At 45.2% G+C, this 72,089-nt stretch overlaps 2 protein-coding genes across 2 annotated transcripts; both read left to right on the top strand.

Moving 5' to 3' along the window:
• Positions 1 to 23,886: 23,886 nt before the first annotated feature.
• Positions 23,887 to 24,825, top strand: LOC147735104 (olfactory receptor 1G1-like). The gene has a single exon (XM_086952627.1). The coding sequence runs from the start codon at positions 23,887 to 23,889 to the stop codon at positions 24,823 to 24,825; it is 939 nt and encodes a 312-aa protein (XP_086808753.1).
• A 12,652-nt stretch (positions 24,826 to 37,477) lies between these two features.
• Positions 37,478 to 38,416, top strand: LOC147735103 (olfactory receptor 1G1-like). The gene has a single exon (XM_086952626.1). The coding sequence runs from the start codon at positions 37,478 to 37,480 to the stop codon at positions 38,414 to 38,416; it is 939 nt and encodes a 312-aa protein (XP_086808752.1).
• Positions 38,417 to 72,089: the final 33,673 nt, after the last annotated feature.

Here is a 72,089-nt window from a genome sequence, read left to right as displayed (position 1 = left end):
GTTAGGCGGCGGGATCCAGCAAGGACGCCGACCTTGACGCCAGGTAAGACAGATGTTGGCGCGGGGGTGGCAAGCGGCGTTGTGTGCAGGTTTCAGTGGAGACGGGGGGCGACAGGGAGGATGGGTGGCGGCTGGTGCGGGGACAGTACGTGCAGGACACGGGCGTGGCACGGACGGAGCGGCGCAGGGCGGAGAGGGGCCGAGCGCGGGCAGCCGTTCGCCGGCGGCAGGGGAGAAGGAGACGGCGGGGGGGGAAGGGAGAGTTGTATGGTTCCAGTGCGAAAATTACCATAGATGGGGCTTACCAAGCCGCTGGGGCCCACCTTTCGGCGGCGACGAAAGAAAAGATCTGGAAAGGGGAATACGTGGACATCCTGAAGCTCCTGCACAGGGAGTTGACGTCCAAGGAAGGGTCAAAGGAGGAAGAGCAGGAGTTATCTAGGCGCCCAAAGGTTCACCTGATGCTAGACAACTGGTCGGCGGCTTTCCTCATTTATATGAGCATGTATTGCGAGAAGTTCCCAGACCGGTGCATCGCGCTGTTCAAATACATGGATGTAGTACGGAGGGCAGAGGTGACCTACGGCGGGTACGCGTGGTCCCACTACGACGAAGAATTCCGGGCACGCATGGCGGCGGACCCGGAAGCGCAATGGGGGGGAGTCGGATTCGGATTTGTACCAGCAAATGATGGGAGGGGCCAAGTTTGGCCACACCATTTACACAGCGAACGGTTTGCCGCTGGTGTCGCCCCCCTTTGCAGCCCGCCCCACCCATGGTGGGGTGGGTCAGGGAGACTCTGGCAGTCAGGCCGCAGTCGGGGCCTGCTGGGACTTCAATAGAGGAGCCTGCGGGAGGGCAGCGTGCTGTTTCCGGCACGAGTGCTCGTCGTGCGGACGGAGGCATCCAGTACTGCGTTGCTGGGGGTCCGGGGGCTGGAGGGGCAGCAGTCCCGGCAGGGAGGGACCCCAGCCAGAGGGGGACCGGGCGGGGGACGGGGAGGGGGCAGAGGGGGGGAGCCGGGGCCCTGGGCAAAGGCTCGTACGTCGGTTAGGATCGAGCGGATGGAGCCCTAGTTGGCGGCATATCAGCGGGCGGAGGATGCTGCAGTGTTGCGTCGGGGTTTCCGGGAGGGATTCAGGCTGGGGTACGAGAGCCCCCGGATTGCTCGCTGGGCGGACAATCTGAAGTCGGCGAACGCGCACAAGGGCATCGTGCGCGAGAAGCTTTTCAAAGAGCAAAAAGTTTTTTAGTCTCTGTGCACACTCTTGTTACAAAAGTTTTCCTTGAATTGTGCGTGCTTTTTTGTTTAGCGCTACACTTTGTTACACGATGCCTATTCGTGTCTTTAATGAAGACGAATTATGTGAAAGTTAACCAACTTCCACTAACTGTGCGCTGAAGTTTCACTTGAAACTTTAAATGTTTCTTCTCCTGTTTTAACAATTTATTGACAAAAGTTCATGACTCCATTTTTTCAATCAGTTTCAGTTTTTATTGATTATGCAGTTTTCTTGTTCCATTATAAGGAGCTTATCAATCAATTTCTTTGAGTAATCAATATGTATCCATTATAGCTCTGGGTGCTGAAATTGATGAGGGTGTTTGTGTTGCGCTGCTTGGAGAATGACATACTGTTTGTCTCGTTTGGCTCGTTTGTCGTGGGCCACGACAGCGGAGGAAGTCAGGACGCCGGTGCCGGTGGTTTTGCTGCCGGCCTGGGACTGTATGGTAGCGGGGTGAGGTCATGGAGGTCATTGGGGCATTCAGTAGGGGGTAGGTTGCTGAGCGGATGTGTTGTATCATAGTTGCAATGTTTGGGGTAACATGTTAGCAGTGGGGGGGGTTGTCAGGCAGTTGTTATTTAGTGAGCAGTAGTTTTGTTCGGCACAGGCCAGGTGGGACATGGTTGTAGGTGCACCTGATTCCAATAAAGCAGCCTTTTTCACACAATTTGGTTGTCTGTGGCCGACCAGCGGGAGGCTCGCCCCCCGGGGAAGTTTGGGGCACCAGGGGAGGGGGGAGGAAGAGTGTCACCAGGGGCTCGCAGTAGCTGGCGTATTTGGGCTGATTGGGCTGGTTGGGCGGTTTGGGCTCCTTTTTTGTCCTGGTGGTATATTTAACCGGCCATTTTGTGTCACCGCACACTGTTTGTGGTGCGGTGACACAGCAGCCAGGGCTTAGACATTTTCGTGGACCTCCCACCCTCCCTACATGAAAAATTTTGGTCCTTGGGGTCTTGTCCGGGGTGCTGGGGGTTTTTTTGGTACTGGTTTTGAGGGGTTTTGTTGGTTGATGGTGCACTGGTTAGGGTTCAGTTGTGTTGTCGCTGGAACAGGTGCAGTTTCTGGGGCGCTATCCTAAGGAGATAGGGTGGTTTTGCTGCAGGCCTGGGACTGTATGGTAGCAGTGGGTGAGGTCATGGAGCTCATTGGGGCATTCAGTAGGGGGTAGGTTGCTGAGCGGACGTGTTGTATTACAGTTGCAATGTTTGGGGTAACATTTTAGGGGTGGGGGTGGGGGTGGGGTTGTCAGGCAGTTGGTATTTAGTGAGCAGTAGTTTTGTTCGGCACAGGCCAGGTGGGACATGGTTGTAGGTGCACCTGATTCCAATAAAGCAGCCTTTTTCACACAATTTGGTTGTCTGTGTCAGTGCTCCCCCCCCCTCACCTACTGGTGTGCCTCAAACGGGTCACAACACACTCCTGCTACAAATAATAGTGCCAGACTGCCGTTGCCGGCACACTTCCTGATGATAAGGCGGGCTGGCGGTGTGGCAGTGGAATTTAAAAAAGGTTACGCACACACGCTGCTGCCCCGCCTGTTGCAGCCACACATGACCAAATTAAGCCCAATTAGAGGCCCCCCACCTACTGCGACACAAAATGAAGGCATGGATTTATAAGTGGCTCAGCTCTTCACAGGGAACCAGAGTGAGAGTGCACTGTGGATCACATGAACACTCAATTGTATTCATTTTTTGGCGCATGCTGTTGATGTAAGTTGGTCCAGTGGCAATCTGGTATAGACCCGGCCTCATAAATAAGTGCTGGTGCTAAGCACCGGAAAGCACCGGCACAAATGAAGCCCTGCATAAGTCGTGGTATTGTTTAAAAGGATTAATATAATATTTGAATTCTGCTCCATTTTAAGATGGCTGCCGTGTTTACAGCAGCAGAAATGCCAGACAGCTCCAAGCAATTAACTGCTCTAATGCTATTGGTGGCTACATATATAAAAGGCTTGGCCACAACAAGCTCTGTGTATGCTAGTTAGAGACTGCAGGCATTTGCTAAGAGACAGTAGAGGAGATTCCTCTGCGTTTTACAGAGATGTTCTTCGGTGTTAGAGTGGTGCTGTAATGTTACATCCATGTTGGCTTTGTTTTACTGACAATTGGAATTAGGTTGTTCTAGCCGGCTTCCCGGGTGCTTTCAGTCCAAGTTTTCAGGGGCCTAGCGGGTAATGTTGAGTCCCTTTGGCTTTTTCACGCTGATCTTGTGAGTCGGTCTGTTTACGGCCAGCTTCTTTGGGTGGTTCTTGTCCGGAGTATTTAGGGGACCCAACTCTCTTTGAGTAGCATAGTTGCATGCACACTTTGATTCACTTGTGAGTTATTCTTTATTTTTCTAAGTCAGACTGATTTCACGTTTTTCTTTGTGGCTTTGGAGAATTTCGAAATATCTTTAATATATTGTTGGACTCAGTAAAATAAGCTTTATTCGATTGGAATAAATCATAAAAGCACACAATACAATTTTTTTTAATAAAAACAAGAATAAGAAACAACAGAAAACGTCACAATAATGATTAAAAAACATATAGCAGCATCCTGGTTTAGCCAGTAAAGTTTTGGACCAACCCATACACTAACCCTCCATTAGCCATATTTATTTATTATTGCAATTGTTCTTATAAAATTTACAACTGCACAGAAAATGGCCATTGAGTAAAAAAAAAGTAACAGTCTTAAGCCTTCTATGTATGAACATGGTCTGAAAGACTTCAAAGTTGGAAGTACATTTTTGACTCTTAGGGCCATATGTATGAAACTAAATTTTACTCACAAAAGCTGCGAATCGCAAAAAACAGCGTTTGCAATTTATATTTCGCAAATTGTTATGTATGAGACATTTTCATAGCGCAAAAATAAGGAATCACAAAAATATCGATTCCTAATACTGCGAACCAATAATTCTGCGATTATTCATGCAAATTCCAAAACTGCGATTTTCAATTTGAGAAAATCGCAGTTTGAAAAATCGCATTCTAAGAAATCGCAATGAAATGTATGAAAAATTCCCAATTAGCGATTTCATGAAATTCGCAAATTTTAGAATCGCAATTACCACCAAGTCTAAGCAGGTGGTAACCAGGTGCAAACTATTTAAGGAGGCCCACAATGCAACAGATTTTTCCACAATGGCTGGGCTGTATGTGATAGCCAGGAGGCTGCGACTCAGAGCTGCTGCACAGAGGAGGAGGCGCCAGGAAAGGATCTTTTGTGCGCAAATAACCCTGTTCCAGCGGACTGAGGAGGAGATACATACAAACTACAGGCTGGATGAAGAGAGCCTATACTTGAACACCCCCCCACATCCAGGTCCTGTGCTCACTGCACCTCTTGGCATCAGGTAGTTTCCAGGGGGTGAAGCGCGGAAAACTGCTGGAACCTGCTTTGGCCTCTTACGCACTGCACGCAAAATCCTCCCCCTCTTACCCCTTCACTCCAAGAAACTCCTCATTCAGGGCCTTATTATGTACAGACTAGATTACGGAAATGCTCTATACCTTGGCACTCCGAAATCGGTCGTCAACAAACTTCAACATGTCCAGAACGCAGCAGCCAGGCTGCTCCCAATCCCTGAAAAAATCACGTTTAAAACCCTATGCATCACACACAAAATCCTTCAAGACAAGGGACCCCCAATCTTGAGATCCCTGGTCAAACCATACAAAGCTAACAGGAAGCTAAGATCCGACCTCCTCTTCCTGGCAAGCGTTCCCAAAATCAAGAGAGCACGATCAGGGGGACGCCTATTTTCATACAACGCCTCCAAGCTTTGGAACTTCCTACCCCTCATCCGTGGTGAGACCAACCTACTAAAATTCTGCAGGCTACTAAAAACCTGGCTGTTCCCCTCGGTCACTCTGTTCCAGATATAATCTCACGATTCCAGTGCTGGGAGTCCCACGGGTAGCTACGTGCTCTACAAATCCACTTCCAATTCCAATTCCAATTCAGCAGGAGGAGCCTCACAGAGTGCATTGTCGCGCTTTTTCCACGCGTTCCTTGATGCCATGGTACAGAGGCTGCATCACCACATCACTTTCCCAGCATTCCCCAGGCACTAGACCAGACCAAGCAGGATTTCTATCAATAGCACAATTTCCCCATATCATTGTATGCTTAGATGGGACACATGACATTGTCGCTAAATACCCAGGGAGCACGCACAGCGCTATCATCTTCCGCCACAGTGTGATACACCGTCGACTCACAAGTGGGGATTTTGGTGAGGGATACCTACTAGGTAATTGCATTTGTACAAATGACACACTAGTGAAGGATTGCATGTGCAAGACAGTGTTTAACCATATTCCTCCCACCCCACTGGTGACAGTGCGTATGCGGTCCGTGATTTTATACTGACTCCCTACCTGAATCCTGCCAACGCTGGGTAGCAGAGGTACAACAGTGCCCACATAGCAACCAGATGCACCATTGAGCAAACCTTAGGGATACTCAAGAGCAGATTCAGATGCCTACATAAAAGTGGAGGGGCACTACAATACAGCCCCCAGACCTGTTGGAAGATAGTGGTAGTATGTGCCATGCTGCACAACATTGCCACCAGGAAAGGGACACAAGTGGAGCTCAGTGAATCGGATTCATCAGATGAGGAGGTGTCAGCGCCAGGACGCATGCCAGCCGGTGTAATTGGTGTAGCTGCTGGGCGCCAGAGGCGAGATGAGATTACACACAACTATTTCTAGGTAAGAAAATATGACACAATGCTAGATATCAGTTGTGAGACTGTGTTTTATTTCCTTAACTTCAGGATGAAGGACAGCACAAAGCCTGTGTACCACACAATGTATCTCCCAATGCCCAGCACATGTTAGTGTCACAGTGGGATTGTACAATCAGGAGCAAGTGTCCATGTAAAGTGGGTTGATGCACCCATCTCCTGGTCCAAGTTAGTGCACCTCAAATTCGGCGCTGTCGGGTCGGGCCCCTGGCCGGGGGTGCACAGTGCCCTCCTCACCTGTCCCAGTAGGTGTACTGTGACAACCACTATGGCGCCTATCCATGGGGGCCGAGGGTGATGCTGCTCCTGCCTGATTGTGCATCCTCATCTGTTGGAGTTAGGACCCCTGGCCCAGTATTGCGAGCCGCCCACAGCTCATCACCAGCAAATGTGACCTGTACCAGGGCCCTTGCCACGTCCTGGCTGTTGTGTGCCACCTCACGCTGCATACAGATGCTGCACCTTGACAGCACATTTGTTGCTGAGGACAGGCAGTTCACCGCCTGGGTATAGAGATCTAGCAGCACGATCTGCCTTTAATTCCACACAGAGTGCATCCAGGGCACCCGTCATGCCAATGAAGCCAACCTTGATTTGCCTCTGTAATGATTTTATGTGCTTCGCCTGCAGGCGCTGTACTTCCAACATGTGCACCTCCAGACTGTGTCCTCTCCTGGGTCTGCTGCACTGGTGGATGCACATGCCCTACGCCTGGATGGAACTGGCAGGATCGGATCATCACATGCTCGAGCACAGTGTTGTGGCAGTGGATGTACTAGGACTGGTTGGATATCGCCATCGGTGTCCTGGCCGTCATACTCCAATGGAGGCAGTAGTGGCAATACAATCCGCCAGCGGCGTTTTGGAGGGATTACTAGGCTGTCCTCCTCCTCTGTTTCCTCCTCTTGCCCTGTTGCCTCTGGGTTAGGGGATTCGACCTCTCCTCCACAGCACACATTAATGTTCTGTCCTGACTTGCACTTGTCATGCATTAAATTTCACTGTAATGTGCATATGAATACATCTCCCATAATGCATTGATGTGTGTGCTTGTGTATCTGCACTGGTCTTTTAGTTTTGTTCTGGCTCTGGGTCGCTCCTGGGTATGTGGGGGTTGTTGGGGGGTATCAGGGGTGTGATGGCATGCTTCTTACCTTGCTTTGGTACCGAGGTGTCGGAGCTGTCCAGGTCAGCCACACCCATTACACTCTCTGGAAGCAGGGTCCTCTCAACCACTCAATCAGTCAATCAATCAATCACTGCATTTATAAAGCGCGCTACACACCCGTGAGGGTCTCAAGGCACTGGGGGAGGGGAGCCGCTACTGATCGAAGAGCCAGGTTTTGAGGAGTCTTCTGAAGGCCAGCAGGTCCTCAGTCTGTTGTAAGCTGGTGGGGAGAGTGTTCCAGGTCTTGGTGGGGAGTGTATTCTAGGTCTTGGCGGCGAGGTAGGAGAAGGATCTGTCGCCGGCACTGGTTTTCCGGATACGAGGGACTGTGGCGAGGGCGAAGTTGGCACTTCCTCTAGTGGTAGGGAGTCAGTGGCAGTGGTGGTCCCTCCACCAGTCTTCTTGGCCTGCTCCAACCTGGCAGACACCTTCTCCTTGGAGCGCTGGCGCATATCATACTAGCTCTTCCTTAAATCTTTAGAGATTGTGTTTTTATCCTCCAAAACAGATTTCCTTTTTGCTGCGTCATTGACCTCTCTACTAATACTTGCTTTTTCGCCCTGTTTTCCCATACTGTTTCTAAGACTAGGTCGGCCAAACAGGTTTTCAAATACCTTCCCCAGGAACTCGATGTTTCTTGGTCCACCTGATACATGATTTCTTCCCAGCATAGGCTGTCCATTGTGCCTGGGTCTGCGGAACATCATTTTTGGCAAACCTTCACGAAGCCGCTCATGCTCCGAAATTTCTGATGTTGGAGGCCAAATTCGAGCCGCACTTGCGATTGAGAGGCAGATTTTGGCAGGTTGAAAACAGCCTTGCAGATCTTTGTCTGGAGGTCATTTAGTATGTCCACCTCCTTGCCATACCAATTGACTAAACCGTAAGAAAGGGTGGGCCAGATTTGAGCAGCCATCACCTTTAAGAGGTCGTTGTGATTCAGGCAATCCTATGTTGTTTTTAGTAATCGATATGCAAAAATTAGCTATTGGGCTTTGGCTTTTATTGCCAATCTATGCTCCTTGTCCTATTATTATACCAGGCTATTTACAGGACCTTTGCTCTTCCACCGTTGCCCCATTCGCCGTCCATTTGAACTTGATTTTTTTGGGATCCACTAAGCAAACAACTTTTGTTTTTGCCTTGTCAAGTTTCAAATTTTCCCGGTTCAAATAGAATGCTAGATTATTTATTGCTCTTTGTAGGCCTATTGGAGTTTGGCTTAGCACTAAAATGTAGTCCGCATATTGTAATATAGTGATCGGCTTGCTTGCCATAATCGGCGTATGACATTCAGCTGCTTCCATGACTTTGCTGATGTCTGCAAGGAACAAGTTGAATAGGCTTGGTGCTAACACGCATCCTTGTTTTAAGCCTTGCTTCGTGTCAATGCTCAAAGCTTTGATGCATCCATCACCTAATTTCACTCTCGCCCAAGTGTCGCTGTGTAGGGGGATTATTGCATTTATTAGTTGGCTTGGCAGTCCCCATGTGTTTAGCTCTGCCCAGAGGTGCTTTCTACTCACTTGGTCAAAAGCTGATGTTATGTCAATGAAACATGCGTACAGCCGTGTTCTCTTTTCTACTGCTCTTTCCCTTAAATGCGCCAAAATAGCCACATTTCTTATTGTTCCCATCCCTTGCCTAAAGCCTGTTTGGAACTTGGGAATTATGCTTGTATCGTCCATCCAATCTCATAGCTGTACTAGAAGGCAAGAAGCGTAAAGTTTGGCCTCAACATCAATTAAAGATATCAACCTGTAATTCACTAGCTTGCGATGGTCTCCCTGTTAAAATATCGGGTGTATTATGTTCCCTTTCCAAGAGACGGGGACGTCAGTATGTGCATAAATGTGGTTGAAGAGAGGCATTAGGATCTCTGTCCAGAAGTCTGGGTCATTCTTAAAAAGCGTGTTGGGGAGCCTATTTGGACCTGCTGCTCCTTCTGTCTTTTGTTTTAATATTATGCCTCGCAATTGTTTGCTGGTGATTAGTGGATTTTGTTCATTACCCACAATATTTTGTTCACTATCTTCATTTTCTCCGTCATTCTTTTTCCCACTTCAAACACAGTCCCGCAGGAACCTTCAATGGTGCTTAAGTCAGTATTGCAGTACAAGTTTCGCACGTGTTGAACCCACATTTCCTCTCCAATTCCTGCCTCTTGTTGGAGTCTTGCTCCTTTATTCAGATCGTTTATAATGCCCCAGAAGTCCCTGCTATTTGGCAAATTGCCTGCGCATAATAATTTGTTCCAGATAGTTTCCTTATGTGCAGTTATGGCGTTCCTCAACATCTTCCTGTATATGTTCCTTACTTCCATTAATTTACTATTATTTGGGCTTTTTCCCATTCATTTTGCCAGTGTTTGTAATCTGACCTCTCTTGCGACCCTTCTCTTTTGATCTCGTAGGTCCGTGTTGAACCAGAGCTCCTTCATCGTGTTTAGTCTTCTTTGACAACCTGGCAATTCTGGAAATTTTCGGGTGAGAACCTGGGCCAACTGTTCCCAGTTGGTACCTTTGACTGAGGCCCCAATTTACTCACATAATCCCTTGCTGTCTGCTGGATACTTTTCAAGCCCCCTCCTCGCCATTTTAGTTTTTTTAAGTTGAACTTATCGGCGTGCTGTACAAGGGAATTCATTTTTTGGGCCGAAGTGAGAGAGATGTTCATTCTCGTTATTTGGGGGAAGTGATCGCTTTCTATGCATTGGTCGATTTGAAATGTTTCGATACTGGGGAGTAACTTTTTACTAGTAATTGTAAAATCTATTGTTGAGTGAGCCTTGCCACTCAAATATGTAACAGCTGCTGGTATGTCACCCTTTGCGTTGCCATTCAAAATTGTCAATCCCAGATCTTCTAGTATGTTCGTTATTTTTCGTCCACCACAGATCACTTGCGTCTTCCCTTCAACCTAATTTTTAGTTGTGAGTTTGCAATTGAAGTCTCCTGAGATGAACATTGGGCATTGCGCGTAAGATCTTTGCATTGCTTTTATCAGGGACATTAAAGTAGAATATTTTTCTTTCTGGGTCTTCCTCTCCAGGTGAATTTAGACATTAATTAGTAGAAGTTGCCACTTTTGTTTCTTTGGTGGGGACTGATCACTAATTTTAATCACTTGAGCCCAATTAACCCCCACGTCCTGTTCTTCTGTTAACCAAACATACTTTTGGGCTACGTATATTGATAATCCGCCTCGTGGATGCCCAAAAGGTGAAAATCTTTCTGCGAAAATGTGGTGTTCTTTAAATCCTGGAATTGGCGTCAATTTCAATGCCTTCCTTTTTTGGGATATTCTGGCACGAATGTCAGTTTTGATTCGAACGCCTCTGTATGGTTAGAAAGGCCTTGGGGCAATTGTGAGGTATCATCTTTAAAGGCTGCAGAATTGGTAATTGTGAATAAGTCACACCTGACCTGAGCTTCTTGTTCATTTCGTTCTTCGTTCACCTCCTCATTTTTTCCTCTGTTTTTCCCGGAATACTTGTTTTCCTTATCCTTGTTGGTTCGGGGTCTGGTTCCCTGGTGGGTAGCATGCCTCTTCGGTCCTTACCAATTATTGTAACTTTCAAGGAGTTCTGCTTGGTTGAGTGTTTTGTTGTTATTTTTTGCAGGTGCATTTTATTTGTTAAATCTTCCTGTCTTCTTGGTGCATTCTGTGTTTTACTTCCCTTATTCCAATGTGGAAATTCCTCTCCTGTTGCTCCTTTTAGATGTGTGTTTTCCCCAGGGGCAAATATATCTATAATTTGAGATGTTCCCGTTTGCCCTACACCTTTTACTGGTTCAGGTTTTTCAGGTTTTTCAGGTATCCGCGTTTCCTGTCTACTTTTAGATTCTATTTCTTTTGTTAGTCGATGACCTTGATCTACAGGGAGAAGTTGATTTGTCTTGCTTTTTTGAAGGGTGGGAATAATGTTAACTACGTAGACAGGGCTTCCTTCCGTTGGAATAAAATCTGACGTATATTTCCTTTGATATACGTCAGTTACTGCCACTCCACGCAGGGACATATTCAATGACTTGCTTTTGCCTCCATGGGGTGTTGTCATTTGGAATATTGAAAAAAAAATTCGTGAGTCTATGCTTTGTTGCTTTTTGTATTTAAGCCTTTCCTTCCTTTCAATTTTCTTTGCCTTTTTGTTGGTTTTACGGCCCCTAAGATGTCCTTTAAAATGTCCGGTAGACTTGCCAATTTTTCGATTATGCTCCAGCAGCCACAGTTAGGCTGTTGTTTGTCTTTGTAAGTTTGAAGCTCCGGTTTCCCCCTGTTAGTAAGTAAGTCCATCTTAGAGTTTATGCCTGAGATATGGCCAGCGATTAGGTTTATGAGGTCTATTTGGTCCTCCATTTTGTCAGATTGATAATTCAGCACTCCTATTGCTTGATCTAAGGTGCCTATCAAGGACTGGCTCCATTCAGTGCTTGGGACTTCCGCAAAACATCTAATTCATGATCAAGCGTACTAATGGAGGAAACTGTTGTAGGTGCTGAGAGAATGGAATGTTTTAATCTAATTAGAGGACCTCTGCTATTGTCTAGTACAAACCATTGTTGATCTTTATTAGCCAGGGGACTTCATGGGGTAGAAACCACCATTCGCAGACTGCTCTGTTGAGCTTTAGTGCAAGTTGCTGCTAGTAAGGCGTTCCCTTGGGGTCCTTTGTTCTGGGTTATTGTTTCCAAAATTTCAAAAAAATTGGGGTCATTAGATAAGGAAAGTGAGTTTAACCAGGGTTCTACCTCTTGTGCTAGCTGCTTGGATGCTTCACTGAGCTTTAATATTTCCTCCATAGCTTCCTTTGTGGGTTCCTTTACGTTTGTAATTTCCTCACATGCTATGTCTCTGAGTTGTATACTTCTGCATAAGTTCTTTAGTTTAGATTTTGGCGCGGTGTCCTCTATACTTCCCTTATTTACTGCACTTCTGGTTGTTTCCCTTGTATCTATTGAGGTTTTAAGTCGTGCACTTGTGCTGTTACTATTACCGACTTATTCAATCGTTGATATGTTGTTTGATTCTGTGGGGTTGGTTCCCTGTTAGGGCGTCATTGATTTTAGTCAGAACTTGTGCCAAGGGGGCAACTGTACTATCTGGAACAATGGGGCTTAGCAATTTGGAGGCCTTGGCTGTTGGTGCATAGATCGCCGCCATAGGATCCTTTAAGTAAAAGAATTTGTAAATCCCGGTTTTCCTTCTTGGACTCAGAGTTGTTGTTTTGGGAGTCGGTGCTGAGACCAGCCTCTCTCTCAATCTTGTAGACTTTCCTTTTTGGCTGGTAGGTGAGCCTTCCTCGAGTGCTTTCTTGTTTTTTTAAAATTTTTTTGCCAGTCACCACTTGTCGAACTTTCCCTGATCTAATTTCCTGCTTTATTCCTTAGCACTCCCTCTGTTTCACTTGCACTTCTAGCAGTAAACTTGTGGGGGTCTTCTTGGCCACCGCGTCTTGTTGGAAAACTAAAACTGAGTGACCATGCACTCATCCAATGATGAGAGGGGGTGGCTGCAGTGGCTGTGGGTGGCTGCCAGTGACTGCACGGGAGGAAAGCTAATCCCAGCAGACTCCAGTCTCACTGACGCAGCCTCTGGCTTATTCCCCGCTGTTTGCTCTAATCCCGCTGTGATCTGTGGTCAGAGGACTGTCGTTACTGCTATCTCCACGGGCCTTGGGACAGGGTTTTTCTGGCTGCAAACCTCTGTTACCTCTACTACTTGCTGTCCCGAGCTACCTACAGCACGGAGGCTCTTCTCGCAGAGAGGCAGAGAAAAAGGCAGGCCAAGAGGAGAGGTGGAGGTGGAGGTAGGAAGAGGACAGTGTTGGCAGGTAGGCAAAGTAGCTGTTGACTCTCACTATGGGTGGGCAAAAGCAGGCAAGGCAGGCTAGCAAGGCAAGGCAGGCAGGGCAAGCTGGGAGCAACCAGAAGGGACTGGACTCCACACCTTCGCCTTTCCTGTCCTGTCCAGCTCTTGTGAATCAACAGCGATCCAAATGCTCCACTCTGCTCATGGCTCCCGCCGCACTAAAAAGGAAAGAAATGCTGCAGAGGGGAAAAGAGGCCACTTTTCACTTACAGCTCCCGCGGCTCCTCTACGCCGCTCACCGCCACTTACAACTGCTCAGGGCGCCAGTGGCTCCTCTTGTGGCTCCTCACTGCCGCTCACCACCAGTGGCGGCTCTGGGTTGTGGCTCCGCAGCTCCACGCTGCTGCTCACCACTGCTCGCGGCTCTCCGCAAGCCGGCTCCCGCTGCTCTTCACTGTATGCAGGCTCACCGCTCGTGGTTACCGCTCCGGCAACTGCTCCTTAGCTCCCACAGCTCGTGACACACCTCAGCTCTCGAATCTCGGTGCTGCTTCACCCAGAATGCCGCACTAGTAAGCCCGACCCACTGGTTACAGCAGAGTAGATCAAACAACACATATGATTAAAGTATATAACACAATGCCCTCAGCAGTTCTCCTCACCAGTAAGCCTTGGGAGCAGGCACAGTGTGTGCCTCAGCATTCAGGTAACTGTGTCCTACTATCTCCACGGGGCAAGGGGTGCAGACTTAGGGGCATTATCCTCTCTTTATCACTGCTCTCCTGAGGCTCAAGGGGAAGTGACCATTTTGGGCAGTGCATGACCCCACCTTGGGGAAGCGGCTATATTGGGCAATGGGTTGACTTCTTCCCCAGCCCCATTTTGATCTTAGCATATATATGTTGCTAGACTCGTAGAGAATCTCCTAATAACATAAGGTGTCATCATTCCTGCAGTATTTATCATGGAAACTGAGTGCTTCTTCTTATAAAGTCATAATATTGCAGCATACAGATTGCCCAGTCCCCTAGATCCACCACCAGACTTACAGCAATACGAAGCTATAATTTGAAGCTGTCTTCAGGGGTTTCGGAAAGGGATGTGAGCTTCTGTTGAAGCCAGTATGCAATTCATACATTTTTTAAAATATTTTTGTATTGGCCTAGACACCATTAGGTATAGATGCACACAAACAGTGAGTTGAAGGGTTACATCAAACTAGAAAACAGTATGAACAGGTGGAAATGCAAAATGTATGGGGGAAGTATGGTCTATAAGGGGTGCAAGGGTGGAGAAGAAGGGGAAGAAAAAAACTGAAACACGGCTGTATGAGAAGGGAAGGCAGCTAATAATCAGTATTCGGGACAGTAGGGTATGCAAGAAGAAAGTAAAATACAGTAATTAATGAGGGAGGGAAGGGGTAGGTGAAAGGAGGAACCGAGACCAATCTACTGACAGGGGCCTGGGGAATGCTAGAAAGGAGGGGAACTAGTGGACGTGGACAGGTGAGTGGGGAGCAGGGTAAATATTTATAAAACATGCTAGGAATGGCAGTGGGTCTAAGGGATGAAGAGGAGAATTAGAAGGGTGGGATGAAGTACAGGGACTGAGAAGGAGTGGGAAAAGGAATACCGACCAGTGCCAACTGATCATATTCCTATTGGTTGAGTTTTTGAAATTGATCTTATGACAACTCTCTCTAGAAGTATTCATCCAAACTGCAATTTTTGCATCCCATTGATAACTTCCTACCACTTTGACTAATTTATATGTGAATCAAGCTTGTCTGTGCATATTTTGTTTTTGGAAAGCCTACTGCAGATTTGTCAAGAAAAATCACGGTTATAAGCCATTGAAAAACAGATTTTCCATGGATGCAAGCAACATCAGTATTAACCATTTCCAGGGGGTGTTGCAGACAGGATCTTCTAATCAGCCACACCGTAAAAACTAGTACCATTGAGGAGGCTGAAGAAATGTTAGGGTAAAGAGTACAGGGAGCAGGTAGATTAATACCACATCAGTTAAGCTTTTTCTCCTTTCTGGACCTCACAACTGGGTTATACTATATTTCTTCTTGAGTAAGGGAATTTAACTCTCCTCCATGAAAGGTCCCACCTCCCTGAAAAGTTTAAAGGATGTAGCTCAAAGGGCATGGCATCTGGACCCATGTTATGGCCAAAGCAAATGATCAGCAGGTTCTACACAATAACTAAGCACAGTGCATACCCCATAGCTGAGGGAGCATAAACCACTGGAGGCCATGCCCTGCACCAATATGCCACTGCACACAGATCAATGTTCTACACCAGGATTTTTTTTTGGTGAAGGACAACATTTGTGACATCAACAACAAAAGAGTGTTCCTGTTCTGATTAAGGTGGAAAGAAGCACAGAGCACAAGGAACCAACAAAGCCCATTTGGTTTCTTAAGAAAGCCCTCACTCACCGACCTGTCGGTGACTTGCTTCATCATCGGGCCCCACCGGGTGTGACCGAATGCCACCCCGGTGTGCTGCGACGCCAGAATTACTGCGGAGCTGGTCTTGTTAGGGTGGGAGGGCTATGTGAAAAATTACGTGAATAGTGTGAAGTGGTGAGTTAAAATTGCCTTGTATGTATCAAAAAATTCATTTAATCAGAGATCATCAAGGGCAAGGTTAAAAAATGTGATGGTGAGTAAGGCCAACTAATTGGATGGTCTACTCCCACTAGCATTAAGTGACAACGTGAATGGACAACATTTTTCATTAATAAATGCACTGAATAAAACTGCTTAGTGAAGGTTATTGCAAAAAAAACATATTTGATGGACAGGATGCAGAACAATGTCATACATTTACCCCAGTACAGATATCTGGGCCTAAATCCATTGTTTTTGTTATCACCATGCTATTCCAGTCCGGACCCAGCCATATGCAAATCAGTCTTGACCCTGTGTCCAATGGGAACAGTCCAGCCGAACTGCCAGGCCAGTCCTCCCTGGACTGGAAGCAAGCATCCTAGGACCCGTTTTGGGCTTTCAGCCCCCATCAGCCAGGATAGCTTGCCTCCAGTGGCATGGAGTACACAGAAACCAACGTCTAGGCATACCCGTCCCACTCGGGGGGATAAATGCAAAAAGAATTGATGGACAGAATGCAGAAAAATGTCATACATTCACCCCAGTACAGAGATCTGGGCCTAAATCTAACGTTGTTGTGCTAAACATGCCATTCCAGTTTGGACCCAGCCATATGCTAATCAGTCTTGACCCTGCACCCAATGGGAACAGTCCAGCCCGAACTGCCAGGCCAGGTCCTCCCTGGACTGGAAACAAGCATCCTAGGACCGGTTCGGCTTTCACCCCTCATCAGTCAGGATGGCTTGATTCCAGTGGCATGTAGAGCATGGGACCCATGTCTGGGCATACCTGTCCCACTTCGGGTGACAAATGCAAAAAGAAAAATTGATGGACAGAATGCAGAACAATGTCATACATTCACCCCAGTACAGAGATCTGGGCCTAAATCTAACGTTGTTGTGCTAAACATGCCATTCCAGTTTTGACCCAGCCATATGCTAATCAGTATTGACCCTGCACCCAATGGGTTCAGTCCAGCCCAAACTGCCAGGCCCGGTCCTCCCTGGACTGGAAACACGCTTCCTAGAACCGGTTTCGGGCTTTCAGCCTTCACCAGCAAGGATAGCTTGACTCCAGTGGCATGGAGAGCACATAGCCCACGTCTGGGCATACCCGTCCCATTCGGGGTGACAAATGCAAAAAGAACAATTGATAGACAGAATGCAGAACAATGTCATACATTCACCCCAGTACAGGGATCTGGGCCTAAATACATAGTTTTTTTGCTCACCATGCCATTCCAGTTTTCACCCAGCCATATGCTAATCAGTATTGACCCTGCGCCCAATGGGTTCAGTCCAGCCCAAACTGCCAGGCCCGGTCCTCCCTGGACTGGAAACAAGATTCCTAGAACCGGTTTCGGGCTTTCAGCCCTCACCAGCAAGGATAGCTTGACTCCAGTGGCATGGAGAGCACAGAGCCCACGTCTGGTCATACCCGTCCCATTCGGGGTGACAAATGCAAAAAAACCAATTGATGGACAGAATGCAGAGCAATGTCATATATTCACCCCAGTACAGAGATCTGGGCCTAAATCCATCTTATTTTTTGCTCACAATGCTATTCCAGTTTGAACCCAGCCATATGCTAATCAGTTTTAACCCTGCGCTCAATGAGAAAAGTCCAGCCTGAACTGTCAGGTCAGGTCTTGTAACACATAAGGTATCCACTCTGAATTTGCGTCCTTTTCTCCAGCATCTTGTGGATTTTAAAGGAACTCAGGGTTTGTGGATTAACCTGGAGAGGACCAAGATATTGGCCACAATACAGCAAATCATCCTGTTTGTTTGCAAAAATGGGGAAAATGTGCTGCAGAATAAAGTAAGTATGGGCGAAATTTGCGTTCCGCAAATTCGCGCGAAATCGAATTCGCAATCCGCAAAATCTGCAAATTCGTGCAAATTTGCAGATTTTTGTTTTTTTGTGAGTTCGCTGGGTTTTTTGCGTGTTCGCGGGGCTTTTTGCGTGTTCGCGGGCCGCTTGCATGGCGGAGTTACCCATGCGGTTGTGTATGGGCACAGCACCCTCTAGTTCACCACTGCCACCCCCTGGTTCATCACTGCCACCCTCTGGTTCACCACTGCCACCTTCTGGTTCAGCACTGTCACCCTCTGGTTCACCGCTGCCCCCCTCTGGTTCACGACCGCAACCCTCTGGTTCAGCACTGCCACCGTCTGGTTCATCACTGCCACCCTCTGGTTCACCACTGCCACCTTCTGGTTCAGCACTGTCACCCTCTGGTTCACCACTGCCACCCTCTGGTTAACCACTGTCACCCTCTGGTTCAGCACTGCCACCGTCTGGTTCACCACTGCCACCCTCTGGTTCATCACTGCCACCCTCTGGTTCACCACTGCCACCCTCTGGTTCATCACAGCACCCTCTGGTTCACCCCTGCCACCTTCTGGTACAGCACTGTCACCCTCTGGTTCACCACTGCCACCCTCTGGTTCACGACTGCCACCCTCTGGTTCATCACAACACCTCTGGTTCACACCTTCCACCCTCTGGTACAGCACTGTCACCCTCTGGTTCACCACTGCCACCCTCTGGTTCACGACTGCCACCCTCTGGTTCATCACAGCACCTCTGGTTCACCACTGCCACCCTCTGGTTAACCACTGTCACCCTCTGGTTCAGCACTGCCACCCTCTGGTACACCCCTGCCACCCTCTGGTTCACCGCTGCCACCCTCTGGTTCATCACAGCACCCTCTGGTTCACCCCTGCCACCCTCTGGTACAGCACTGTCACCCTCTGTTTCACCACTACCACTCTCTGGTTCACGACTGCCACCCTCTGGTTCATCACAGCACCTCTGGTTCACAACTGCCACCCTCTGGTTAACTACTGTCACCCTCTGGTTCAGCACTGCCACCCTCTGGTTCACCACTGTGACTCTCTGGTTCACCACTGCCACCCTCTGGTTCACCCATGCCACCCTCTGGTTCATCCCTGCCACCCTCTGGTTCAGCACTGCCACCCTCTGGTTCAGCATTGTCACCCTCTTGTTCACCGCTGCCACCCTCTGGTTCATCACTGTCACCCTCTGGTTCATCACTGCCACCCTCTGGTTCACCACTCCCACCCTCTACCGAAACCTTTTGTGACACAGCGTCAGCACAAAAGATGCGCCATGGTGCTGGGTATTAACAACGTGACGCATCTGAGAGATGCGACACGTTGTAAAGCCCTGCGCCATCAGGAGGCGTTCCGGCACAGGGGAGGGCGTTCCTGCGCTGGAACGCCTCCTAAAAGTGGCTGAGAGAAATCTACAAGAATTCACTCAGTCACGTTTAGGCCAATGCTGCATCAAAACCCTGCGCCTGCTTGAAGCGGGCACAAGTCTTGATGCAGCATTGGGGAGATAGGGCCCCCCAGAGCATTGCTGGAGCTGCGTCTCAAGCTTGACGCAGCTCCAGCAATGCGCTGCTTTTACGGCACAGATGCGTGATGCATCTGTGCCGTTTCTGCCACATGGTGCGCTGCATTGTAAATTCTGCGCTCCATGGGTGGCTGAGCTGCGGCGCACAATAACTGGCGCATCCTTGGGGATGCAACAGTTATTGTAAATCTGCCCCTATACATTTAGCCAATGAGGGAGCACTTACTGATTAGACAGTAGAAAGTACTCCAGTTGAGTAGAGGTATTGCACAAAAAGGTGGCATCTTCATGGACAAACACGCAGGGCGGGATTCATTCTGCCCAATGTTAGACTCGTTTTTGTGCCCTTCTGCCCTCTGTTAGACTCGTTTTCCCTTGTTTTTGTGCCCTTCTGTCCTCTGTTAGACTAGTTTTTCCCTTGTTTTTCTGCCCTTCTGCCCCCTGTTAGACTCGTTTTTTGTGCCCTTCTGCCCTCTGTTAGACTCATTTTTTCCTTATTTTTCTGCCCTCTGTTAAACTCGTTTTTTGTGTCCTTCTGCCCTCTGTTATTCCCTTGTTTTTGTGCCCTTCTGCCCTCTGTTAGACTCGTTTTTTGTGCCCTTATGCCCTCTGTTAGACTTGTTTTTCCCTTGTTTTTCTGCCCTTCTGTCCTCTGTTAGACTGTTTTTGTGCCCTTCTGCCCTCTGTTAGACTCGTTTTTCCCTTGTTTTTCTGCCCTTCTTCCATTTGTTAGACTGCTTTTTGTGCCTTTCTGCCCTCTGCATCACCACCTCATCACTCAGCGCTACCCCAGCATCACTCAGCACCACCACATTATAACTCAGCACCACCACATTATCACTCAGCACCACCACAGCACCACTCAGCGCCACCACTGCATCACTCAGCCCACCCACAGCATCACTCAGTGCCACCACATTATCACTCAGCACCACCACAGCACCACTCAGCACCACCACAGCATCACTCAGCACCACCACAGATTCACTCAGAACTACCACAGCACCAATCAGCACCACCATAGCACCACTCAGCGCCACCACAGCATCACTCAGCAGCACCACAGCATCACTCAGCACCACCACTTTATCACTCAGCACCACCACAGCACCACTCAGCACTACCCCAGCATCAATCTGCGCAACCATTTAACGACAACTGGTTCAAATATGTTCTCTCAATGTTTCAAACTTTATTAAAAATGTCACAAAAAGATGTTCATATTTCACTTCTATTCTTGGATTTTCGTCACAATAAAATACACTGAACATAATCTTCACAAAAGTTATTTACAAAAGTTTAAGCTAATGCCATTATAAATTAAAATCACTTTTATTTAAGTATTAAGTATTTACAAAAATTAAAAGCCATTGTAATTTGTAATATTAATACAGCTAAGTCACGTAAATACAAAACATGTTGCATTACAAATGCTATAGGTGTCACATTTGCGAAAGTTGTAACTATTGGCATTGTAAATGACAAAGCCATTAATTTCGCTATTTTCAAAACCAACACATAAATAAAAAAAATTGTCATTTACAAGACCAATAGCTCAAACTTTCCTAATGCAAGACCTATTGCATTGCAAATGCTTGTTTTTATATCTGTCAGTGCTTCCTGTTGAGGTTTAATTTTCGTGACAGGCGCCTCATTGCCTACTTGTAACTATTCTCTGACCCTGCTTCAAGGAGCAGAGCAGGGTCAGAGAATAGTTGCAAGTAGGCAACGAGGCGCCAGGAAGCTCTTACAGGCTTACAGCAGCAGGTGCCCAAGTTGAAGTTAATTTCTTTGTAACCCTTTTGTAAAAGGTTACAAAAAATTAGCTTCAACTTTTGCACCTGCTGCTGTAACCCTGTAAGTGCTTGGCTGAAAATTCGTACCCGCTGATTCGCGGATTTGACCGCGATTTCCCGAGATTCGCGGATTGCAAAATCGCAGAAAATCCGCAAATTCCGCGAGCGGAACGAATTTTCAACCCATGCTTAGCCGGTTATTTCTCTGCAAAAGGTATCAACTAAGGGTTTGTGGTGCTAGAGTCACCATCTTTTCAGCTTTCAGGATCAGGCAGACGTTTGTCAAAAGAACAATATTTCCAACACAATTTTGGCATTTGACTGGAGCATATTCTATTTTTGTAATTGTTTGTGTATTTTCAACCTCCTTCCAGTTTTTGGTAGAAATGGGTGTGAAAGCAATAATGGATCCCAAAGAACTATACATTTCTGAAAAGTAGAACAGTTTTGAATTCCGCAATGTGTCTATTGTGTAGATCCTTCAAGCTTTTTCTATTGAAACTAACAATTGAAATAAAAACATATTGAAATTGAGATGGAAAAAACAGCCATTTGTGCCAATGTTTTCAAATATAACTTCTTCTAAGTATGGCAGATTTTTGACATCACCACAGTATGTTTTGGGCCATTCCCTGTCACAGGCACATACCACACAAGTGAGGTACTATTTTCGTCTGGAGACTTGGGGCAATGCTGGTTGGAGGAATGCTGGTGGCTCCTCGCAGTTTCTAAAACGTTCCATCACAGAAATGTGATGAAAATGTTTTTTTTTTTACAAGTGTGAGGTTTCCAAGGGATTCTGGGTAACAGAACCTGGTGAGAGGCATACAAGTCACCCCATTGTGAATGCCCCTGGGAGTCCCATTTTATAAAATGTATAGGTTTGCTAGACTTCCCCCTAGGTACCGGCTTGTGCTAGGGCCCAAAGTCCATAGCTAAGAGCATTGCAAAAAAAGTTCAGTGCCTAGTGGGCTTTATGCAGTCCTGTGGTGAGGCATATTGGGGGCTATTGCTCAGATATGCCCCAAAGAGGGGCAAAAGGACGTGGCCATTTTTTTGTGGGTTGGGGCATTAGCGTGCCAATTCTGGACAGCCACCACTCCTACGTATAAAAAAACAGCATAATCCCTGGCGCCTTGTGGACTTTCTGCCCCTGGGGCAGATAAATGGCCATTGCCCCGATCTGTCCCTCGTGAGAGACGCGAAAGATTGTGGCTAATTTTTGTGATGGTGGGGGGACTGCCCCATTCTAGGCAGCCCACACTCATATGTATAATAATAAAAAAAATCCCTGATGCCTAGTTTGTTTTCTGCCACCGGGAGCAGATAAGGGGCTACTGCCCCATCTGGCTCGGGGGCGGGGGGGCAGAAAGACTGGAAATGTTTATTCGGGTGGGGGCATTACCATGGCCAGTCTTGGCAGTCCCCACCCCTACGTGCTGTTGCTCCTATGTGCCTCCCAGTGGGTGGAGGAGATAGCTTGTGGCAATTGTTTTGGGCAGTCACCACTTCTACATATAAACAAATAATCCCCTGTGCACTAGGCACCACAAACTATCCGTGGTGGCTAGTGGGCCTTCTGCCCCCAGGGGGGAAGATAAGGGGCTATGGTACCCATCTGCCTCCTCGGAGGGGCAGAACGACTTTGGCATTTCATTGGGGGTGGGGACATTGGCATGACCATTCTGGGCAGCCTGACCTGTGCATAAAAAAACCAAAATAAATCCCTGGTGCCTAGTGGCCTTTCTGCCCTGTGGGGACAGATCAGGGGCTATTGCCCCGTCTTCCTCCTGGGGGTTAGAAAGACTGTGATGACTGTTTTTGGGGTGGGGACATTGACAGGGCCGATCCTGGCACACCCTCCCCTAGGACCTAATCCCTGGTGCCTAGTGGGCTTTATGCTCCCCGCCCAGTAGGGCAGATCAGGAGCTATTGCCCCCATCTGCCTCCTGGGGGGACATAAAGACTTTTGCATGTTTTTTGGGGGGAAGGGTGGAGGCATTGGCATGCCCAATCTGAGCAGCCCCAACCCTGACCTATAAAATAATCCCTGGTGTCTACAGTGTATATGCCCATTTTCAATGGGGAGGAGCAAAGACCCTTGCCCCAGGGGCTGCTCACCTCCCCCTGGTGCCTAGTGGATGCATCAATGCTTGGGGATCACTCACCTGGCGCACACCCCAAGAAAGGATCCACTAGGGAGTGCAGGTGTTTCGGTGCTCAGGGGGCTGAGATAGCCCCATGAGCACCGAAACTGTGAAACTGAAACTAAGGAATGACGTCAATGTGCCATGCGCACAATCATCATTGCATTTAAAATAAAAAAAGGCCTCTGGAGGTTGGCAAAGCTCTTCCCCACCTCTTGAAGTCAAAGAAAATTCAAGAAATAAAGTGCCAACGTGTACATGACGGAAAGTTAAGAAGTTAAGCAAGAAATTTTTTTTTTTTTGGGCAAAAGACACTGAAAACATTGAAAGGTCCCTTCTTTTAATACAGTCACTCCAACACCGAATATGCTAAATGTATGTTCTGAAGTACTCCAACACCATGACTGTTCCGGATCAGAAAAATTTTAAAGAATTTTTTTTAAAAAAAACATTCAGCTACATCAGGGAAATTATGCCTTCATCCTGGGCTTTGAGGGCTTGTCATGGAAGAGTGAGAATACCGACCCATCGGCCAAATACCTAAGCCTATTTTGCATGCTCAAATGTTCATCATTGATTTTTTTGCCAGGAGGAGTAGGAAGACAGTATTGCTAAAAAAAAGGGCTATGAACCCCTTTGTCAACTCTTTAGGAACGCAAAGAAGCCCTTCCCTAATTTGAAAGGTTTTAATATCATGGAAAAATTATTTCTACTATGCCCGATTATCAGTTATGAGCCAAAACCTTTTTATGGTCATTACTTCGCAAGTTTATTTCTCTTTTCCATATACTGCAACTGTAATCGTATCAGCTCTCACATGTGACCCTATCTTTGCTGATGTCTTGGTTACGGTGAACTGTTACGGTGAACTGTTCTCATATCATGTATTTGTTTTGATTGTGCAGGTAACACCAAAACATGCTAAATGGAAATGAAGAATTACACAGATGTGACAGAATTCTTTCTCCTAAGCCTCTCACAAAATCCAAAGATGGAAATGTTCCTTTTTGGTCTTTTTCTTGTAATCTACCTGGCAACTTTGTTTGGAAATGCCATCATAATTTCAGCTGTATGGGCAGATATCCACCTGCACACACCCATGTACTTCTTTTTAAGTAACCTGTCATTCCTAGATTTATCCTACTCATCTGTCACAGTACCCAAGATGTTGGCAGACTTCCACAAGCAGAGAAAGGCCATCTCATTTGCCGGTTGCCTCACCCAGCTGTACTTTTTCATGTTCTTTGTCTGTGCAGAAAGTTTTCTTCTGGCTGCAATGGCATATGACCGCTATGTTGCTGTGTGCAAGCCTTTGCGTTACTCTTCCATTATGGGCAGCAGTGTTTGTATCCAGTTGGCAGTCGGGTCCTGGGTCTGCGGCCTCCTCTATTCTTTGGTTCACACAATCTATGCAACAAAGCTACTCTTCTGTGGTCCCAACAGCATTAGCAGATACTTTTGCGATGTGCCCCCATTGTTCAAACTGTCCTGCACTGACCCCTTCTTTCATTTCCTGGTATTTCTCATCACAGGGGGCTTGATTGGTCTGTTTTCTGCTTCGGTCAAAGTTTTCTCATACTCCCGTATCGTTTCTGATATCCTAAAAATACACTCAGCAGAGGGACGGATGAAGGCTTTCTCCACCTGTGGCTCCCACATCACTGTGGTAACCGTTTTCTATGGGACACTGTTCTTTGCTTATTTCCATGCTGAGGCCACTGTGTCTGAAGAGAAAGAGGCACTTATAGCTGTCTTCTATACGGTGGTGACACCATTACTTAACCCAATGATTTATGGTCTCAGGAATAAAGAGATGAAAAGGGCAATTAAGTATATTGTAAGGAGGAAAACAGTCCTCTTTTAAATGTTGGCTGAGGACCATTGTGTCACCAATGCTGACAGTTATAAAAGAATGATCATTACACAAGTACAAGAAGTATATCAAGCATACTGACATTATTTTGAAGACTTGCATTCATTATGCATATTCAGAATTGTCTCTTTTCTAATTAGCAGTGCATGTTCATATTTGCTCCATCAAACATTATTTCCAGCTGCATGTTTAATTTACCCAATTACTTAGTACTCATTGGTATATTTTTAAAAGTGCCCTTTTAATCATTAATCAGTAGTACATGTTCAGATTTGCAACAAAATGTATGATAAGATGTGCCATGCAACATATGTATATATGCCATCACTACTTTGTCACATTGGCACCACCACTCACTAATCATTAATACTTGTTCACATGTGTCCCATTGCACAGTAATCAATTTTTCATGGTCAGATTCATGCTGCGTATACTGGTGGTTACTAGATTTCCCTCACGAGTCAAATGCAAATGCTTGATGAAAGGGTTTCAATGGTTTTGCATTTGACTAGTGAGGGACATCTAGTAACGACTAGTGGAACTGCAGCTTGATGTAAGAATAGTTTCAATGCTTTGCATTTGACTCGTGAGGGACATATAGTAATGACTAGGTGAACTGCAGTTCTTTGTAGAATTATTTGATATTGTATACTATAATATTCACTGCCCATTGCTAATCTCGTCCCATAATGCTTTTAAGGGCCTTTGATTGGGATTGTTTTTTTGCCAATAACTGTGCTTGGGGTGGTCCTAAGAGAATGGGACCACCACTGAAGTTCAACAAAATGTGCATTTTGTTTATGCTCTTTGTGTTCAAGGCATCTGCCTGGTTGTCTCCCTAGGTTAGGGGGACCCCAAAATCTTCAGCTCTCTCATTGCCTAATGTTTTCATTGTAAAAGTTCACTTTTGTGAATTGGTTAAATGCTTTTAAGAATGTAATTTGTTTTACACTGGTCTACTACAACAATACCTGGTAGATGCCATGCTAGGGAGTGGGAGGATACTTTAACATACAGTCAGTACAATCCTGTCTTAACCATCAGCTGCAGTCCTAAAGACAGAGGGCAGTACTCAGAACTCGGCGAACGGGTTACTCTATCAATATTTGACAGATATCTACTGTACTACTAGTGATTGAGAGCCAGATGTACGACTAACCGATTGTGTTGCTTTTGCGATTCTCAATTTGTGACTCAAAAATTGAGATGTATAACAGTGTCTCAGACACTATTTGAGATTCCTAATGGGTTCGCAAATTGCATGCCTCATTAATATTAATAAGGCAGACGTAACTTGCGACCCCATTGGGAATGGCTAGCACTCACAGGGATGGTGGCCTGCTGGGGTCAGCGACCACCATGTCTGTGACTGGTTTTAAATAAAGCAGTTTTTTTTAAATGCCGCCTGTTTTCCATAAAGGAAAACAGGCTCCATGAAAAAAAACTAAAATTAAACCTTTCAGTTGAATTTTTTAAGGGTAGGCAGTGGTCCCTGGGACTATTGCCTAACAAATATTTTTTTACCCATTCAAAAAGGGGATGGGGTCTCCTGGGAACCTCTTTCCATTTGCGAATGGTTGACTACCTACTTGAAGGAGGTGGTAAAGTCTGTGTGTTTTGCGACAGCAATTGCAGTTGCAAAACATTCATACATACAAATGCGACTCGCTATTAGGAAGGGATGCCCTTAGGACACCGTGAGTCGCACACCTCATTTTGCAAATCGTTAATATTTATGGATCCACAAAATAAGGGTTGTACATGGCCATGCCCTAAATTGCAGTAGCAAACGGACCCATTGCCTGCTTGCAACTGTAATTTAGGGTCGTACATCTGTCTCATAGACTATAATGTACTTGTAATACAGTGGACAGGGCATTCACCACATTTGTGATGGAGAATCTATCTGTCAAGCTCTATAAAAGGACCTGATTTCTTTTAATTGCAGATTCCTAGAGGAAAACACCGTACTGCATCAGTTAAGGTTGTATCAATGAATCGCTATAGGTTTATTAACAGTCATTAATTATATGGGTCTGTCAGAAGATATGTGCACAAGAAATGGTGTTACATGTTATACTCTTTACAGGTTTACATCCTCTGATTGCTTGCTATTTCAAAAATCCTCCTCCCACTATACTTCTTTAAACCAGCTTTAATTTTTTTTTAGCTTGACCTAAATCTGTCATTTGTTTTTCTATTGAGTGACCAAATCCTTACCTTCCAGCCTCTGCATGCCTCCTCTCTCTGAGTATGTCCTACTCTGCCTGTCTGGTTGTAGTTATCTCCGTGCACACCTTAGTATTGAACAGTATTTCAACAAATTCTTTTTGGCGCGATCCTTGTCCCACTGTGCCTTTCAGTGCCTCGTGTAATTGTGAGAATGTGTGATTGGTAGATCACTAGGGACGCGCTCATTTAACATGAAACCATTTATTTTTCCACAAATTAGTGAGTCTTCAATCTGATGGAATCATCCACATATTTATTGATTCGAAATGTGTACTTTTTTCAAATATATTTGGTCATTCATTGAAATCATGAATAGTTCATTGCATTACATCATGCCCAATGCATTTCGGGTTGAACCGAGTAACCCTTCGTCAGGGGCCTGTGAATGAAAGCATACAGGACCTTAGCATTCAAAACAAACCATGGATTCATATAGTCACAATACAAACGAACAATGTACGCTTCATGGAATAAATTATAATCAAATAGAGTATCCATAGCCAACATGTAGCAAACAGTGTCCTTTACATTGAAAAATTACACACTCGGTAGCCAGCTCTGAGTGATAGTGGAAAAAATGTCAAGTGGATTGAAAGTGCTAAATGGTAAAGGGGATTGAGAAAGCGCATCGCGGGAGGGCAAATCGGGTAAAAGAACCCTGCCGGGTATATGGCTGAAAGGCGAAACAAAGTTAACAGGCAAAGTCAAAGCACAACTAGACAAACTTACTTCAAGTAACGCAGAGTTCTCACGACAATCCGAACGCGGAACCGGTGGGATGAACGCTAAGCCTATCACAAGGCTTTGTATTGTTCAGTTGCTGGGTCAGGTGATCTCCAAAGAACGAAAGAATCGAAAATCGATAACAAAAAAGAGGCAAATAAATGGCTACTCGTGAGGAATGGATTAACTAATCATGAAGGAAATACATAAAAAATAAGTCAAACATTAAGTGATGTACGCCGGTACATGTTGAGTACCGTTGAGTTCCGCCATTTGGCTGTATTCAACAAAGGAACTTTTTTTGTCCCTACATACAAGACTAATTTGCCTGAAACTGAAATTGCTCTATTTAAATTTTTCAGAACTCTAAAAGTAAAGTATTTTTTCAAGGATGCACCAGTTTCTTCAACAGCCAACACCAAAGCATTTAAACCAAAGAGAACATTTTGTGTACCTTACTCTCATAAAACCATCGAAGCTTTTGAAAGATCTATAACTTCTGACATACACAGAATCAACTTCAGTAAGACTACCAAAAGTAATCTATCCACAACAGAATGGAGCACAATTATAATCTTATCAAATGATCCTGAACTAACCTTCCAATGAGCTGACAAAGGAGGGGCTCTAATAATAATGGACACCATCTTCTACGAAAATAGTGTCAACGAACACGTGAATGACTTAAACACATATATTCTACTAAATGCTGACCCCAACAGAAGAGTATCAAAGAACACTCATACTAATCTTGGAACATGCATTAAATATGAAATGGATTGATGAAAAAACCTATACATTTTTGGAAACTAAGTATCCTCGTAGACCAAAACTGTATATGTTACCAAAAATTCATAAAAACGTCCAGAAACCACCCTTTAGACCCATTGTGTCAGCTTGCGGGTCAATACCAGACAGTATCGGTAAATATATGGATTGGTACCTACAGCCTATCGTACTGAAAGAACAAACTTACATAAATGATACGACAGCCTTCCTTAATTTACTCAGAACGATCCAGCTTGAGGAAAACACAGAATATTGGCTGTGCACAGCTGACGTTGTGTCTTTGTACACATCAATTCCACACAACTAAGGCCTTGAAGCTCTTGAATGGAACTTACTCAGAGACGAAGAGTGTGAAGCCAATAAAAATATTCCTATTGAACTGATGCATTTCGCTCGTTACCACAGCTACTTTGAATGGAAAAACAAATAATATAACCAATGCAACAGTACTTCAATGGGCTTTGGGGGAGCTCCCTCATATGCTAACCTGTTCATGTCAAAATTCGAACATGACAACATCTTAAACAACACGAACAGGACTACTAACCTGGTGATATTTAAAAGATACATTGATGATCTATTTCTGATCTGGAGAGGAGAAAAGGATCAACTACTGACCAACATCACAGTACTTAACCAACTAAACCCCAGAATCAAATTCACTCACACTATTCAAAAGGAAACTATATCATTCCTAGATGTACAAATGACTATCATCAACCATCAAATACAAACTAAAGTATACAAAAAAGCCACAGACCGTAACTCCAGCCTACTTTTTCAGAGTTTTCATTCCGAAACTCTCGAGAAACATTTACCTACATCACAATTCATCCGTTTGAAAAGAATCACTTCCGACCCTCACATCCTCGAAAATTCACTGGTAGACCAACAACAACAATACCTTGCCAGAGGATATCCGAAAGAGATCCTAGAAGAATCACTAAAAAAAGTCGCCAAACTACCAAGAGAGAATTTATTGACGCCAACACATCAAACCACAGAACAAAAAACAGTATGTGTTTTGAAATTTTCTACTGAAGCCAAAAAGATCAAGAAAATCATCAATTGACATTGGTCTCTAATCAAAGCTGAACCAGATCTCCAAAATTTGTATACTGACCATGTAACCTTTGCTTTCAAGAGATCAAAAAATATGAAGGAGTTTCTCACTGTAAAAAAAGAAATCAAAACACAATATAAAGGAATGGCTAAATGCTTGAACCGCATACATTGCAATAATGTAATAATTGGAAAAACTTTTTTGCATCCTACTAAAGGCTACAAAATTGATTTACAATACACCGGAACTTGTGATTCCAAAAATGTAATTTATGCCATCAAATGCCCATGCGGCAAAATATATGTTGGTCAAACTGAAAGGAAGATAAAAATAATAATATCTGAACACAAAAGTAACATCCGCACCAAAATCATGACATCTGCTGTGGCTACACATTGGCTTGAATCCAATCATCAAATTGCACAATTAAAATTTACCATACTGGAGATACTCCCACAACGCTGTGATATGGATCCAGTTAAACAGTGCCTACAGGCTGAATTCTTTTGGATCAAGAAATGGAATTCCCTTCAACTAACAGGGATTAATGACAGAATTGAATTAGCATGTTTCCTATGACACTTCAGCACAACATTGGGCTCTGAGGCCCTTCGCTCTCTCGTCATATATCATATGACACCCAGACATAAGATTGAGCTCGCCAGCATTCTTACATATTTTTTACTGCAGATTACTTATTTTTTCACCACTCAGACTGCTCATGTCTACCTTGGACATTTTGCTTTTAATATGTTCATTGTGTATTTTTATTTTTCATTGTATTTTTATTTTTCATTTTTTGTTTGATTTCATTCCTCCCATTATAACATATGCGTGCTCACACTGCATAACCGCATTGTCTATCTCTCTAGACTCTTGGTATTTGCACACATTTACTCGTAATCCTGCCCCTTCATTAATGTCCCTCACATCGTGTTGTATTCTTTGTTTACTTCCGGATCTTACCACCACGTGATCGGAACTTTCACCCTATCAACATGCATCTCCCAAGTTACCATGGCTACCCAGCCGGCGTCTCATCACTTAATGAAGCGTACATTGTTCATTTGTATTGTGACTATATGAATCCATGGTTTGTTTTGAATGGTAAGGTCCTGTATGCTTTCATTCACAGGCCCCTGATGAAGGGTTACTCGGTTCAACCCGAAATGCATTGGGCATGATGTAATGCAATGAACTATTCATGATTTCAATGAATGACCAAATATATTTGAAAAAAGTACACATTTCGAATCAATAAATATGTTGAAGATTCCATCAGATTGAAGACTCACTAATTTGTGGAAAAATAAACGGCAACTGTAAAAAGTAAAATATGTGAAGAAACTCTACCAGTTTCATGTTAAATGAGCGTGTCCCTAGTGATCTACTCTGCCTGTCTGCCTTATTCTCTTTTCTTGTATCTCTGCGAGTTTCCCACACCACTAATCATAGATCACAACTTCCCCTTCTTTGTAACTGTATTCCTGCAATCTAGCAATAGACTATATCCCAGCAATACACTGCGCCTGATTTAGAATATCGGGGACAGGTTACTCCATCATAAATGTGACAGATAACCTGTCCTTCTTAACAAGTGCATTATATCCTATGGCATTTTGTAAAAATAAGATGGAATGCCCATCACGTTTGTGATGCAGTAACCCCTCAAGACCTTAACATCCTCTATCCTCTCTATTCATCACACTATTCAATTCCATGAACTTGCATAACCTATGCAAGTAATCATAACTAACTTATAAATATTGTAATGTGCCACAAGTAGACTGGAACATCAATCAATCAAATCAGATATTTAGAGCACAGTGAATCACCAGTGACAAGTCCAAGAGCTTTGTTCTAGCTGGAATCAGTTGAAAAGCCAGATCTAGATTTCCTTTCTAAATTCCGGGAGTGAGTATTATGTTCGGAGGTCGAGGGGAAAGTTTTTAAAGGACTTGGCAGCAAGGTAGGAGAAGGAGTGTCCTGCACTGTGGTTTCGTTAAATGCTGGGAGTGTGTCCGAGGGCGAGGGAGGTGGTGGGCAGGTGTCAGGAGGGTTTGTGAAAGTTCAGGAGGTGTTTAATATATGCTGGACCTTGGTTGTGGAGTGACAAAGAGGTGTTTCAGTATCTTCAATTGGCATCTGTTCTGAATAGGGAGCCAATAGAGGTTCCTAGGTGGGGGGGGGGGGGGGGGAGGGGGTGGCCCTGCCTGGGGAGGTGAAGGATGAGTCTGACAGCTGGGTTCTGTATTGTCTGGAGTCTCTTCAGGAATTGGGTGGTGATCCATGTGTAGAGCATGTTCCCATAATCCAGCCGTCTGGTGACTAGGGCTTGAGTTCTGTTTTTCTGGTGATGGCGGGAAGCCATCTGAAGATCTAACGCAGGATGCAGAGTGTGTGAAAGAAGGCAATTCAAGATACACGTGCTGTCCAGGATGATCCAAGGTCTGTCATCATGGTCTGTCTGTGTGGGTGTGAGTCCGAGTATGAAGGGCCACCATGTGCCATTTCACTGGGAGGCGTTGTTCCCAAAAATCAGCACTTCTGTCTTGTCCATGTTGAACTTCCGGCAGCTGGTCTTCATCCAGGTACCACCACTTGTCATGCAGTTGTGGAATTTGGTCCTAGTGGTGGGGGGTCTTGGAACATGTTCCTTGAGAACACAAGATTGTTCATAATAATGAACAATAACAGATAACCACAAGATTAACCATTAACCTTGTTATACAGAGCATTGATATACTAACCCTATACTAAGCACTTCAACACCTTGTCAATGTTAATAAATGCTATATAAATGCAATAAGAATTATAATAGAGCAATATAATTGTATATATTCCTCCATGACACCTTTAATTGTCCACATTAGAACATATGTATTTTGAAGTGTAAATGCTTTTAGAACAAAATTATCAAAAGAGGACATGTTAGTACTGACCTGTCTTGGAAATAGAGGCATCATATGGAAAAAAATGACTTTGGGTGCTGGGCTATCTTCTCATACTTCGCTGTAGTTATACATCTCAAGCTACATCATATAGGTCAATTAATTATGTTGTGGTCATTTTATTCTTTAAAGATGTAATTCTAGCTGAAATAATGCTGAAATGCTCAAAAGTTGAAAGTAGAGCTGAGCTGCTCTGAAGTTCACAACAACCTGTAGTCTAGCGTCTTTCTGGGTGACTGTAGGAACCGTGTGTTCGCAGTGCAGAGTTAATGCATGGGCATTGTTGCTTCTCTTTCTTTACAAAAGCAATATACCCTGATTGCTGAGGCTGGACATACTTGCTTTTGGGACGAAGGCTGATTTGCACATGATCGGTCCTTATTTGGAGGGGCACAGTGAGGAAAATATGGACTGGAAGGCAGACAGAAGAATTACAAGTGGCAGTATTTAATTCAGGCATTAAATGAAATGCCTTAAGTTTTTCACAGGGAAAAAAGTGTGTCCTGCAGTGGTAACATAGTTCTTAACATGTAACATTTTGATAATTCCAACAGGGTCAACACATTCTGCTGATCTTATACAGAAAGGTGGGCTACTAGTTTTGGCTAGACCAACACTTTTCTGCAGACCTATAAGTGAGCTAGTTATGGCACATGTTTGTAGTGGCATAATGGAAACATTTTGCCTGTGAAGAAGGTCAAGGATAACACCAATTGGAAGGAATGAACTCAATCATTTCATCCAAGCCTTTTTGTTCTTTATTATGAAACCACTGGATATCTGTAACAATTTGTGCCTGGGATCAGTGAGTTTATTATTTATTACTTTGTGTTCTTGTATCATGTATAAGTGTATTAAAAAAAATACGAGATAAACCTTTGGTATTCTTATAGTTGTCTTGAAAGGAAAGGATAAAGGGGCATATTACCAAGGTGGGCGATAGGCAATATGGGCCGGGATGCCCGCCACCCCTCCCAACACCAAATCCCCATGGGAGCAGACAGACACAGGTTTAAACTTTTGGAAGGCGGGGGGGCCTCACGACCCCCCGGGCCGTATTTATTAAAATATGAAACAAAATTTAAAACTTTAAATTAAAACGTTTCATGAATCATGTACAAATTCAACTTCAATTACATTTTGATGAAGACAGGTTTTTGGCTAACCTTAACACATCTCTAATACAAAGGTTTCCTAGCCGAGTCTAGCATCCTGAAAATGCATTACATTTTAGAATTTGTACAACCTAGCATTAAGGGCCAATGGCAAGGTCTTAACCAGTGTCAGATCCCTATCACCAACTTCCCGCCCTCACGGTGTGAGTGGCGCATGCGCAGAGGACTTTACCCTCGCAGCCAACTGTAACTTCCCTTGTCGTGGGGGCCCCCTTTCACTCGACGCCATCTTAAGGTCGTCCGAATTCCCGTGCGAGGTATCCGTAAGAAGGAAAGCGTGGACTCCCCCCCTTCCCCACACTCTCTTCCGCCGGAGCGGATATCCGGCCCCCGGGAAATTCGTGGGAGGGGCATATAGCCGTCTCCCCCTGAGAGGGGCCTATGGCCGTCTCCCCCGGGGCGACCCATCCGTAGAGGGTGCCGCCCCCCCCGGTGGAGGGGCCAATGGCCGCCTCCTCCCGGGCGCTCCCATCCATAATGGGTGGCGCCCCCCCAGGGACCTTGAAATCACTGCTCACCGATCATGACCTTACCCCCCGACCAAAATAAATACGACAGTTGTTTTACCTACTAAGGAAAGAAAATTATGCCTAAATCTGTAACAGTTCAACAATTCACCGACTTTGACATTGCTACAAAGGGAAAAAAGTCCTAAAGCAAAAACACAATCTTTAATGAATCCATTCCTTTACGATTCTACAAAGGAAAAAAGGCCTACAAGCAAGTATTCAATTATATGCATACATTCATGAGGCAAAATTGACTGTAACTTTTTATTACATCAAAATAATCATCGAGAGAATTTCTTCAGTACACAAAATTTGCAACAAGGGGCTGGTGGGTGGGCCAAAAAAGTGCAGCTTGTTCCCTTGAGGGCCCACGAGCGACGAGTGGTGCAGCCTTCAGAGCACAGGAACAAGAGGAAGCTTTGTTGGATTCCCGCGCTATTTATTCATCTGTGGGAGGGCGGGGGCCCGCCTCAAGTACGCCCATCCGTGCACGGACTTCCGGGCGGGTGTTTAGGCCAACCTCTTCTGGGCGGGAGGGGCGTGCTCCGGCTACGCGGCTTCGGGCATACCAGCCGGAACACGCCCCCCGCCCATAATGGTTTCCCGGGGGATCGGGGTACCCATCCATACGTTTGGGGGGACCGAGTGGTCTCCCCTTTCCATATGGGCCGGGATGCCCGCCACCCCTCCCAACACCAAATCCCCATGGGAGGAGACAGACACAGGTTTAAACTTTTGGAAGGCGGGGGGGCCTCACGACCCCCCCGGCCGTATTTATTAAAATATGAAACAAAATTTAAAACTTTAAATTAAAACGTTTCATGAATCATGTACAAATTCAACTTCAATTACATTTTGATGAAGACAGGTTTTTGGCTAACCTTAACAAATCTCTAATACAAAGGTTTCCTAGCCGAGTCTAGAATCCTGAAAATGCATTACATTTTAGAATTTGTACAACCTAGCATTAAGGGCCAACGGCAAGGTCTTAACCGGTGTCAGATCCCTATCACGAACTTCCCGCCCTCACGGTGTGAGTGGCGCATGCGCAGAGGACTTTACCCTCGCAGCCAACTGTAACTTCCCTTGTCGTGGGGGCCCCCTTTCACTCAACGCCATCTTAAGTTTGTCCGAGTTCCCATGCGAGGTATCCTTAAGAAGGACAGCGTGGACTCCCCCTCTTCCCCACACTCTCTTCCGCCGGAGCGGATATCCGGCCCCCGGGAAATTCGTGGGAGGGGCATATTGCCGTCTCCCCCTGGGAGGGGCCTATGGCCGTCTCCCCCTGGGGGACCCATCCGTAGTGGGTGCCGCCCCCCCGTGGGAAGGGCCAATGGCCGCCTCCCCCCTGGCGCTCCCATCCATAATGGGTGGCGCCCCCCCTTGGGACCTTGAAATCACTGCTCACCGATCATGACCTTACCGCCACAGGCCGGATAGTTGACGGACTATCCGCCCCCCCCCACACCTCCTAAAGGTCATGCCTCCTCAAGCCCACTAGCCAAGCTATGAAGTCTCCCATGAGTAAGTCATTCCCAGCCCTGGACAGATGCACCCCATCATTCATATAATAGTGATCCCCCCTAATACACCCATGGGGAATGCTTTGGAGATGAGCGGAGCGAAACAGTTTCTCAATCTTGTTGTTGACCCTCTTTACCGAGTGGTTCAACGCTGACATAGACAAACCCCCCCGCCATATTCTCCTGGGAATCATGTCGGACCAGGCGATCGTACACCCAGGGAGCCGCTTGGCCAACCAGCTAACTGCAGACAATATGTGCTCAACTAACACCCGTCTTCCCAGGCTCACCAAGTCATTGCCTCCCACATGCACTATGATTACAGATGGTGGTGACCTGTGCCGCCCTAAAATTTCCTCCACAAAATTTTGCAATTGGTCAATACAGAGGCCTCCCTTCCCATGGAAGGTCACTCTGAACCCATATTCCTCAGATGCGTGGATCGCGTCACCTGCTTTGAATATGTTCCCGGCACGCCTCACGTATGAGTGGTCCACAACCCAGACCACTCGATCTCCATTCGGTGATCCCTTCCCGCTGGTCAGCTGGTGTTGGGCCGATCCCAATTTCCGCCCCGCGTAACAGGCTTGCGAAACTGTAATCCAAACAAAAGACAGGTAGCGTGAGTGCATTTCATCAGTCTTTTACAACATGTGCAGGCGCACATACCTCTTGAAACAATTTGAGGACCAACGGCCTAACTGTTTCACCTCCTCTGTCTGCGGACCCCGAGCCGTAGCTTCTGTAGCTTCTGAATGAGTGGGTCCCAAAATCACACGGGTTCAAGCCCGCTGCTGCAATCGTAATTGCCAGCACCCTCCGAAATTGAAATCTTGTCAACAGGGTGCCCCCCTCGTGTCTAAGCAGGGCCCCCCCATGTTGCCAATCTATGTTTCATGTAGGCCTCCACATGCCCTACTGGACAACCGGGGTTCGCCCGAGCGCGCTGCAACACCACACTACTCCCCAACGCCTTCTGGTCTGTTTTTGACCTGGCTATCGAGATCAACAGAGAATCGCCCCTTTCTTGGATGTGATCCCTGCGTAGACCTCCCTCCACATCCTTCTTATTTCCTGCCACTAGTTCACTTACCCACATGGCCCCATAGAATGCCAATGCGAAAGCTGCTCTGAACAGTATTACCTCAATGGGCGAGGAGCATGTCTCATCCAGTTTTGCTAGTAATGTGGACAATTTATCCAACCCAATCGGGTGCCTGTTATCCTGCCTTCATCCTGGGCTTTGAGGGCTTGTCATGGAAGAGTGAGAATACCGACCCATCGGCCAAATACCTAAGCCTATTTTGCATGCTCAAATGTTCATCATTGATTTTTTTGCCAGGAGGAGTATGAAGACAGTATTGCTAAAAAAAAGGGCTATGAACCCCTTTGTCAACTCTTTAGGAACGCAAAGAAGCCCTTCCCTAATTTGAAAGGTTTTAATATCATGGAAAAATTATTTCTACTATGCCCGATTATCAGTTATGAGCCAAAACCTTTTTATGGTCATTACTTCGCAAGTTTATTTCTCTTTTCCATATACTGCAACTGTAATCGTATCAGCTCTCACATGTGACCCTATCTTTGCTGATGTCTTGGTTACGGTGAACTGTTACGGTGAACTGTTCTCATATCATGTATTTGTTTTGATTGTGCAGGTAACACCAAAACATGCCAAATGGAAATGAAGAATTACACAGATGTGACAGAATTCTTTCTCCTAAGCCTCTCACAAAATCCAAAGATGGAAATGTTCCTTTTTGGTCTTTTTCTTGTAATCTACCTGGCAACTTTGTTTGGAAATGCCATCATAATTTCAGCTGTATGGGCAGATATCCACCTGCACACACCCATGTACTTCTTTTTAAGTAACCTGTCATTCCTAGATTTATCCTACTCATCTGTCACAGTACCCAAGATGTTGGCAGACTTCCACAAGCAGAGAAAGGCCATCTCATTTGCCGGTTGCCTCACCCAGCTGTACTTTTTCATGTTCTTTGTCTGTGCAGAAAGTTTTCTTCTGGCTGCAATGGCATATGACCGCTATGTTGCTGTGTGCAAGCCTTTGCGTTACTCTTCCATTATGGGCAGCAGTGTTTGTATCCAGTTGGCAGTCGGGTCCTGGGTCTGCGGCCTCCTCTATTCTTTGGTTCACACAATCTATGCAACAAAGCTACTCTTCTGTGGTCCCAACAGCATTAGCAGATACTTTTGCGATGTGCCCCCATTGTTCAAACTGTCCTGCACTGACCCCTTCTTTCATTTCCTGGTATTTCTCATCACAGGGGGCTTGATTGGTCTGTTTTCTGCTTCGGTCAAAGTTTTCTCATACTCCCGTATCGTTTCTGATATCCTAAAAATACACTCAGCAGAGGGACGGATGAAGGCTTTCTCCACCTGTGGCTCCCACATCACTGTGGTAACCGTTTTCTATGGGACACTGTTCTTTGCTTATTTCCATGCTGAGGCCACTGTGTCTGAAGAGAAAGAGGCACTTATAGCTGTCTTCTATACGGTGGTGACACCATTACTTAACCCAATGATTTATGGTCTCAGGAATAAAGAGATGAAAAGGGCAATTAAGTATATTGTAAGGAGGAAAACAGTCCTCTTTTAAATGTTGGCTGAGGACCATTGTGTCACCAATGCTGACAGTTATAAAAGAATGATCATTACACAAGTACAAGAAGTATATCAAGCATACTGACATTATTTTGAAGACTTGCATTCATTATGCATATTCAGAATTGTCTCTTTTCTAACCGGCAGTGAATGTTCATATTTGCTCCATCAAACATTATTTCCAGCTGCATGTTTAATTTACCCAATTACTTAGTACTCATTGGTATATTTTTAAAAGTGCCCTTTTAATCATTAATCAGTAGTACATGTTCAGATTTGCAACAAAATGTATGATAAGATGTGCCATGCAACATATGTATATATGCCATCACTACTTTGTCACATTGGCACCACCACTCACTAATCATTAATACTTGTTCACATGTGTCCCATTGCACAGTAATCAATTTTTCATGGTCAGATTCATGCTGCGTATACTGGTGGTTACTAGATTTCCCTCACGAGTCAAATGCAAATGCTTGATGAAAGGGTTTCAATGGTTTTGCATTTGACTAGTGAGGGACATCTAGTAACGACTAGTGGAACTGCAGCTTGATGTAAGAATAGTTTCAATGCTTTGCATTTGACTCGTGAGGGACATATAGTAATGACTAGGTGAACTGCAGTTCTTTGTAGAATTATTTGATATTGTATACTATAATATTCACTGCCCATTGCTAATCTCGTCCCATAATGCTTTTAAGGGCCTTTGATTGGGATTGTTTTTTTGCCAATAACTGTGCTTGGGGTGGTCCTAAGAGAATGGGACCACCACTGAAGTTCAACAAAATGTGCATTTTGTTTATGCTCTTTGTGTTCAAGGCATCTGCCTGGTTGTCTCCCTAGGTTAGGGGGACCCCAAAATCTTCAGCTCTCTCATTGCCTAATGTTTTCATTGTAAAAGTTCACTTTTGTGAATTGGTTAAATGCTTTTAAGAATGTAATTTGTTTTACACTGGTCTACTACAACAATACCTGGTAGATGCCATGCTAGGGAGTGGGAGGATACTTTAACATACAGTTAGTACAATCCTGTCTTAACCATCAGCTGCAGTCCTAAAGACAGAGGGCAGTACTCAGAACTCGGCGAACGGGTTACTCTATCAATATTTGACAGATATCTACTGTACTACTAGTGATTGAGAGCCAGATGTACGACTAACCGATTGTGTTGCTTTTGCGATTCTCAATTTGTGACTCAAAAATTGAGATGTATAACAGTGTCTCAGACACTATTTGAGATTCCTAATGGGTTCGCAAATTGCATGCCTCATTAATATTAATAAGGCAGACGTAACTTGCGACCCCATTGGGAATGGCTAGCACTCACAGGGATGGTGGCCTGCTGGGGTCAGCGACCACCATGTCTGTGACTGGTTTTAAATAAAGCAGTTTTTTTTAAATGCCGCCTGTTTTCCATAAAGGAAAACAGGCTCCATGAAAAAAAACTAAAATTAAACCTTTCAGTTGAATTTTTTAAGGGTAGGCAGTGGTCCCTGGGACTATTGCCTAACAAATATTTTTTTACCCATTCAAAAAGGGGATGGGGTCTCCTGGGAACCTCTTTCCATTTGCGAATGGTTGACTACCTACTTGAAGGAGGTGGTAAAGTCTGTGTGTTTTGCGACAGCAATTGCAGTTGCAAAACATTCATACATACAAATGCGACTCGCTATTAGGAAGGGATGCCCTTAGGACACCGTGAGTCGCACACCTCATTTTGCAAATCGTTAATATTTATGGATCCACAAAATAAGGGTTGTACATGGCCATGCCCTAAATTGCAGTAGCAAACGGACCCATTGCCTGCTTGCAACTGTAATTTAGGGTCGTACATCTGTCTCATAGACTATAATGTACTTGTAATACAGTGGACAGGGCATTCACCACATTTGTGATGGAGAATCTATCTGTCAAGCTCTATAAAAGGACCTGATTTCTTTTAATTGCAGATTCCTAGAGGAAAACACCGTACTGCATCAGTTAAGGTTGTATCAATGAATCGCTATAGGTTTATTAACAGTCATTAATTATATGGGTCTGTCAGAAGATATGTGCACAAGAAATGGTGTTACATGTTATACTCTTTACAGGTTTACATCCTCTGATTGCTTGCTATTTCAAAAATCCTCCCCCCACTATACTTCTTTAAACCAGCTTTAATTTTTTTTTAGCTTGACCTAAATCTGTCATTTGTTTTTCTATTGAGTGACCAAATCCTTACCTTCCAGCCTCTGCATGCCTCCTCTCTCTGAGTATGTCCTACTCTGCCTGTCTGGTTGTAGTTATCTCCGTGCACACCTTAGTATTGAACAGTATTTCAACAAATTCTTTTTGGCGCGATCCTTGTCCCACTGTGCCTTTCAGTGCCTCGTGTAATTGTGAGAATGTGTGATTGGTAGATCACTAGGGACGCGCTCATTTAACATGAAACCATTTATTTTTCCACAAATTAGTGAGTCTTCAATCTGATGGAATCATCCACATATTTATTGATTCGAAATGTGTACTTTTTTCAAATATATTTGGTCATTCATTGAAATCATGAATAGTTCATTGCATTACATCATGCCCAATGCATTTCGGGTTGAACCGAGTAACCCTTCGTCAGGGGCCTGTGAATGAAAGCATACAGGACCTTAGCATTCAAAACAAACCATGGATTCATATAGTCACAATACAAACGAACAATGTACGCTTCATGGAATAAATTATAATCAAATAGAGTATCCATAGCCAACATGTAGCAAACAGTGTCCTTTACATTGAAAAATTACACACTCGGTAGCCAGCTCTGAGTGATAGTGGAAAAAATGTCAAGTGGATTGAAAGTGCTAAATGGTAAAGGGGATTGAGAAAGCGCATCGCGGGAAGGCAAATCGGGTAAAAGAACCCTGCCGGGTATATGGCTGAAAGGCGAAACAAAGTTAACAGGCAAAGTCAAAGCACAACTAGACAAACTTACTTCAAGTAACGCAGAGTTCTCACGACAATCCGAACGCGGAACCGGTGGGATGAACGCTAAGCCTATCACAAGGCTTTGTATTGTTCAGTTGCTGGGTCAGGTGATCTCCAAAGAACGAAAGAATCGAAAATCGATAACAAAAAAGAGGCAAATAAATGGCTACTCGTGAGGAATGGATTAACTAATCATGAAGGAAATACATAAAAAATAAGTCAAACATTAAGTGATGTACGCCGGTACATGTTGAGTACCGTTGAGTTCCGCCATTTGGCTGTATTCAACAAAGGAACTTTTTTTGTCCCTACATACAAGACTAATTTGCCTGAAACTGAAATTGCTCTATTTAAATTTTTCAGAACTCTAAAAGTAAAGTATTTTTTCAAGGATGCACCAGTTTCTTCAACAGCCAACACCAAAGCATTTAAACCAAAGAGAACATTTTGTGTACCTTACTCTCATAAAACCATCGAAGCTTTTGAAAGATCTATAACTTCTGACATACACAGAATCAACTTCAGTAAGACTACCAAAAGTAATCTATCCACAACAGAATGGAGCACAATTATAATCTTATCAAATGATCCTGAACTAACCTTCCAATGAGCTGACAAAGGAGGGGCTCTAATAATAATGGACACCATCTTCTACGAAAATAGTGTCAACGAACACGTGAATGACTTAAACACATATATTCTACTAAATGCTGACCCCAACAGAAGAGTATCAAAGAACACTCATACTAATCTTGGAACATGCATTAAATATGAAATGGATTGATGAAAAAACCTATACATTTTTGGAAACTAAGTATCCTCGTAGACCAAAACTGTATATGTTACCAAAAATTCATAAAAACGTCCAGAAACCACCCTTTAGACCCATTGTGTCAGCTTGCGGGTCAATACCAGACAGTATCGGTAAATATATGGATTGGTACCTACAGCCTATCGTACTGAAAGAACAAACTTACATAAATGATACGACAGCCTTCCTTAATTTACTCAGAACGATCCAGCTTGAGGAAAACACAGAATATTGGCTGTGCACAGCTGACGTTGTGTCTTTGAACACATCAATTCCACACAACTAAGGCCTTGAAGCTCTTGAATGGAACTTACTCAGAGACGAAGAGTGTGAAGCCAATAAAAATATTCCTATTGAACTGATGCATTTCGCTCGTTACCACAGCTACTTTGAATGGAAAAACAAATAATATAACCAATGCAACAGTACTTCAATGGGCTTTGGGGGAGCTCCCTCATATGCTAACCTGTTCATGTCAAAATTCGAACATGACAACATCTTAAACAACACGAACAGGACTACTAACCTGGTGATATTTAAAAGATACATTGATGATCTATTTCTGATCTGGAGAGGAGAAAAGGATCAACTACTGACCAACATCACAGTACTTAACCAACTAAACCCCAGAATCAAATTCACTCACACTATTCAAAAGGAAACTATATCATTCCTAGATGTACAAATGACTATCATCAACCATCAAATACAAACTAAAGTATACAAAAAAGCCACAGACCGTAACTCCAGCCTACTTTTTCAGAGTTTTCATTCCGAAACTCTCGAGAAACATTTACCTACATCACAATTCATCCGTTTGAAAAGAATCACTTCCGACCCTCACATCCTCGAAAATTCACTGGTAGACCAACAACAACAATACCTTGCCAGAGGATATCCGAAAGAGATCCTAGAAGAATCACTAAAAAAAGTCGCCAAACTACCAAGAGAGAATTTATTGACGCCAACACATCAAACCACAGAACAAAAAACAGTATGTGTTTTGAAATTTTCTACTGAAGCCAAAAAGATCAAGAAAATCATCAATCGACATTGGTCTCTAATCAAAGCTGAACCAGATCTCCAAAATTTGTATACTGACCATGTAACCTTTGCTTTCAAGAGATCAAAAAATATGAAGGAGTTTCTCACTGTAAAAAAAGAAATCAAAACACAATATAAAGGAATGGCTAAATGCTTGAACCGCATACATTGCAATAATGTAATAATTGGAAAAACTTTTTTGCATCCTACTAAAGGCTACAAAATTGATTTACAATACACCGGAACTTGTGATTCCAAAAATGTAATTTATGCCATCAAATGCCCATGCGGCAAAATATATGTTGGTCAAACTGAAAGGAAGATAAAAATAATAATATCTGAACACAAAAGTAACATCCGCACCAAAATCATGACATCTGCTGTGGCTACACATTGGCTTGAATCCAATCATCAAATTGCACAATTAAAATTTACCATACTGGAGATACTCCCACAACGCTGTGATATGGATCCAGTTAAACAGTGCCTACAGGCTGAATTCTTTTGGATCAAGAAATGGAATTCCCTTCAACTAACAGGGATTAATGACAGAATTGAATTAGCATGTTTCCTATGACACTTCAGCACAACATTGGGCTCTGAGGCCCTTCGCTCTCTCGTCATATATCATATGACACCCAGACATAAGATTGAGCTCGCCAGCATTCTTACATATTTTTTACTGCAGATTACTTATTTTTCACCACTCAGACTGCTCATGTCTACCTTGGACATTTTGCTTTTAATATGTTCATTGTGTATTTTTATTTTTCATTGTATTTTTATTTTTCATTTTTTGTTTGATTTCATTCCTCCCATTATAACATATGCGTGCTCACACTGCATAACCGCATTGTCTATCTCTCTAGACTCTTGGTATTTGCACACATTTACTCGTAATCCTGCCCCTTCATTAATGTCCCTCACATCGTGTTGTATTCTTTGTTTACTTCCGGATCTTACCACCACGTGATCGGAACTTTCACCCTATCAACATGCATCTCCCAAGTTACCATGGCTACCCAGCCGGCGTCTCATCACTTAATGAAGCGTACATTGTTCATTTGTATTGTGACTATATGAATCCATGGTTTGTTTTGAATGGTAAGGTCCTGTATGCTTTCATTCACAGGCCCCTGATGAAGGGTTACTCGGTTCAACCCGAAATGCATTGGGCATGATGTAATGCAATGAACTATTCATGATTTCAATGAATGACCAAATATATTTGAAAAAAGTACACATTTCGAATCAATAAATATGTTGAAGATTCCATCAGATTGAAGACTCACTAATTTGTGGAAAAATAAACGGCAACTGTAAAAAGTAAAATATGTGAAGAAACTCTACCAGTTTCATGGTAAATGAGCGTGTCCCTAGTGATCTACTCTGCCTGTCTGCCTTATTCTCTTTTCTTGTATCTCTGCGAGTTTCCCACACCACTAATCATAGATCACAACTTCCCCTTCTTTGTAACTGTATTCCTGCAATCTAGCAATAGACTATATCCCAGCAATACACTGCGCCTGATTTAGAATATCGGGGACAGGTTACTCCATCATAAATGTGACAGATAACCTGTCCTTCTTAACAAGTGCATTATATCCTATGGCATTTTGTAAAAATAAGATGGAATGCCCATCACGTTTGTGATGCAGTAACCCCTCAAGACCTTAACATCCTCTATCCTCTCTATTCATCACACTATTCAATTCCATGAACTTGCATAACCTATGCAAGTAATCATAACTAACTTATAAATATTGTAATGTGCCACAAGTAGACTGGAACATCAATCAATCAAATCAGATATTTAGAGCACAGTGAATCACCAGTGACAAGTCCAAGAGCTTTGTTCTAGCTGGAATCAGTTGAAAAGCCAGATCTAGATTTCCTTTCTAAATTCCGGGAGTGAGTATTATGTTCGGAGGTCGAGGGGAAAGTTTTTAAAGGACTTGGCAGCAAGGTAGGAGAAGGAGTGTCCTGCACTGTGGTTTCGTTAAATGCTGGGAGTGTGTCCGAGGGCGAGGGAGGTGGTGGGCAGGTGTCAGGAGGGTTTGTGAAAGTTCAGGAGGTGTTTAATATATGCTGGACCTTGGTTGTGGAGTGACAAAGAGGTGTTTCAGTATCTTCAATTGGCATCTGTTCTGAATAGGGAGCCAATAGAGGTTCCTAGGTGGGGGGGGGGGGGGGGGGGAGGGGGTGGCCCTGCCTGGGGAGGTGAAGGATGAGTCTGACAGCTGGGTTCTGTATTGTCTGGAGTCTCTTCAGGAATTGGGTGGTGATCCATGTGTAGAGCATGTTCCCATAATCCAGCCGTCTGGTGACTAGGGCTTGAGTTCTGTTTTTCTGGTGATGGCGGGAAGCCATCTGAAGATCTAACGCAGGATGCAGAGTGTGTGAAAGAAGGCAATTCAAGATACACGTGCTGTCCAGGATGATCCAAGGTCTGTCATCATGGTCTGTCTGTGTGGGTGTGAGTCCGAGTATGAAGGGCCACCATGTGCCATTTCACTGGGAGGCGTTGTTCCCAAAAATCAGCACTTCTGTCTTGTCCATGTTGAACTTCCGGCAGCTGGTCTTCATCCAGGTACCACCACTTGTCATGCAGTTGTGGAATTTGGTCCTAGTGGTGGGGGGTCTTGGAACATGTTCCTTGAGAACAAAAGATTGTTCATAATAATGAACAATAACAGATAACCACAAGATTAACCATTAACCTTGTTATACAGAGCATTGATATACTAACCCTATACTAAGCACTTCAACACCTTGTCAATGTTAATAAATGCTATATAAATGCAATAAGAATTATAATAGAGCAATATAATTGTATATATTCCTCCATGACACCTTTAATTGTCCACATTAGAACATATGTATTTTGAAGTGTAAATGCTTTTAGAACAAAATTATCAAAAGAGGACATGTTAGTACTGACCTGTCTTGGAAATAGAGGCATCATATGGAAAAAAATGACTTTGGGTGCTGGGCTATCTTCTCATACTTCGCTGTAGTTATACATCTCAAGCTACATCATATAGGTCAATTAATTATGTTGTGGTCATTTTATTCTTTAAAGATGTAATTCTAGCTGAAATAATGCTGAAATGCTCAAAAGTTGAAAGTAGAGCTGAGCTGCTCTGAAGTTCACAACAACCTGTAGTCTAGCGTCTTTCTGGGTGACTGTAGGAACCGTGTGTTCGCAGTGCAGAGTTAATGCATGGGCATTGTTGCTTCTCTTTCTTTACAAAAGCAATATACCCTGATTGCTGAGGCTGGACATACTTGCTTTTGGGACGAAGGCTGATTTGCACATGATCGGTCCTTATTTGGAGGGGCACAGTGAGGAAAATATGGACTGGAAGGCAGACAGAAGAATTACAAGTGGCAGTATTTAATTCAGGCATTAAATGAAATGCCTTAAGTTTTTCACAGGGAAAAAAGTGTGTCCTGCAGTGGTAACATAGTTCTTAACATGTAACATTTTGATAATTCCAACAGGGTCAACACATTCTGCTGATCTTATACAGAAAGGTGGGCTACTAGTTTTGGCTAGACCAACACTTTTCTGCAGACCTATAAGTGAGCTAGTTATGGCACATGTTTGTAGTGGCATAATGGAAACATTTTGCCTGTGAAGAAGGTCAAGGATAACACCAATTGGAAGGAATGAACTCAATCATTTCATCCAAGCCTTTTTGTTCTTTATTATGAAACCACTGGATATCTGTAACAATTTGTGCCTGGGATCAGTGAGTTTATTATTTATTACTTTGTGTTCTTGTATCATGTATAAGTGTATTAAAAAAAATACGAGATAAACCTTTGGTATTCTTATAGTTGTCTTGAAAGGAAAGGATAAAGGGGCATATTACCAAGGTGGGCGATAGGCAATATGGGCCGGGATGCCCGCCACCCCTCCCAACACCAAATCCCCATGGGAGCAGACAGACACAGGTATTAAACTTTTGGAAGGCGGGGGGGCCTCACGACCCCCCGGGCCGTATTTATTAAAATATGAAACAAAATTTAAAACTTTAAATTAAAACGTTTCATGAATCATGTACAAATTCAACTTCAATTACATTTTGATGAAGACAGGTTTTTGGCTAACCTTAACACATCTCTAATACAAAGGTTTCCTAGCCGAGTCTAGCATCCTGAAAATGCATTACATTTTAGAATTTGTACAACCTAGCATTAAGGGCCAATGGCAAGGTCTTAACCAGTGTCAGATCCCTATCACCAACTTCCCGCCCTCACGGTGTGAGTGGCGCATGCGCAGAGGACTTTACCCTCGCAGCCAACTGTAACTTCCCTTGTCGTGGGGGCCCCCTTTCACTCGACGCCATCTTAAGGTCGTCCGAATTCCCGTGCGAGGTATCCGTAAGAAGGACAGCGTGGACTCCCCCCCTTCCCCACACTCTCTTCCGCCGGAGCGGATATCCGGCCCCCGGGAAATTCGTGGGAGGGGCATATAGCCGTCTCCCCCTGAGAGGGGCCTATGGCCGTCTCCCCCTGGGCGACCCATCCGTAGAGGGTGCCGCCCCCCCCGGTGGAGGGGCCAATGGCCGCCTCCTCCCGGGCGCTCCCATCCATAATGGGTGGCGCCCCCCCAGGGACCTTGAAATCACTGCTCACCGATCATGACCTTACCGCCCGACCAAAATAAATACGACAGTTGTTTTACCTACTAAGGAAAGAAAATTATGCCTAAATCTGTAACAGTTCAACAATTCACCGACTTTGACATTGCTACAAAGGGAAAAAAGTCCTAAAGCAAAAACACAATCTTTAATGAATCCATTCCTTTACGATTCTACAAAGGAAAAAAGGCCTACAAGCAAGTATTCAATTATATGCATACATTCATGAGGCAAAATTGACTGTACCTTTTTATTACATCAAAATAATCATCGAGAGAATTTCTTTAGTACACAAAATTTGCAACAAGGGGCTGGTGGGTGGGCCAAAAAAGTGCAGCTTGTTCCCTTGAGGGCCCACGAGCGACGAGTGGTGCAGCCTTCAGAGCACAGGAACAAGAGGAAGCTTTGTTGGATTCCCGCGCTATTTATTCATCTGTGGGAGGGCGGGGGCCCGCCTCAAGTACGCCCATCCGTGCACGGACTTCCGGGCGGGTGTTTAGGCCAACCTCTTCTGGGCGGGAGGGGCGTGCTCCGGCTACGCGGCTTCGGGCATACCAGCCGGAACACGCCCCCCGCCCATAATGGTTTCCCGGGGGATCGGGGTACCCATCCATACGTTTGGGGGGACCGAGTGGTCTCCCCTTTCCATATGGGCCGGGATGCCCGCCACCCCTCCCAACACCAAATCCCCATGGGAGGAGACAGACACAGGTTTAAACTTTTGGAAGGCGGGGGGGCCTCACGACCCCCCCGGCCGTATTTATTAAAATATGAAACAAAATTTAAAACTTTAAATTAAAACGTTTCATGAATCATGTACAAATTCAACTTCAATTACATTTTGATGAAGACAGGTTTTTGGCTAACCTTAACAAATCTCTAATACAAAGGTTTCCTAGCCGAGTCTAGAATCCTGAAAATGCATTACATTTTAGAATTTGTACAACCTAGCATTAAGGGCCAACGGCAAGGTCTTAACCGGTGTCAGATCCCTATCACGAACTTCCCGCCCTCACGGTGTGAGTGGCGCATGCGCAGAGGACTTTACCCTGGCAGCCAACTGTAACTTCCCTTGTCGTGGGGGCCCCCTTTCACTCAACGCCATCTTAAGTTTGTCCGAGTTCCCATGCGAGGTATCCTTAAGAAGGACAGCGTGGACTCCCCCTCTTCCCCACACTCTCTTCCGCCGGAGCGGATATCCGGCCCCCGGGAAATTCGTGGGAGGGGCATATTGCCGTCTCCCCCTGGGAGGGGCCTATGGCCGTCTCCCCCTGGGGGACCCATCCGTAGTGGGTGCCGCCCCCCCGTGGGAAGGGCCAATGGCCGCCTCCCCCCGGGCGCTCCCATCCATAATGGGTGGCGCCCCCCCTAGGGACCTTGAAATCACTGCTCACCGATCATGACCTTACCGCCACAGGCCGGATAGTTGACGGACTATCCGCCCCCCCCACACCTCCTAAAGGTCATGCCTCCTCAAGCCCACTAGCCAAGCTATGAAGTCTCCCATGAGTAAGTCATTCCCAGCCCTGGACAGATGCACCCCATCATTCATATAATAGTGATCCCCCCTAATACACCCATGGGGAATGCTTTGGAGATGAGCGGAGCGAAACAGTTTCTCAATCTTGTTGTTGACCCTCTTTACCGAGTGGTTCAACGCTGACATAGACAAACCCCCCCGCCATATTCTCCTGGGAATCATGTCGGACCAGGCGATCGTACACCCAGGGAGCCGCTTGGCCAACCAGCTAACTGCAGACAATATGTGCTCAACTAACACCCGTCTTCCCAGGCTCACCAAGTCATTGCCTCCCACATGCACTATGATTACAGATGGTGGTGACCTGTGCCGCCCTAAAAGTTCCTCCACAAAATTTTGCAATTGGTCAATACAGAGGCCTCCCTTCCCATGGAAGGTCACTCTGAACCCATATTCCTCAGATGCGTGGATCGCGTCACCTGCTTTGAATATGTTCCCGGCACGCCTCACGTATGAGTGGCCCACAACCCAGACCACTCGATCTCCATTCGGTGATCCCTTCCCGCTGGTCAGCTGGTGTTGGGCCGATCCCAATTTCCGCCCCGCGTAACAGGCTTGCGAAACTGTAATCCAAACAAAAGACAGGTAGCGTGAGTGCATTTCATCAGTCTTTTACAACATGTGCAGGCGCACATACCTCTTGAAACAATTTGAGGACCAACGGCCTAACTGTTTCACCTCCTCTGTCTGCGGACCCCGAGCCGTAGCTTCTGTAGCGGCCCCTATTCTGAATGAGTGGGTCCCAAAATCACACGGGTTCAAGCCCGCTGCTGCAATCGTAATTGCCAGCACCCTCCGAAATTGAAATCTTGTCAACAGGGTGCCCCCCTCGTGTCTAAGCAGGGCCCCCCCATGTTGCCAATCTATGTTTCATGTAGGCCTCCACATGCCCTACTGGACAACCGGGGTTCGCCCGAGCGCGCTGCAACACCACACTACTCCCCAACGCCTTCTGGTCTGTTTTTGACCTGGCTATCGAGATCAACAGAGAATCGCCCCTTTCTTGGATGTGATCCCTGCGTAGACCTCCCTCCACATCCTTCTTATTTCCTGCCACTAGTTCACTTACCCGCATGGCCCCATAGAATGCCAATGCGAAAGCTGCTCTGAACAGTATTACCTCAATGGGCGAGGAGCATGTCTCATTCAGTTTTGCTAGTAATGTGGACAATTTATCCAACCCAATCGGGTGCCTGTTATCCTGTCTGCAACCTTCCAGGCGCTGCCAGCCGCGGAGAGCCTTCCTGACTAAGAAGGAGTTCGTCGGGTCCCGTATCCCGTGGAGCTGTGCCATAAATGATATGGCGGCCCTATACCTGTTGGCGGTCGCCGCCGACCGGCCTTCCCTATGAAGTGCCACCAGAAATTGGAGCAAGGACTCTTCCCGCCCCCATCTATGCTCCCCTACCGGCCCCAGAAAGGCGCAGTATGAACGGAACGCTCCTTCATAGGCTTTCCTCGTCCTGGGCGCTAAACTGGCTGCCACGAGGTCTTGTAGTCCGGGGCACCGATCTGCCATAGTGCTTCGGGGAAAGGTGCCGCCACTAGTTCCGCTGTGGGTAGATAACCCCTGAAAGCCTGCATGTTTGAACGAGAGAGTGCATCAGCTGCATTATTCAGTACACCCGGCACATGCCTTGCCCTGAACTGTACATTCAATCTCATGCATCGCAATACAATTTCTTTCAACAGTCGTAAGATCCATTTGCAGCGTGCAGCCTGGTGATTAATGCACTCGACCACTGTCATGTTATCTGACCAAAACACTACTGAGCGGTCCTTGAAGTCTTCTGGCCATGCCATCAGAGCCACCCAGATGGGGAATAGCTCCAAGAAACCAATGTTACCTGTTAGGCCGCTTGTGTGCCACCACGCCGGCCATGTTTGAGCCGACCACCGGTTTCCAAAGATTGTGCCAAACCCCACGCTCCCCGCCGAGTCAGTCCACAATCCTAGTTCCCCCGACGAGGCTGGGGGTTTGTTCCACACCACTTGACCGTTGAAATCCTCCAGAAATGCCAACCAAATGAGCATGTCCTGGCAAACCTCTGCCGACAGTCTAGTGCGGTGGTGTCCCTCTCTAAGGCCCACCATAGCCTGTGCTATGGAATGAGAGAAAGGGCGAGCCATCGGCATCACTCTTAAGGCAAAGTTAAGCTGACCCACTCTCTGTTGCAACTGGTGTAGGGTCACCTTCTCTTTTCCGAGACATTGTACCAGGGAAGCCCTAAACTTGGCCACCTTCTCAATCGGCAGACGAAAACACCCCTCCTCTGAGTCTAGTTCTATACCCAGAAACTCGAGTGAGGTAGATGGCCCCACCGTCTTACCTGGCGCCAATGGGACCCCAAAACCCCGCATGAGCATGCAGAGGTTCTGCACTGCCTGTGCACAGTCCTGAGTGCCCGCCAGGGCCAGAAAGAGGAAATCATCCAAATAGTGCATACTCCCCCAAACATTCCAATCATCTGCATCACACCAACATTCCACTCAGAACACTCACACTGTCGGAGGGTTTGGAAAGCAGGGAGCCAAGATATCAGGCAAAATACATGAATACCTTTAGCAGGATATAACATATATATCACGCTCACACTGCTGCTTGAACGACCCTCGACCAGTCAACGCTGATGCCGTCGGTAGCATCAGCCGCTACCTCAATGTCTGCAGATACTGGATCCCACCAATTAGAAGGAAACAGAGACGGCACACCAGGAAATCTTGCACAAACCCTTTATTGTGCACTCGTTAACCCAAGACGACGCGTTTCGGCGTAAGCCTTTATCAAGTAACCACCATTTTGTTTTTTGCCATACTTATAGTCCCACCACTGTTTCAATACACAATGGACATAAAGAAAATACTCAATAATAAACATCGTTATTGAAGAACTTAATACAATTCAACAGATTCTATTGCACTATGTCACCATTTCGACAATCATTGTGTGCAAATATGTGAGTACGTGAGGTACGAAAGTTGGCTATATTCGGTAACCCCGCTGGCAAGTTTGTTAGTAATCGTCATATATAATTGACAGTGAGCCTCCCAAGGGAAAGGATTGCAAGTGAATTATCGTGCAATGTATATCCCGCATTATTCAAAATTGCCCGTCAAGGTAAATAGCCATCGTGACGCGGTGCTTACATTGGCCAATGTCCAGTCAGGAGCCGACGGGTCACCGCTAGGTATCTTGGGAATTGTAGTTTGGGTAGATACCGCGGGTCGGGACTGTAGTCCCGGGATTATTAATGGGAGCTCCCTGTTTTAAATGCGCGATAAAGCCATGGGATGGGGCTATGTCAGTAGAGGAGAGCTCCCCTCGTAGGTTGACCATCATGTGAATTTTGCCAGAGGGTGGTTGGTGGTAAAGGTCAAGGTATGAGTGCTCTTATTAAGGATGAGTGTAAGGTGAGAATTTGTGATCCAAATGAATGTGTTTATACAGTGACAATTCAAAAATTATATATAACATTAAAATTATACGTAACAACCAACTCAAATTTCAATCCATTATTCTGAGTATGGTGTCAAGTTCCTATGTTCAATAAATATATGCATTGCTTTCAATTCAAAACGTGGGGATATCATGATACAGTCCACTAACTCATAGAGGCTGTGCCTTCCCCACTAATTGTATTATGCATGTCTAAACATAGGAAAATTCTTATTAAATAAACGTGAGAAAGTTTAACACACAAACAATTCACTACAACGCGGGTATACTTCTGCTCAGCCCTGGTCAGCTCTAGGAGCCTATGTGGGATGCCAATTCTTCCCCATAATTCAGTCCTTTTGGGGCCTTACTCTCCATGTCAATGATTTTTTTGGACTCTCTCATCCTCAGCTGTATTTCGCGGTCCCCTCTTCTAATGGTTCTAGGTATTCTATCTATTCCATAGAATCTCAGACTACCATTATTGCTGCCATGTATTTCTTCATAATGGCGGGCCATGGGGTAATTATGGTCTTTATTTGAGATTGCACGAAGGTGCTGCAGAATCCTAGTTTTTAAAGGATGCTTAGTACTTCCCACGTACTGGAGCCCGCATGGGCATTCCAGTACGTAGACAGTAAAATCAGTGTTGCAATTGATGGGTTGACTGATCGTGCGTGTATGACCTGATCCTGTTTTGTAATTTTTGCAAGATTTGCCATTGCGGTCACACTTGCAACTCCCACATGTAGTGAAACCATTGGGAATTGGGGGCCATTTTGTGCTTCTATCTTCTCCGGGATAGCTTCGAACTAATCTATCCTTTAGGGATCGTGCCCGTCGGTACGTTATCTGAGGTTTATTGCCCACTAGTCCCCCCACAATGGGGTCAGATGTTACCAGTTTCCAGTTAGCTCGCATTATTTTTTCCAAAGCCCAGGCTCCCCTACTATAGTTAGTTATCATCCGGGGTGGATTGGGTTGGGTACTGCTCTCCAAACATTTCCTTCTAGAGTCACTTTTAGATGTGCTGAATAGGACTTCCTCATGTTTTAGACCCTGAACTTTGGTCTGAGCACTGTTTAACACCTCGTCACTATATCCCCTTTGAGCGAAGCGTTCCATCATGGCCTTCTGTTCAAGATGGAAATCTGCGTCGGTGCTGCAGTTGCGGCGGGCCCTCAGCAGCTCCCCATAAGGGATACTTCTCTTCAGGGGAGCTGGATGGTGGCTCGCCATATACATAAACTAAAATTAAGATACTGGGTGGAAACACATTTTCACAAAAAAGGTACGCATGAAGGAAAATAGTTCTGAACCCAGAGAGCAGGGTAAAACAGAATATATCTCGGAAGAAACTGAGCAGTAAAGAAAGCAGAGAAGATGAATAAATAGATGCACACAAAATATCACCCATCCTCCACCATTATGAAAAAAACTGAATAAAATGTAGAAACAGGAAACTAAACAGCTGACTTGGAGAAATTTAAAGGCACTAAATGAGAAACTGATACACACAAAGACAAGTTGAAACACAACAGACATGGGTGTGAAACATCCAACCATATAACCAAAACAAAGCAAACAATTGTAACATGTAGCCATGTGTGACATGCACCCGCAGAATTGTATCCCTAATGCAAGGGGAACAAGAGAAAAATGTAGAGAAAGGAGAAATGCAGCCCTTACAGAAATACCTCAAGTAAGGAATTGAAATATAAACTGTGAAAATAGGACTAAAACCCACCTTAACACCCCTCATGTAAGGGTCAATGAATTGCAGGAATGGGACTATAACCTATAAAGACATCCCTCATGTAAGGCTTTTTATTGGAGACTGTTTAAATGGGACTGACACCCACTTAGCAACCCCTCCTAAAAGGGTCAGAAAATAGTAGAAATGAGACTTTAACCCATATTGACATCGCTCATGTTAGGATTTGTAAGATAGACCGTAAAAATGAGACTAAAACCCATTCCCATCCCTCATGTAAGGGAGTATAACGTGCAATGGAAATACAGACGAACTCCAACAATAGAACGATCTACCATGTAAGTGTGTGTAACATAAAACCAAGACATGGTTCGTGGAGAAGTGTGGCTCAGGGGTTAGAGGCGGCAGACCTGGAGCTTGAGTTCGGCCCGGGACCAGGGTTCAATTCCCCGCCTCGGCGGGTCTTGGGCTCAAAAATTCCACAGACTTGTTAATTCTCGCTCTGGTGCCTTCTCGACTCACGGGTTGCGACTCTGGGCAATAGCTTGCTTAATCTCCACAACGGCCCATCGCGGTGGGATGCCTGACTTTCACCTTGTGGATACGCTGCCAGGGTTATCTCACAGGGGAATACCAGGATGGGTTCCCTAAGCAAGTGCTGAGATGCCCCAGGGTAAGTCAATATATAAGTCTCATTCATTTCATTTCACATGGATGACAACCGCATACTAAAACATTGTGATGTCCCTCATATAAGGATATCTAAACTACACCTGGACAAATAAAGCCCTTAACGCAATCCCATGTGTAAGGGATATGTAATGTTCAAAGTAGAAACATGGCGTGCATGGAAAGTAGGGTGACAACAAACTAATGTCGTGTTAAATGAGAGAAAGTATCCCTATCACATACCAATATACCATCAAGTGGCAACACTAAAGACTGCACGCATTATAGAGAAATTTCACAGACAAGATGTAGAATGTTACCGCAGCAGGGAAACCATAAATGCAAATAATGGAACACAGCAAAAATACACTCAGGATTCCCTCAGTGTGCAAATCTTGGACTACAAGATATGCAAGAACTTAGCACTCAACACGTCAATTTAACCTGAGCACACTTTTAACAAGAGTGTACGTTAAAGACCTAAAATGATGGCATCACACAGCATAGCAGTAAATGGAACATCAATCTTCAAACACTAGATGCACAACAATGTTTTGATGAAACTACAGAGTATCAATTTATGACAGTACAACATTTTCTGTGAGCTATACCTCACACGAATTAGGATGTTGGTTCACTGTTGTCAATAAAACCGTAGAGCTCTATTCAACAAAAGTGTAAACCTTAGAGCGGTTGTACAAAAGAAACAAAATCATCCAAAATATTTGATGCCAGCCTTAAAAACAATATAAATAAGCTTAGTGTTACCACATGTTGGCATGCTGATGAGTCTGTGTCTCCATAACCCTTCAAACATAATGGGCAAATGTTCCCAGTGTTCATATTGGGACCCGCTCAAAATACAAGAATCCATGTGGTCCATCACAACCTGCTGGCAGCAAACTCTTGATGACGCCAGCAGTGCCACCCTGGCTCATCCCGCGATGTCAGTCCACCGGAAGTAGAAGGACATCTGCACACAAAGATGGCGGTGTGTTCGAGGAGCATATGTGCTCCAAACCCTTGTGCCATTGAAAGGGGGTGGTGTGCACACCATTCATTTTTCACTTTAATCCTACGTTTACACATTCATCTGTTGATTGCGTGCATCCTGGGTGTATGCCTTGCCCTTTCGGCATCAAAGTTTGAACAAATAAGTAGGGAACATGCATATGCTCCACTCCCACTCGCACTGCTTTGAAGGATGATTCGTCCTGCTTCTAGAATCCATAAGCAATTTACTACATTTTACTCCATTTTAAATTTAAGTTTATCAGTTATATTTACAAAGTTTATAATATTCCATATACATATTTTGTCTCTTGTGTTTTGAATGCTTCACATATTCAGAATGTTCCCATCCGGACCTCTTTAAAGAGTACGATCGGAACACAAGATTCATCCAGAGCAGCATAACTTTATTGGCACCCAATGCATTTTGGGCTATACCGAGCACTTCATCAGGGGTAACTGCAATTTAAAAATTAAAAACAACATAACTACATAATCTTTGTTGAGTTTTTCTTTTTACAATTCTTATATTCCTTGAAACATTAGAACCAATTCCCCGTGCTTCTTATTAAAAATAAAATGAAAACAACATCATAGTGGATTTTTCCTGATACTTCACCACTCCGTGAGCTATGCAGTGTTTCACACGTTCTCACATACTGTCGGGTATCAAGCCCTCTCTCCATTCCTCACCTCACTAACCCCGCCTGCAATTTGCCTCACTAATGCGCATGTTTCACCTCTGTTTTTAAACTAATCCCTTATTTCTTGCGTGTCTATACTCTCCTCTGCCTCCTTACATCTCTTTTTTCTTTCACACACTCCATATTTTCCCGAGTTCACTATTCGCTGCACGCTTATGTATAAACCCATCTTTCTCAGTGTTTCTCAATTTCAACTGGAAAATGCTTATGCCTCCTTTGTCCCAACACGTACCTGCCACTAACCGCTTAGCTCTTCGCATCCATCTATCAACAGCTCTGATCTCGCCCTCATGAATCTTTACACCATTGACTCAAGAGACTATTGTGCACATGAGACAGAGCGAGTGCTATCTTAGAACTAACGCAACCGGTGGTGAGTGGAGCAGCAGCGCTGATAGTAGCTGTTGCCCGCAGTTAGCCGAGCACCAGAGCATGGCACCATGGAGCAATATGCAGCTCAGGGGCTACATCGGAAACCTTTATTTGGTGCTTGTGTAAAGACTCTGATAGGGATCGAGCTACACAAATAACATTACCTGTGCGAGTCTGAGCGTGTCTCTTTGCTGTGGGTCCGGAGCTCAGGTCCCTGTCCAATGGGCAGCTGTGGGGGTCTAGGCTCACAATAGGCTGCAAGGTGAGCACGAGTTTCAAGATGATAAAAATATGTGGTAGGAACAGCACAGGAGGTCAAGCTGCTGTGGCTGTTTAACAGGGCGGGCAGCAGGGGATAAGCAGGGGTGCTGACACGCTTGCTCACAAATAAGAAAGAAGTTCAACAAAGGTGGATGAAAACGTGTACTTTGGTCATGTGCCACTTGTAAGAAAAACGCAGCAAGAACAACAGGAAATAGCATGCTTCAACCAATAGGAGGAAAAGTAATTGGCAAGCACTCAAATAAATGAAAAGGAAGGGTGGGATATACGCCCCTTTTAAGATTTATATTAAATACAATAGATTTCATAAATGCAGCCAAGTGCTGTGCTGGCGAAGCTTAAAAAGGAAGGTTTGGGCATGGACGTAATTTGAGGCTGGTTTCAGGTCTCAGCTGCAACCTCTAACTTGCTCCCTGCTACTTCTAGCACTTCCTTTGTGACCCATTGCCTCAGACGTAGAAACATGTTTGCTTCCTCTAAGGCCAGGGGTCAAAAAGGAATTGCCAGGAGTAGAAGGGAGCAAGTTCAAGGTTGCAGCACTGACCCCTAACTAGCCTTAATGACGTACAAAGATTTAGGCCTGGCAAAAAGGTTTATTTTACCAGTTCGAAATGTCAGTTTTAAAACTTCACTGCAGACTTGCGGTAGCAGGCCTGAGACATGTTTTAAAAGGGTACAGTAGTAGGTGGTAAAATGAGTCCTGCATTCCCACTAGTTGTTTCCAATTTACAGGCCCTGGGAACAGGTAGTACCACTTTATTAGGTGCTTAAAAGTAAATTAAATGTGGCAATTAGGTGTAGTTCAATTTTAATTTCACTGTGTTTGAAAGAGAGGGAACAGGCACTTTATTACTGGTTAGCAGTGGTAAAGCGCACAGATTCCTAATGCCGACAAAAAAGAATTCAGCATAACAGGAGGAGTGAAGGCAAAAGGTTTGTAGGAACCCTTCACCAAGGATTTCAGACCTAAAAGTCCAAAACCTATTGTCCTTGCCAATGCTTGTTTTGATATTTTGATAGTTTTGATAGTTTTGATAGTGGACTAGCTTCAGTACGGTCGCTCCACCACGCTCCTCCTCATTATCTGCTGATACGCTCCCTGGTATCGTTTTCTGCGCGTTTTATACAGCACTGTTGTAACCTGTATTATAGCGCTTTACACGCATAGCGCCACTGTAACTTTTTGCATAATTTAGCGCGACCTCGCTCAGGCTGTTGGGATAATATTTGCCTGTGTGTGTGCATTTGTCTCTACTGCTCACTCGATAATTCTTGTTTGGGTCTGTGCTTTTGGTAGGATTGCATTTCTCTCTCGACGCATTTGGGTTTCTGCTGCCCCTGTCTGCCTTTCCCCTTTGACACTCCATTTTGTTGTTGTTATCCCCTGGTCCGCCCCTCATCCACACTACCGCCTCCCTGCTGCCCCTCCCACCCACTTTTACCGAGCCTTCCTCTCCCCCGGCCAAACTGTGACCACCTGGACTAGCTTCAGTACGGTCGCTCCACCACGCTCCTCCTCATTATCTGCTGATATGCTCCTTGGTATCGTTTTCTGCGCGTTTTATACAGCACTGTTGTAACCTGTATTATAGCGCTTTACACGCATAGCGCCACTGTAACTTTTTGCATAATTTAGCGCGACCTCGCTCAGGCTGTTGGGATAATATTTGCCTGTGTGTGTGCATTTGTCTCTACTGCTCACTCGATCATTCTTGTTTGGGTCTGTGCTTTTGGTAGGATTGCATTTCTCTCTCGACGCATTTGGGTTTCTGCTGCCCCTGTCTGCCTTTCCCCTTTGACCCTCCATTTTGTTGTTGTTATCCCCTGGCCCGCCCCTCATCCACACTACCGCCTCCCTGCTGCCCCTCCCATGCTCCGCCCCTCCACTGTCCATTTATGTCAGATGGTCCCACGCGCAGCGTCCACGCGCTACGGCCACGCCGAAGGTGCGCCAAAGGTAAGCCCGTCTACGCCCGTCCGCGCCTGGACCGCGCCCAGCGCCAGACCCCCTGGCCCCCGTCCCTCCCACCCCTCCCGCATTACATACGATGCTACCACCCTCCTAGCCCTTAACCCCGGCCGACTCTCCAATTGCGCCCAAGCCGCTTCTGGACACACCCATGGACCCTTCACTTGCTACTCCTGCAAGTTCGACGGCACCAAGAAAAACTCCTCATCCACAATCTCACATCCGAGATCTGACTCCAACCACCTAAAATGCATCCTGATCAACACCCGCTCAGTCCGCAAACACGCCATCGACCTCAGGAACCTACTAGACACCATTTCCCCCGACTTCGCCTTCCTAACAGAAACATGGATGAACACCTCATCAGCTCCAGACATCACCATTGCCATCCCGGAAGGATACAAGATCATCTGTAAGGACCGCACCGACCAAACAGGAGGAGGCATCGCTATCGTCCATAAGAACTCCATCCGCATCTCAACAAGCTCAGACGTCAACCTTACCAGCGCCGAACACCTTCACTTCCAGATCCACACCGATCCCAAAACCACACTCAGAGGCACACTCCTCTACTGACCTCCAGGACCCCGTGCACAATTCAGCGACGTTATCACTGACTTTATCACCCCACACGCCCTCCCTTCCGAGGAATACATTCTGCTGGGAGACCTCAACTTTCACCTAGAAAAGAGCAATGACAGCAACGCCACCTCCCTTCTGGACAATCTCGCCAACCTCGGACTCAAACAACTTGTCACTACGCCCACCCACATCGCTGGGCACACACTCGACCCTATCTTCACCTCCAGCAAACATGTCTCCTTCAGTCACACCACTACTCTCCATTGGACGGACCACAGCTGCGTGCACTTTATCTACAAAAAAAACACAACTCACAACCATCTTCGACCTACTATGCGAAGAAACTGGAACAAAATCACCATCGACCAGATCTCCTCATCGCTTCTCCAAAACCCCCCTGCCCACTCCTCAAACCCCGACCAAGCAGCCATTAACCTCTCCCAATGGCTATCTAACAGTGCAGACATCTTAGCACCGCTGAAAAAACGTCAAATCAAAATAGGCAGCAAAAACGCATCCTGGTTCAACGATGATCTTAAGAAATCCAAGAAGCTCTGTCGCTCCCTCAAAAAGGCCTGGAAAAAAGACCCAAACACCAGCACCAGGGACGCCTTCAAGAACGCCACCCGCATACACCACCAACTAATCCGATTTGCCAAGAAAGCTGCATTCAAAGACCGACTAGACAACAACGCCCACAACAGCAAGGAATTATTCAACATTGTCAAAGAATTTACCAACCCCTCAGCCAACTCCAATGACATCACCCCTTCTCAAGCCCTCTGCGACTCCCTAGCTTCGTTCTTCCACGACAAAATCGCTGACATCCACAACAGCTTCGATAACCGACCCGGAGACCAACCCACCCAACCTTCTGCAGAACCTTCACCCCCCTTGAATATCATTAATGACTGGAACCCAATCTCCACAGAGGACACCATCCGCCTAATGAACTCCATCCACTCAGGATCCCCCACAGACCCATGCCCTCACCACATCTTCAACAAAGCAGACTCCATCATAGCACCGCACCTTCGAGACGTCATCAACTGCTCCCTCAACTCCGCCACCTTCCCGGAAAGCTGGAAACACGCAGAACTTAGCGCCCTTCTGAAAAAACCCACAGCGGACCCCACCGAACTCAAAAACTACCACCCCATCTCGCTCCTTCCATTCCCAGCCAAAGTCATCGAGAAAGCTGTCAACAAGCAGCTCGACGCCTTCCTCGAAACCAACAAATCCCTCAACTCCTCACAGTCCGGCTTCCGAGCCAAACACAGCACGGAGACCGCCCTCATCGCAGCAACAGACGACATTCGAACTCTCCTGGACTATGGAGACACAGTCGCCCTCATCCTCCTCGACCTCTCCGCAGCCTTCGACACAGTCTGCCATAGCACCCTTCTACAGCGCCTCAGAAACATCGGAATACAAGGAAAAGCACTGGAATGGATCACCTCGTTCCTCACCGAAAGAACCCAGAGAGTCCGCCTCCCACCATTCAACTCAGAGGCCACTGAAGTCATCTGCGGCGTACCCCAAGGGTCTTCACTCAGCCCCACCCTCTTCAACGTATACATGAGCCCCCTCGCGGCCATCGCACGCCAACACAACCTCAACATCATCTCCTACGCGGATGACACTCAACTGATCCTATCACTCACCAAAGACCCTAACACCGCCAAAACTAACCTACATGAAGGAATGAAAGAAGTAGCCGAGTGGATGAAGCACAGCCGTCTGAAACTGAACTCAGACAAAACAGAAGTCCTTATCTTAGGCACCTCCCCCTCCGCCTGGGACGACTCTTGGTGGCCAGAGGCCCTTGGAAAAGCACCCATCCCGACGGACCACGCACGGAACCTGGGCGTCATCCTGGACTCCTCACTCTCTATGAACAGACAAGTCAACGCCGTTTCATCATCTTGCTTCAACATTCTCCGCATGCTCAAAAAAACATTTCGCTGGATCCCCACCGAAACCAGAAAAACGGTCACTCATGCACTGGTTACAAGCCGCCTGGACTACGGAAACACCCTATACGCCGGTATCACCGCAAAACTACAGAATAAACTCCAACGCATCCAGAACGCATCAGCCAGACTCATTCTAGACATCCCGCGTAAAGACCACATCTCTTGTCACCTGAAAAACCTCCACTGGCTCCCTGTCAATAAGAGGATCACTTTCCGACTCCTAACCCACGCACACAAAGCACTTTATGAAATTGGACCCGAATGCCTCAACACACGTCTTTCCTTCTACACCCCCCCCGTCAGCTACGATCCTCCAACCAAGCCCTTCTCCTACCTCGCAGCTAAGACCTGGAACTCACTCCCCACTCACCTTCAGCTCACTCAGAACCATCTAGCCTTCAGAAAGCAACTTAAAACTTGGATATTCGACAAATAACTCCCCTCCCTCCTTCAAGCGCCTTGAGACCCTCCGGGTATATAGCGTGCTATTTAAATCTCATGACTTGGCTTGACTTGACATTTGGAGATTATGCCACCAGACACTTTTTCATATACAAACCAACAAGTTATGGATGGAAATGCTTGAATTATTCTTAAACTAATATTTACTCTAGGTACACCCCATAATTTTCAATGTATTCCATTACAGAAATGGATCACCCAACTACATGTACAGAAACTTTAGTCTGCTTCAATAGCAACAGTCCAGGCCAAACTGCTAGTGCAGGCTAAAAACGCGATGGAATGGAATGATTAGACACATATATATGTGCTCTGCAGGAGATGGATTCAAGTGACCCACGTCTAGGTTTTGCTTTATTTATCGGTGGGACACATCTGAAAAGAGCCTGGCAAATTTTGTTTTCTTTTTTTCCTCTGAAAATGTCTGATCAATACAAGGCTCGAGTCGGGGGTACACGCAGGTCCACGGCATGCCCCCACTCTTTTCAGGGGGTGGAGACCATCCCCACTGCCTACAATATGGGCCCCAAAGAAATATGCTGAACTTGTCATGGTGTAATTTTCAGAAATCGGGACTCGTTCAGCAGCACCTGCAGGTTGCCTGCTTTCCATTCCCAGCAGCAAAGTGAAGGCAGCGAGGGAGCCTTTTTTCTTCTCCAGCTGGGCCGAATTTGAAATTAAAGAAAATAATATTTATAAAGCGTGTAGTTACCCAAGGGAATCACAGCGGTGTGGGCAGAACTGATTAAATGCTGCGGCGGGGTCATTTGGGAAAAGACAAGTTTTAAGCATTTTGCGGAAAGCCATATCAATCAATCAATCATGACACTTGTGTAGAGCGCTACTCACCCGGAAGGTTCTCAAGGTGCTGGGGGGAGGGGTATGTTACTTCTCGAAAAGCCAGGTCTTGAGTTGCTTCCTGAAGGAGAGATGGTCCTGGGTTAGCTGGAGGTGGATGGGGAGGGAGTTCCATGTCTTGGCTGCCAGGTAGGAGAAGGATCTTCCACCGGCGGTGGCTCTGCGGATGCGTGGAACAGCTGCGAGGGCGAGGCTGATCGACCGTAGCTGGCGGCTGGGCGTGTAGAAGGTCAGGCGGTTGTTGAGGCTCTTGGGGCCCAGGTCGGGTCATATGGTTGGGTTCCTTTCGTAGCTGTAGCCGCGGTGTAAGAAAAGAGACGGCCGCCACTTCTAGCCCTCTTAATTCTGGGGACATAGTCCATATTACGATTGGTAGAGGGAATGGCCCTATTAGCTAGGTAGGGCTGGACCAAGAATGAAATATTTGCAGGTCCTTTCCCTACTGTCAGTGAGTAATACGCAGGGCATTAAACTGGACTCTTTCCAGGACTGGAAGCCAGTGGAGAGCCTTTAAGGCTGCCCTTGCTGTTTGGCGGCTACGAATTCCCCAAAAAATACTAGAATCACAGTTCTGCACGGTTTGAAGTGTGGCCAGCAACAAGCTGGGGGCACCAATGTACAAGCAATTTCCGTAGTCCAAGCGAGATAAAATAAGCGCTTGAACTACAAGCTTTCTGACCTGAAGTGGTAACAGAGGGAGCACTTTGCGCAGCATTCTTAGAATGCTAAAGCAAGAGGCAGCAACCTTTCTCACTTGAGTTTTAAAACCGAGCTCGGAGTCAAGCCAGACACCAAGGCTCTTTATCCCTGATCTAGGGGCAGGCATAGAGCCCATACATGAAGGCCAGGTGGAGACTATTTTAGAGATGGATGGATTACCAACGAGCATACGCTCAGGCGTGTCCCCATTTAATTTAAGATAGGAATATTTCATCCATCTCATCACCTCTTCGAAGCATGGGCCAAGGCAGGTATATGCTCTGTTGGTGTGGTTCAAAACAACGACCAATTGAGTGTTGTTGGCATAAGTGATAATTTGCACCTCAAAAGGGAGACCAATATCAGCAAGAGGAGCCATGTAAATATTAAAAAGAGTGAGGCTCAGGGACGACCCCTGAGGAACCCCACAGTGGAGAGGCAGTGGGGTTGAGATGGCCTCACCCTCAGTTACTTGTAAATATCTGTCCTCCAGGAAGGATCACAGCCAGTCAAGGGCAACTCCAGTAATACCCAAGTCCTGAAGTCGTTGGACTAGGATGCAGTGATTAACCGTATCAAAGGCCGCACTAAGGTCTAAGAGTAGCACTGCCAGAGATCCTCCTGCATCGAGGATCCTTCTGGAATCCATCGACAAATGCTAATAAGGGAGGGAACATGGTTTGGGACGCGTGAAGAAGGTTCTCACCTTCAAGGTATCTGGAGAGCACCAGATTGACATGCTTTTCTGCGATTTTACTCACCCCTGAAAGGAGCGAGATAGGTCGGAAGTTGCTGAGGCTGTCAGGGTCCAAGCTGTTTTTTTTTTAGCAGAGCTTTTAACAAAACTTTTTTCCATAGGGGAGGGACCACCCCAGAGGAAAGCAAAGTGTTGGTCATTTCCATAATAGTGGGGCCTACTGAAGCAGCTACAGATTTCAGGATATTAAGGGGGGCCGGGTCTCTGGGTGATCCACTCTTGAGCAGTGCAAAAATGGTTTGAAAAGCTTCTTTGTCAAGTGGTGGGAACACTTCGAGAGAATGTTCACTGCTCCATACATTGGTTTCCTTGGAGGGAGGGATGGCAGGGGAGTTGGGGAACAAGCAGCAAATAGTTAAAATTGTATAGTGGAAATAATCCGCAAATTCATTGCAACTGTAATGTAGGGCTTCATGGGTGTCCAGGAGGGTGGGTGCATTCAGGAGTTTTTTTACAATGCGAAAAGTCTCCAGAGGGGAATTGACTGCTGCAGTGAGTTTTTCGCTAAAGTAGAGAGCTTTCCCCTTTTTGATTTCACTTTTATAAGTTCTAATGGTATTCCTGCATTGCTTTTTCTTAAGAAGGGAAAAATCTTTTCTCCAGATTCTCTCAGCTCTCTTGCACAGTTGCATTACCTCACGAAGATTAGGCGTATATAAGGCTGCTTTGTTGATGCCTATATTTATCTGGATATTCTTCTTAGGTAGCCCCTGGTCTAGTGTCCCTTCGATCCAGTTATTAAAATGATCATTAGCTAATACCGGATCAGTATTAGTAGAGGGTTGGAAGTCTAAGTTTAGGCCAACCATGAACTGTTTTTCCTATCAGTTGAACAGTAGGGGAAGCCAATTTAGGGGACCGGTGTAGGGCGATCAAATGATGGTCTGATCAGGAAATGGGAATAGGGTCCGAGCAGATTAATTCTTGTAAATTGGAGAAAACCGGGTTAAGAAGGTGATCTTTTGTGTGAGTAGCATGTGGCACCTTCTGAATAAGTTGGAGGGCAGCAAGGTCGGAAGAGAGTTCTGACACGACTGTTGATGCTTGGTCGTCAATGTGAACATTTAGGTTGCCTAGGATAGTAAAATTAGAGGCAAGGCTGGCCAACTTCGGGACGGTTTTGGATAATGAATTAAGAAACTGGCCCATAGGTCCAGGGGGTCCATAGATTAAAATACCAGAGAAGGAAAGCAAGGGGGAGAGTCTTATAGAAAAGTGGAGGTTATCACAGTCAGTTAAAGGACTCCCAAAAGTGCGACAATTGAGGGAGTTTTAAAAAATAATAGCGACCCCACTGCCTTTCCCGATTGGTCTATCTATTCTCTGAAGTAAGTAGTCAGGGGGAAGGGCTTGAACAATATTAGGTTCAGAGACGAGGTTCGTCCATGTTTCAGTAAGAAACAAAATGTCCGAACATTCCTCTGACAGCAGAATGAACACCTCCGAGAAGTGTTTAGGTAGAGATCTACAAATAAGCAGAAGAATTTTTTAAGGTCTCATCGGCCTTCCTTCCAGGGAAGGAGAGGGAGACTGTATTTGTAACCTGAAATGCAATGTCTACAACTAGTGACGGGGCCACTGGGATTAATATATTGGGTGCATCCTACTTCAGGAGTCTTCTTTAAATATTTTAGCTGCTCAGAGCTATAACAATACCTCTTTTGATGAAAAGGGGCAGAGTTCCTGGTCCCTCGCCACGGGCCCTCCGCGGACGGGCGCTGATGAGCTTGCCTTAGGCGCGTCCGCTGCGTGGTCACGTCACGTGGTTATAAATATATTTATAAAGGTCCAGCGACTAGGGCGCTGACCCAAAATGGCCGCCAAATGTGGAATTAAGGAAGAGAACGAGCGTATTCTCCTCGAGCTTTAACAAAGCTCAACAGTACATCAATGCCAAACAGTGAGTAAAGCAACAATCACAATTAAAACAAAATTCCTAAAATCACTTTAAAAGAATTAGAGTAGATTTTAAAAAGCCCCGTAGTGGCTAAGGGGTCATAAGGCTGGCTGGGGGCTGCTGGAACCTTACATTTAAATGTAAATGCAACAGAGGGAATCAAAGGTACACAGCTTGCCTTCTCTTCACAGGTATTTAGGAGAGGCCTGCTTCTGCCTTTGTTCTGTCCCTGTATATAAATGCAGACGCTGTAAGACTGCCAGTTGGGTTAGTCTGTGCCAGCATTCACCCACATAATTTGAATAGCACTATTTTATTTCATGTATAGCGCTATGTTGTGACGTCATGAGGGCATTTGCATATGGCCTTGCTTGGTCAGTCCCCCCACTTCTTTTTATAGGACTTGTGCCCTGGTCCAAACAGTTCATTCACCTTTCTGTTCAGTCAGGTCCCCCTGCTTCGTAAACAAATAGACCACTGGGGGATTAGAGACGCAGCCTGTGTGAGTGACACAACAATATCCCCTCAGGAACTTTCCAACCAGGATATCCCCGTGGGAGTTTGTGCCGAGGTGGGAGACTCACGAATGCTTTAAAGCGCCTTCGTGTCGCTGCCGGCTGCAGTTCACCGCCAGGGTTGCTCGCATTAAGGTGAGTCATCCGGGGCCTACAGTGAACACACTTTTGACGATATGGTCGCTGGACATCCTGGGTCCCTTCTGCTCAGAGCTGTCATGCTTCTCCCCCTCAGGCCTAGAATTTTGAAGGGCGAGTGGCGAGGGTCGATAGGGCTTACATTATTTGTACCAAAATGCCATAGTTTAATGGTGTCTAGAAATGAACAAATCAAGGCCTACAATAAAAACCGTTCCACTAGCTAGAAACTAGCATAACGCAGAATTATACATGACAACGGCATAAATGTTTTAACTATAAGGTCATGGTTACGGATTTGGCCTTCAGCGACGTCGGGGACTGAGAAGCCTAGGTTTTATGTGCAAACGATGTGTTTCCCTTTAAGAAGCTGGGGTTCTTTAATATTTTGTTCGATATGTTTGCCGAGATTTGGAACCCACTTTTGACAAACGAATTCCAACTACAGTGACACGAAAAGAGCGAACGCTATTTTGTTCTTTAGGTTCTGTTTCATAAAATAAGGTATATTGTGCTATAACGCGTCTTTAAAAAAAATGACTTCGTTAAATTCAAACACACTTGAAGGGGCTCCGAGGTACATAGAGGGCATCAACATTTCAATTCCTAATGTCTCCTTAAGAAAGCACACTTATGTCATGATGCCTGGGAGAGCCATGGCTGGTGGTAAAACCTTAGACTGTGGGTCTGTAAATGATGGGCCCGGTTCACCGTCTCCCAGTCCTGGTGGAGTCTGCGCACTCCTGGCGGAATCTCCGTACGGCTTGCTGCACCGAGTGCGTCCTGTGTAGATTCCGCCACAAGCGCGGAGACTCCGCCAGGACGGTGGAGACCCCTTGTGATTCGACCCCGGTGAGTTTAAGGTGCACTCTGTCCACGGTCGTGTGGCGCAGCTGACTGGTGCATGCGTTCCGTGCCTTTGTGTTTAAAGCAAACATGGTCAGGTGCTTGGGTTTGTGCGGCTCCTCTTGGCCTTGCATCTCTCTGCAGTTCTTAGAAAGGGTCTGATGACAGGTATTGATCATGGATCGGCTTGAGTTTCTTGTCCATGTCATGATAGTTGAAAAAAATGGACATATCGAATATATAGCTGTCAATCTGACCTAGCCTGCAAAGGGTTCACATTAAGATCTATGTGTGACTTCCCACTGAGGTTCAAACCATAGCAAGGCCAAGCCAGTAAAAGATGGTTAAAGTAACTTTTTAAATAGCCTGTCATTTGTCATATCATGTCATAGAGGTCTTATGCTGGACAGGCAGGATACAAATAGTACCTGCCACATTGCTTCCTCTCCTAGGCAGGACAGGAGCCGCTGACCTTTGGTCTTTGCTAGGCAGGATATGGAGCCAAGTGTATGTCCTGGATTTGACTCTGATTCCCATAGAGGTAATAAGGTATCTGACTCTAGTCCTAAATGTTGGGGGGGGGGGGGGGGGGGGTTACATCTACTGCCTCCCTGATAAAGTGGCTGCTTATACTTCTCTGGGCTCAAGCAGGTTCAAGTTTTTTTACATTAAGAAACGAATACCATGTTGATGTGCTTTTTTTTGCATAATCCTATATTGTAGATACTACCCATTAATTACAATTGTAGTGAAAGTGCTGACTTAAGCCGAGCATCTGTTCAGGAGTCTGCGGGTTGACTACTCACATTTTCCAGCAATTTTATGGATACCACGGTTGGCAGTATTCACTATTCTTCTTCTAGTCTCTAGGAAAGCATTTGTCAGTTTCTTTCTCATGTCGCCAAAGAGGCTTCACAGCTGCTCGCTACTTCCTTTTAAGATGAATTGAGAGTTCGGATACTCTGCTTAATAATTATGGATTCATCAGCTTCATCCTAATCGATGAGGCATTTAACAAAGCATTTTACAAGCCATTAACATTCAGAAGTATGATAGATCTTTTAGTTCTGTGATAATCCAGTCTCTATCGGTGCTCACTTTTTTTAGAATAATGGTTCATGTTATATACTTTTCCCATCTATGGCTTATCTCTTGGTTGTCAGATCTTTTGAAGGGAGCAGAAGAAAGACGTCTTTTTTTCTCCCTTCACTTTAGTTTTATATGCAGGGTTGTACAGGAATCCAGAGCACACTATGTGTATCAAATCGAATTTCAATCTTCAAGTGGTCATACATACGGGATAGATCAGACCAAACATAAGTTTTCAAAAGTTTTATTAATCAACAGTGTTCTCTTCTCAGATTCACTGTGCCTGTCACTCTAGCCTACACGTGTTTCATCACAGCATGTGGCTGTGAATCTTCAGGGCTAATGATAATAAAAGAAAAAATATAAACAAAATGAAATTTAAACACCATACAAAAAGTATGTGTGGAGGGAAGGGACACCAGTGACGTGGATACCAACAAAGAGGGTAGGAGAAAGACAAATAGTGACTTTTGCTATGTTTGTTCACATAAGGGTTCTTATATTTTTGTATTTTCAACTATATAACTGTGCAATAGATTGTGTATAGTGACATATGGCGTGTATACGGTTGGGGGATCCTCTAGTAAGTGAACATTAGTTCCAAGCCTAAGTAATCAAACAATTGTGTTGTGCGGTGACTTGTCATTAATAAGTATTTCACTTTAGGTAGTCTAGAATTCAAAAAACGTAATTTCATCTTGCTTGACAATCAAAGGTAAATAACCACATCCTAAGACGTTCGGCAATATATTATATATCCATTGACAAGGATGGCCCAAATGGAAATGTAGAAAATTAGTCGTTTAGCATGAAAAAACCATCTTCTATTACTTCATTCATTAATAAACCATAATCTCTACTTATCATTGCATTGACGTTTTTTCTATGTAAATTACATTTATACGTTTTGAGATCAATATCGTATGTTTACTCCTTTCTACACCAGTTATTAGAAAAATCCAATATCATAAATGATAACTCGCACAGTCACTAAGCTAGTGTTGGTTTGAAGCCCGGATTTGCAACATTATTCTTTGTATATTTCCCCTAACTAATTGGTACAGATTACCGTTTAATTCAAAGCATACGAACTGTCAGAGCCGTGTCACCTAATTCTATCAATACGTGTAACTAAAGCTTGTTCGTTACAATCTATGCACAGATTTTGAAAAAAGGACGGGCTACAATTAGGCAGCTGCAAAAGAAAGCGAGGAAAAGGAAATGGGGAGGCGGGGGAAAGGTTTTGTTTACCTGATCTTAATGATCGAGGCGCGTTATCTGGAAGTAAAAATAAATAAACCACCATCAGAAAGAGGAAACGGTGATTGTTGGTACAATGAAAACGTTAACTGACATGAGAATATTTCCTGAATCACTCTAAAATTGACTCACCGGGTGACCGGTGATAATTCCGACCCGGTCCTTATCGGGTAGTTTCTGTAGAAACGAGAGCGGTACCGATGGTGTTCGGTTGCAGTTTAGTCAAAAGGGGTTGCGTGTAGTATTACACAGCATCAATAGTTTAGGGCTGGAATTAAAACAAAAAGAATATGTTCCAAGGTGGTTTACATAATTTAACTAGGCGTATGATGAGAGGCAGTGATCTCCGCGGAGATCGTTTAAAATCTTACCCGTTTGTTGCCCGTGGTTTGAGCTTGGTGCAGCTTCAGTTTCCAAGTGTGGGAACAAACAAACCGCGTATCCCGCCCATTTACAAAGGGCAGTTTCCAAAAAGACTAGAGTGCTCAGTTTGTGGAGTTGCTGGCAAGAAATGGAAAAGTTACTACCATTTCACATAGGACTCTGCTCGTAAGCGGAATCACACTGACAGCCCGAAAAGAAGAAAAGTAGACAAGGAAATATAAGTTATAATACAGATCGGGTCAGCACACTGATAAATTAATCCAAATAAACTAACAAAATGTGAAGGGTGGGGGCGGGGGGTTTATGCAGGGTTATTGGTCATGTTTGGTAAAAGTTGTGTTACCCATTTACAACATTTTTTAGACCCCATAGTGTCTGGAACAAGAGGCATCATTACCTCGTGGGGATGTGCATGGTTGGTTCAAATCTGAGAGGATATAATCTGTAGTTCTATGTAACTAGAAATTCATTTGCCACCATTTCCTGGGGCATTGAACCTTGGCAGCCCTACATGTCTTGTCTGTGGTCAGCAGCAAGTTCCTGTTTACACAAATATTAAGCCATGTGTGGTGAGGTGTAAGAGTTGATACCTACAGAAGCAACCTCTGTATTCAGATGAGTTTAGGCACAGGATCCATGAGACATTCCATTAGCCATTTGTTTTCAGCAGCATTGTGTTCTCCATGATCTTAACATATTCCATTTCCATACCTGCCATAATCATGTTCGATTTTGAATGAACGTCACATGTTTTCTTCTCTTCTTCACGCTATCCTGAGGGTTTTCCTTTGCTTGTGATTGCCTATTGTTGGACTTGGCCCTTAGGGCAGGTTCACCCCTAGACTTTTTGCCTTATTTGTGACCCTGTGTTAGTGATTTTTGGGTCTCTGCGCACTTTCCCCTGAGTCCCAGAGTGAAAGTGCGTGCGTGTAGTATGGCTGGCCTGCCCTCCCATAGGAATGCATGGGGAATGTGTGTGTCCCTAGTAGTTCCTGATGCGTGGGGAGTACAGGCTCGAGTTTAGTATGTATAAACTCGTGAGAGTG

This window comes from Lissotriton vulgaris, chromosome 1_2 (assembly GCF_964263255.1).
Source record: "Lissotriton vulgaris chromosome 1_2, aLisVul1.2, whole genome shotgun sequence".
In the NCBI taxonomy this organism is placed as follows: domain Eukaryota; kingdom Metazoa; phylum Chordata; class Amphibia; order Caudata; family Salamandridae; genus Lissotriton; species Lissotriton vulgaris.
The sequence above is the reverse complement of the archived record's forward strand: the minus strand, read 5'-3'. Positions and strand labels throughout refer to the sequence as shown.

What these genes read in the sequence shown, in the direction of transcription:
- LOC147735103 (XM_086952626.1), top strand. Translation starts at nt 37,478, where the DNA reads ATGGAAATGAAGAATTACACAGATGTGACAGAATTCTTTCTCCTAAGC.
- LOC147735104 (XM_086952627.1), top strand. Translation starts at nt 23,887, where the DNA reads ATGGAAATGAAGAATTACACAGATGTGACAGAATTCTTTCTCCTAAGC.